At 35.0% G+C, this 60,538-nt stretch overlaps 3 protein-coding genes and 2 long non-coding RNA genes across 6 annotated transcripts; all 5 read right to left on the reverse strand.

Moving 5' to 3' along the window:
- Positions 1-654: 654 nt before the first annotated feature.
- On the reverse strand, positions 655-17,325 carry LOC113083012 (ribonuclease inhibitor-like). Its single transcript, XM_026254358.1, has 9 exons — positions 17,162-17,325; positions 15,598-15,768; positions 15,300-15,473; positions 13,252-13,425; positions 11,956-12,126; positions 10,719-10,892; positions 6,303-6,476; positions 5,963-6,121; positions 655-1,012 (listed from the first exon to the last, which is right to left on the reverse strand). The coding sequence occupies exons 1-9, from the start codon at positions 17,323-17,325 to the stop codon at positions 958-960; spliced, it is 1,416 nt and encodes a 471-aa protein (XP_026110143.1). The 3' UTR covers positions 655-957.
- On the reverse strand, positions 17,168-29,121 carry LOC113083015 (NLR family CARD domain-containing protein 3-like). Of its 2 annotated transcripts, XR_003283050.1 has the most exons (6): positions 29,032-29,121; positions 28,666-28,770; positions 24,952-27,211; positions 18,898-19,068; positions 17,577-18,611; positions 17,168-17,332 (listed from the first exon to the last, which is right to left on the reverse strand). XR_003283050.1 is itself a non-coding variant. In XM_026254361.1 (5 exons), the coding sequence occupies exons 3-5, from the start codon at positions 26,832-26,834 to the stop codon at positions 18,281-18,283; spliced, it is 2,385 nt and encodes a 794-aa protein (XP_026110146.1). In that variant the 5' UTR covers positions 26,835-27,211; positions 28,666-28,770; positions 29,032-29,121; the 3' UTR covers positions 17,168-18,280. The 2 variants fall into 2 exon arrangements, 1 of the variants encoding a protein (XP_026110146.1); XM_026254361.1 differs by having other exon boundaries at positions 17,168-18,611.
- Positions 29,122-32,243: 3,122 nt separating this feature from the next.
- On the reverse strand, positions 32,244-32,488 carry LOC113083020 (uncharacterized). Its single transcript, XR_003283053.1, has 2 exons — positions 32,398-32,488; positions 32,244-32,292 (listed from the first exon to the last, which is right to left on the reverse strand). It is a non-coding gene; the product is annotated as an uncharacterized LOC113083020 (long non-coding RNA).
- Positions 32,489-36,484: 3,996 nt separating this feature from the next.
- LOC113083018 (uncharacterized) lies at positions 36,485-38,760 on the reverse strand. Its single transcript, XR_003283051.1, has 3 exons — positions 38,627-38,760; positions 37,085-37,246; positions 36,485-36,833 (listed from the first exon to the last, which is right to left on the reverse strand). It is a non-coding gene; the product is annotated as an uncharacterized LOC113083018 (long non-coding RNA).
- Positions 38,761-40,455: 1,695 nt separating this feature from the next.
- On the reverse strand, positions 40,456-46,753 carry LOC113083013 (ribonuclease inhibitor-like). Its single transcript, XM_026254359.1, has 6 exons — positions 46,731-46,753; positions 43,669-43,748; positions 41,717-41,840; positions 41,333-41,506; positions 40,785-40,958; positions 40,456-40,691 (listed from the first exon to the last, which is right to left on the reverse strand). Exons 1-6 carry the CDS (start codon positions 46,751-46,753, stop codon positions 40,514-40,516), a joined length of 753 nt encoding a protein of 250 aa, XP_026110144.1. The 3' UTR covers positions 40,456-40,513.
- Between the last annotated feature and the right edge of the window lie 13,785 nt (positions 46,754-60,538).

Consider the following 60,538-nt stretch of genomic DNA (forward strand, 5'->3'; position numbering starts at 1 on the left):
TAAAAAATACTGCAAAATCAGAATGCGATGCAGGTGTTTTTATATGAATGTATCTTTGTACAGAACATACATTGGCCAAACATATCAGACAAAATAATCAGCATCATATATCGGCCACCCTGATTTCTAAATATCGGCATCGGACAGAGAAAAAAACGATATCGGTCAACTTTTACAAATTACATGAAGAAATATTGTTATTAGCAACATAATCTAGGTTACCCATTTTAGGTATTTTGTATTCTTGATTACTTTTTTAGATTACTTTTACAATATGTTTTTTCCTAATTTGTTATAAACTTAGCAATAAATGTACCCTATTTATATAAAAAATTTTTAAAGGAAATGATAGTCCATTATTTGATAATAAAATATAAAGCAAGACAAAAATGTATTATTTTAAAACAAAAACAATTAAAATTTAACACTAAAAATAGAAATAAGTATTTTTTTTTATCTGCACGTCAATTTGACCATTAATCTACATCAGAGAACTGTAAATATTTTATGTAAATAATAATAATAATAATAATAATAATAATAATTTAAAACAAATTTGTTTAAACAAACTTAACTTCTTTAGTTTTGAATTCCATCACAAGTTAAAATTTTTGATTTGAAAAAAAATAAGAAAAAAGAAAATAATATTACATTTAAAAAAAGGTGAGACTATACAAAGATGCCAAAAAATGCTTACAGACAAATCGGACCATGATATCCACGTTTTTCTTCAAAGCAGAAGTAAGCCTTTGGGTGAGACTTCTGGATCATTAGCTGCTATAGCTAAATAACGAGGAGAATAACAACATGCCATAAACAGTAAAACTGTACAAACCAGTGTGTTCATAATTAAGAATAATAATGAATTAATTTATCCTCATAGATTTAAACACTATAGTAGAGCTCTTGTGTAGATCTGTCAGCTGATGGTGATTGCTGGTTCCATCCTGTTGGAGTTCAGCTTAAATTAATGTTGCTTAGACTAGCTGTGAGCCAGTGTTCTTTTTCTAGTCTGTAAGGAGAAATAATAGAATAAAATATTCAGTTTTCATTGAAACAAGGTGCAAATTATCTAGTATGTTTCAATTATGTTTGTGTTAAAAGATATAGCTATAGATTGCACTAATACAATTAATATTACAAGTTACTATAAGCTTATTTGGCATACATATTCTAAAAAATTATTTGTGTTTATAATATAATACATTTAAAACATAATTTATGTTTGTATGATTTTGTCTGTGTGATTGCAGTAGAGCTTGTGACTCAAACTTAATCCGTGTAATGGAGAAATGCATGCTGATGAATGCACAGTCTATGTAATAAACCACAAGGAGCTAACACAAATGCTATTGTGATTTAAAACAAAACAGTCCAGTTTAAAAATGTTCAGGCATATTATTAAATAACTAGAAGAGTAAAGTAATGTGATGTTTTGATTGTCAAAATAAAAACACACTAGAGACAGAAATATTGATAATGTAATGCTACACAACTGCGAGCTGAAGGAGAAATCTGAAATCATTTTACCAGCATTGACCAAATCCAAACCAAACAGAAATGATTCACTAATATAATTAATAAAGCAGGTATTGTTGTATAAAGCTGTGACATTGTTTTTTGTTCTTTTTCCTAAGTTGTGCAAAATATTTCAATCAACTTTCTGCTTTATTGCAATAACGCCTGATGATAATTTGAAAATGCTCTTTCACAAATATTTTAAAAATATATTCACATATCAAAAATAAATGAGAATCTTTAATACCACAAATCAGGGTACTGTGGATATTTTATGTCAAAGGAATTTGGCTTGCAAAAAAACAACAAATAAAATAAAATATATAAATAGGTACCCCTGCATTACATAAAGCAACATTAATAAACATGAAAACAACAACTAGATTACACATCCAAAGTATTCAAGTTATTAATATTATTGTCCTGTCTTTCACATTCAATAATGTACTAATTTTTTTTTATTTATTTTTTTATTTTTTTTATTGTGCATAATATCAATCACGCTGCAGGGGAGCATTCTAGAAAGGTTACATATACCCTTACATATACAAGCTACTTTCGTCTTTAGGATTGCTTTTACTTAATTAGTTATCTATTGGGTTTTTCTTTGTCTAAAGTTATATAAAGTTATATATACAGTGTATGGTCTTATATTGTTGTTTGGGTAAAGCTTTTATGTAAAGGGCCTTGAGAAAGTAACTTTTAAAGTCACTATATAAAATAATTAATGATGTATTGATGACACCTTTTATGAATTGTGTTGTATACTGTGACTAACATATTTTCCGGACTATAAGTCCCACTTTTTTTCATAGTTTGGCTGTTCCTGCAACTTATAGTCAGTTGCAACTTATCAAAATTAATTTGACATGAACCGAGAGAAATGAACCAAGAGAAATGAACTAACAGAAAACATTACCGTCTACAGCTAAGAGAGGGTGCTCTATGCTGCTCTGTGCTCCTGTAGGGGGAAGTCGTGGCCTGACGGTTAGCGACTCTGACTCGCAATCGAAAGGTTGTGAGTTCGAGCCCCAGGCCGGCAGGTATTGTGGGTGGGGGGAGTGCATGTACAGTTCTCTCTCCACCTTCAATACCACGACTTAGGTGCCCTTGAGCAAGGCATTGAACCCCCAACTGCTCCCCGGGCGCCGCAGCATAAATGGCTGCCCACTGCTCCGGGTGTGTGTTCACAGTGTGTGTGTTTGTTCACTGCTCTGTGTGTGTGCAGTTCGGATGGGTTAAATGCAGAGCACAAATTCTGAGTATGGGTCACCATACTTGGCTGAATGTCACGTCACTTTTTCACTTTCACTGTAGTCTACACTGAGCAGCATAGAATGCCCTCTCGTGGCTGTAGACGGTAATGTTTTCTCTTGGTTCTTGGTTCTAAATAAATGCTACTTTTAGTCCAGTGCGACTTATACATGTTTTTTTCCTCATCATGAAGTATTTTTGGAATGATGCGACTAGGTAGGCGCTGTGTCATCTTTCTTTTGTGAAATAATTGGTTCATACCACTTTATTTCTGTGTAACTAATTTTCAATCCTGATCAATATGTTCAATGAATAACTTATTAATGGAAAATATTGATAATGTTGGATTTAAATCGTTAACAAAAACAAATGGCAGCTTTTATCATGTTTATTTTGTGATTATGCTAGTTCCACTGATATATATAGTATATATATATTTAAAATTTGAAGGGCCGAATCAGACATATTATCTTCTGATAACACAAATAATAAAGGACATCAAGCAGATGTAATATTGCATGATATGCATGATAACGTTAGCCCTCCTGTTCATGTTTTGATGCAGACAGAGGGATCCGCCCATTTACCCCATTTGTAATTATCAGCACGGGGGGGTAATCTGGTCAGAAATGGTCAAAAGTGGACAGAAGAGACGGATTAAAATGCCAGGTGTAAATGGGTATGTCTCTTCATTGTCCACTTGTGATCCAATCGACCAAAACGCATCTTAAAGGGGTCATAGGATTAGCCTGACTACGTCAGACTTCCTACTTCCGCTCAATTTCATTTCGCTTCTGTACTCAGTCTGATACAGCATCAGAGCTTTCTGTTTGCCACCGGTCTGGAAACAGCCGTGCCAATCAACGAACAGAGGGCGGGCTGAGAGCCGTGACGTAGATGCGTAGATTAATTTCGCATAATCTGCAAAAGTCGTTTACAGCCATGTTCACTCCGGTATTTCGCTCGCATCATCATGTGTTTACAACAGGTTTACAGTGGAAGTTCAATCATAGATTTGAGTTCGATGCATGATGTCTGTGCTTCGATGCGGCTGTACAGGCGCATAACATACGTCTTAACTAAACGTATCTGATTGGCTTACGGGTAACCAATGATTTTAAACTTCAGACAAGCGCCCCCTAGCGAGAGAGAAAACACTTCTCTATTATGCCATTCCAGACTCTGTCTACGAAGCAAAGTGAAGTAGCAGAGTCTGGTATTACCAGGCTATCATAGGATGCCCATTTTCGTTCATCACATGAGAGCATTTTACTTAAGAGAATTGATTCATTTCATCTATCGAGTCTTCAGGTTTTTACCCATAGTTTAACACATGCAGTTTGAGCCGGAAAGAGAATTGATTAGTTCATCTATCGAGTCTTGGGTTTACTGAGTCGTTCATTCATCACAACAACCCCATAAGCTTTACCTATGCAGTCTGAGCCAGAAAGACTTAAATCTATTATTACTTTTGTTACTAGTGATGCACTGATACCACTTTTTTTCAGAACGAGTCCAATACTGATGCTTTGATTTTTGGTATTCGCCGATATCTGTATTGTAATGTTGTTGTTGTTTTTTTTTTCAAATATTGGGTACAGAGACAAAATAATAAGAAGAACAATCATGTTAGTTGGCTTCATTTAGTAAACGGATATTTCCTTCAGCTGTTTCCATACTTAACTATACCTGTTAAATGTATCGATTAAGCTTTTGTTAATTTCACTGTTCATTTAAATCGCACATTTCAATATTGCAGCAGCTCAATACTTTAATGCAGGGAACCACTCCTTATTTAAACGTTATACGAGTAAGCCCAAACTCTTTTGGTGATCCAATTTGTGTAATGCAAACTGTATGCAGACCCTCGCTTACGAATAAAAACCATAATTTTAGAGCATGGTAAAAATGCACAGCGTGCACATGTTTGCATTGGTGCAGAAGACACTTCAAGCCTAGCACATTTCACACAGTCTGCTTGTTTCACTTTTGCTGTAATCATGTGTTTGACGTTTAAAATAAATGTTGTTTATAGTGAATGCCCCTATAATTCGTGTTTGTTTTATATTTATGATTAGTTATAATCCAAATGCATGCACTAATGGAGAGAACAGCAATCAAGATCATGCAAAAGAAGTGGATGATCTCTGACTCTATCTGGCTCTCACTCTCTCTGTCTTTCTCCCTTTCTCACTCTCCTTACCATCAAATAACTTTAGTAACCTGTACACTGTTTTGCTTGCTTGCTTTTGACATATCCGACCGAACTACAAGTATCGGTATCGGTGCATCCATGTTTGTCACCACATTAAGTGTTATGGATAAGAACCATAGTGACAGAAATTCACACATTTATATACTGTAAGAAAAAAAAAAAGCTAAAATTAGAGACCAAAAATGTATCACATCACTATAAGAGTAAATATTAATTATAATGATGATGATGATCATGATAATAATAATAATAACTATGCACCCATTTGTAAGGAAATTTATTTCTCTATTCAATGCTGTCACGTCGCGTGACAAAAGAATGATTCGAAAGAAAAACCTATCAATTCTCTTTCCAGCTCAGACAGCATAGGTTTCGTTTATGGGTCTGTTACGTGATGAAGAAACAACTCAAACCCAAAGACTGTGAACTAATAGTATTATATTATATAGTATATTATATATACTATATTATATAGTATTATAGTTGTTGTTGTTGTTTTTTTTTGCTCAAGTACAAAGGAAGTAGCATGTAACAATTACATTTCGCTAAAATTAACTAAATGAAAAAATATATATATTTGTTCATTTGGTGAATGAGACTCAAAAGACAGTCAGTAAAATTATCCAAACTACTCATCACTAGTCTAAATGCTTCAGAGGTGCTTCCACTCCCCACCCCCAATTAAAATGTAATATAGTCCAGTTTCAAGTACTCATTTTTTGCGATCTCATTACGTAACCATGTAATACATGTAATCAGTTATTACCCAACACTGTTAACTGGTTAGCTAGCAAATTCATACAAATTAATCAAAAATGTTAAACACCTATTAGTTTACCACTATCTGCTTACATCCATATGCATGTAATCTCTCTTAGTGTTTTTCTGGCAATCATCTACTCAATTTCAGCAAACTAGGTAAAGTCTTTGAATAACACCTATCCCCGTTCCAAAAGCAAAGTCATGCTTACTCACAGTTTACAGTTTGAGCCTTGTAGCACATCAATGAGCTGCTGCTTTGAGTCTCCAATATTATTGTAACTCAGATCAAGCTCTTTTAGAAACTGCAGTGCTTTTGTGTTTGTCAAAGACTGAATTAAAGTATGAATATCTGTAATGCCACAGTCATGCAGACTAGAAAGAGAAAATCACAGGAAAACACATCATCTTACAAAGAAATTATTAATATTAAGAATTTTAAACAAGTATAATGTGATCTCAAACTCATCATGAGTTATTGGGTATAAAGTGTTTTGGTTTAAACTGTTGGAAGTGAATTTAAGCATTTTGATTCTTGTTTGTGAATGTTACTTACCTCAATCTCTCAAGTTTACAGTCTGGATCCTTCAGTATGTCACATAAATGCTTCACTCCTGTGTTTTTTATTTTGTTCTCACTGAGGTCCAGTTCTCTCAGATGTGAAGGGTTTGATTTCAGAGCTGAAGTCAGAATGAAACACTGTTTCTCTGTAACTCTGCATCCACACAGCCTGAAGACATAAAAAAGGAACACTTATGCAAATTCATGTTAAGTTCACGTGGAAGTTAAATACACCATGAAAAACAGTACCACCAGCGAAATCATGTTAACTGAATTGAATGAACATTAGACATAAGCATTAGATCAGGGTTTCTAACAGTTTACATTCAAAGGTCAGAATCTGAATTGTCATCAAGGTCAGAAATGATTGTTATAGGGGTGACCCCAAATAGTCGACGATTCGATGCTTCGATTCGAGGAGCCTGATACGACTACCAATCTCACAGTCGAATATTCGCAGGGGGTTATGGTTATGCCATTCTGACTATATGTGAGCGCTCAAATGTCTGATTTCACATAGAACTTGCGGTTATTATGGCTGTCGGATGTCTGACTTGACTCAATGTATTTTGCCCAACCCCCAGACATATGATTCGACTATCAGTTGAATATCAGCAAGATTTGAAAATTCCGATTCGACTATGAAAATCCTTAGTCGGGGACACCCCTAGATTGTTATAACAAAACTTGTTTTAATAAACATAATTTTATATAACAATTCAAATTTGTGTATGCTAAATGAGTCTACTCCACCAAACTACTGTTATAAGCATGAGCCCCGTCAGACTGGTCGTGGCGGAGGTGTTGCAACAATATATAGTGATATTCTCAATGTTACCCAGAAAACAGGATACAGGTTTAACTCTTTTGAAATACTTCTGCTAAATGTTACTCTGTCAGACATGCAAAAGAAATCTAATGTATCTCTTGCTCTGGCTACTGTGTATAGACCACCAGGGCCGTATACAGAATTCCTAAAAGAATTTGCAGATTTCCTCTCAGACCTTCTTGTTACAGTTGATAAGGCGCTAATCATGGGAGATTTTAATATTCACGTTGATAATACAAATGATACATTAGGACTTGCGTTTACTGACCTAATAAACTCCTTTGGAGTCAAGCAAAATGTCACCGGGCCCACTCATCGTTTTAATCATACACTAGATTTAATTATATCGCATGGAATCGATCTTACTGCTATAGATATTGTACCTCAAAGTGATGATATTACAGACCATTTCCTTGTATCGTGCATGCTGCGTATAACTGATATTAACTATATGTCTCAGCGTCACCGTCTGGGCAGAACTATTGTTCCAGCCACCAAAGAAAGATTCGCAAATAACCTGCCTGATCTATCTCAACTGCTATTTGTACCCAAAAATACACATGAATTAGACGAAATTACTGACAACATGGGCACTATTTTCTCTAATACATTAGAAGCTGTTGCCCCGATCAAATTGAAAAAGGTTAGAGAAAAACGTACTGTACCATGGTATAACAGTAATACTCACTCTCTCAAGAAAGTAACTCGTAGTCTTGAACGCAAATGGAGAAAAACTAACTTGGAAGTTTTTAGAATTGCATGGAAAAACAGTATGTCCAGCTATAGACAGGCTCTAAAAACTGCTAGGGCAGAGCATATACACAAACTCATTGAAAATAACCAAAACAATCCAAGGTTTTTATTTAGCACAGTGGCTAAGTTAACAAATTACCAGACGCCACCTGATTCAAATATTCCACCAACGTTAAATAGTAATGACTTTATGAATTTTTTCACTGATAAAATAGATAACATTAGAAATACAATAGCGAATGTAGATTCTACAGTGTCTAACACTTCAGTTTCATCCATCGCACCCAAAGATAAACTGCAGTGCTTTACAACCATAGGACAGGAAGAGCTAAATAAACTTATCACTGTATCTAAACCAACAACATGTTTATTAGATCCTGTACCCACTAAATTACTGAAAGAGCTGTTACCTGTAGCCGAAGAACCGCTTCTCAATATCATTAACTCGTCGTTATCTTTAGGTCACGTCCCAAAACCATTCAAGCTGGCGGTTATCAAGCCTCTTATTAAGAAACCAAAACTAGATCCTAGTGTACTGGCAAATTATAGGCCTATTTCAAATCTTCCATTTATGTCTAAAATTTTAGAAAAAGTTGTGTCTGCTCAATTGAGCACCTTCCTGCATAAAAATGATCTGTATGAAGAATTTCAGGTTTTAGGCCCCACCATAGCACAGAAACTGCACTTGTTAAAATTACAAATGACCTGCTCCTTGCGTCAGATCAAGGCTGCATCTCATTTCTAGTCTTACTTGATCTTAGTGCTGCGTTCGACACCATAGATCATGACATACTCATAGATCGATTACAAAACTATACAGGTATTCAAGGGCAGGCTCTAAGATGGTTTAGATCCTACCTGTCCGATCGCTACCATTTTGTTTACTTAAATGGGGAGTCATCTCATTTATCATCAGTAAAATATGGAGTGCCACAAGGATCCGTCCTAGGTCCCCTTCTATTTTCAATATACATGTTGCCCCTTGGTAATATTATTAGAAAATACGGAATTAGCTTCCACTGTTATGCTGATGATACTCAGCTATATATCTCAACGAGACCAGATGAAACTTCCCAATTATCTAAGCTAACAGAGTGTGTTAAAAATGTAAAAGATTGGATGACAAATAATTTTCTCCAATTAAATTCAGATAAGACAGAGATACTAATTATTGGACCAAAAAACACTACACAGAATCTTGTAGATTACAATCTGCAACTAGACGGATGTACTGTTACTTCCTCTACAGTCAGAAATCTGGGTGTCATATTAGACAGCAATTTGTCTTTTGAAAATCATATTTCCAATGTTACAAAAACTGCATTCTTCCATCTTAGAAACATTGCCAAGCTACGAAACATGTTATCTGTTTCTGATGCAGAAAAGCTAGTTCATGCATTCATGACCTCTAGACTGGACTATTGTAATGCACTTCTAGGTGGTTGTCCTGCCTCGTCAATAAACAAGCTACAGGTAGTCCAAAATGCAGCAGCTAGAGTCCTTACGAGGTCAAGAAAATATGATCATATTACCCCAATTTTACAGTCTCTGCACTGGCTACCTATTAAGTTCCGTATCAGTTACAAATTATCATTACTTACCTATAAGGCCCTAAATGGTTTAGCTCCTGCGTACCTAACTAGCCTTCTACCACGCTACAACCCATCACGCACCCTAAGGTCACAAAACGCTGGACTTTTGGTAGTTCCTAGGATAGCAAAGTCCACTAAAGGAGGTAGAGCTTTCTCACATTTGGCTCCCCAAACTCTGGAATAGCCTTCCTGATAATGTTCGGGGTTCAGACACACTCTCTCTGTTTAAATCTAGATTAAAAACACATCTCTTTCGCCAAGCATTTGAATAATGTATCTTTTAAATTGTGAGTGTAGTTGCATCTGATCAAATGTGCATTTTTATTCATTAGCTTGGGTTAAACTAATTTTACTTTGTTGGATCAGCAGCTATGCTAATGATGTCTCTATTTTGTTTCTATGTTTCGCCACGGGATTTACATCCCGTGGTAACTAGGATTTACACAAGCTCCAGTCTGGATCCAGAACACCTGAGAAGAGATGATGCTGACCCTCAGAGGACCTCAGATGATGCTAACCCTGAATCAACAAACATAACTAACAATTATTGCTAAATGTGTGACTGCATCATATAATAACTTAATTAATAATATTGATAGTTCATCGTCTAGCTGACTACGTCTTGTATTATTATTTTTATTTTTTCTAAAATCCTGTCAAATGTGCACAAACTACTAGCTAATACTAAATATTGTAGAAACATAATTTTCTGTAAAGTTGCTTTGTAACGATTTGTTTTGTAAAAAGCGCTATACAAATAAACTTGAATTGAATTGAATTGAATTGTATGCTTAATGATCAAATTCATGAAGTCATCAGGTCATGATTGCAATTACGAAAATTAATCATGGTTTTACTACAAATATAACCAAAAAAACATGGTTACATGCAACCCCAAATGAACTATGATCTTGCTAAACTAAGCATAGTTTAATCATGGTATTTGTAGTAAAGTTGTGGTTATACAAATTGTGATCAATATGCCAAAAAAAAGTAACTACTCTTCCACTATAATAAAACCATAACTATTTTTACTCTCTGAACTCTAACAGTAAGCAACTACATTTTCAAACAACTAACGCTCAATAAAGCAGTTCTCATTTGCATATTGTAATTTTTCCATAGTTAGAGAAATGACAGAAGGTACAGTGTTATAAATAATGTGACTTGAGCCAAGTTGTTTATATTAAGCAGTAACCTTTAATCTCTAACTGAAGTACAGTATAATGTTACTTACTCCAGTTTTTCCAGCTTGCATTGTGGGTTCATCATTAGATCACTGAGGTTTTTAGCTCCTGAGTCTTTAAGCTTATTACCACTAAGGTTCAGTTCTCTCAGGTGTGATGGGTTTGATTTCAAAGCCGAAGTCAGGATGAGTAACTGTTTCTCTGTAATCTTGCAACCACACAGTCTGAAGACAGAAAGAGAAAGAACAATGACTCAGATATGTGATGGTTATCTTATTAAAGAGTATATATATATATATATATATATATATTCTTCCATATACAGTAGTTTACAGTTTCAATAATTTGATACAGCGTCATACTAGTTCAGTGTGCTTGAAACATTTCTTCTCTTTATTTTCTTTTTTGTCTTTTGTTTATTGTAGCAGCAGATGCAAATCTAAAAATGATATTGCTGCAGAACAGCAAGTACGCAATCAGTACATTGTTTCAAATACTTTAAATGTAGTTATTTGCTAGTTAGACTCTTAATTCTAATTGTGAGCAGTGACAAAGGTCAGAAAATACAATGCTATAATATAAATAATGTAACTTGGGTACAGTTGTCTTAAACTAAATATTTAACTTTATTCACACTGTTGGTATAGAAAAGGCTTGCTATGTACAGTATATACTGTAGAAACATTAGTGTCCCCTTTTGACTGAAAAAGCATGACTCAACATTTCCCTTTAAAGGGAAAGTTCACCCAAAAAATTAAATTCTGTAATAAATAACTCACCCTCATGACATTCCAAACCCGTTAGACCTTCGTTTATCATCAGAAAAGAAACTAAGATATTTTTGATGGAATCTGAGAGCTCTCTGACCCTCCATAGACAGCAATGTTATCACCACAATCAACTCACAGAAACGTAGCAAGGACAACGGCAAAATGAGTGTTAGCATGTGAGTCATTTTAATCTAGATTAATCTAGATTAATTCCAACATAACAGTGAGATTAATCTAGATTAAAAAAATAAATCTATGCCCACCACTAATATATATATATATATATATATATATATACAATTTAAAGTTTATTTTCAGTTAGTATAGTCATGTCAAATTATTTTCAGTGTACTTGAAAGATGAAACATTTAAATAAATGTGAAAATATGAAATAAACATTTTTTTAAATACAATTAAGTATATTTACTTTCACTATGGAAACAACTGAGGAAATAGTATTATTATATACATTAACATCATTATGCAATGTAACATTCTAAATACAAATAATACTCACATCAGTGTACTGAGTTGACAGTGTTTATCCTGCAGTAGAGCAGATATCTGACTCACTCGTGTGTCTCCTAGATGATGTCCACTCAGATTCAGCTCACTCAAAAGTAACAGGTTTTTACCCACAATTCCAGTCACAAATCGACAGGCTTCATCTGCTTCAGGACACAAAAACCTGCAGTAGGCAAGATAAATGAGAATTCAAACGAATGGCAGGCATGCTCATAATATAAACAATGCAGTCCGTGCTACATCAAGATAAAAACATTTCAACTTTTCAGAATGCCACAGGTGCAATATGGGTCATGTGATATGAATCAACCAATCAGCTTCATCCTTTCACGTAAAAACACTGAAAGCCCAGCCAAGTTGAAGGAAGTTCAGGAAACAGCTGATCTTTAAGTTTCTCAAGAGTGATCGGCGATGTGATCACACATTTCATAAGATCCTTTTCAGCTGTCATAAGCTGAGAGTGATTCTTAAGGCTTGCGTACATGCTTAGTAAAGGACTGGTGCCGTTTTTCTCACAACTGAAAACTGTGTCACACGCCATATTCAAGGCCAACACTTCCTGTGAAAATTGCCAGTCCAAGTCAGCCAGCAGTGACTCAGTCCACCACATTTTTATTTGTAGGTTTATTAAAAAGATACACAGGATTTCCATTATTCAGTTAACTTGCTAAAGCTGTAAAATAATGAACATTGAATCCTCTCATAGCCTATTGCGACAAGGGGCTGTTCACATATCACGTCTTCTGCTCTCACAAGTTCATTATTTCAAATGTAGATGCATGGCAAGCATGTTCATAATGGAAGCTATGTGGTCTGCTCTGCATCAAGATAAAAACATTTCAACTTGAATGCTGTAAGCATTACTGCTTCAAATCCATTTTCCTGCTCTGGGTGTGTGATCACGGTGTGTGTGTGTGTTCACTGCTGTGTGTGTGCACTTTGGATGGGTTAAATGCAGAGCACAAATTCTGTGTAAGTGTCACCATACTTGGCTGTATGTCACGTCACATCTCTTTCTCTCTCACTTTCTCTCACTTCCACTTTGATGAAACGTCCACGTCTTAATGGAGAGCGCAGCCACCCCTCCCCTAAACTCTGCCTATGATACTGTTCCCCAATGTCTATTAACCACAACTAAACTGTGTTGACATTCATCATCAAATACAACAGCTACCACATCATCTGATCTATTCAATTTGATATTGATATTTTTGATGGCTCAAATTGTGCAGCTTAATGCATTACTAAGAATATAATTAAATTGTAATTTGATTTCATCATGACTCACCTCAGTGTCTTGAGTTGACAGTTTGGTTCCTGTAGAAAATCACTGAGCTCCTTCACTCCTGATTGTCCAGGATCATTTCCTGTTAGATCCAGCTCTATCAGGTGTGAAGGGTTTGATCTCAGAGCTGAAGCCTGAGCTTTATAACCTTCTTCTGTTATACTGCAGTCTGAGAGTCTAGAAAATTAGTTACTATTTATTTTAATATTATTTATCAAACAAGTACATGGTCTACATGAATATAAATGAGACATGTAATGATTAAATTAATATTAAAATGCCCCCCCCCCTCCTCAAAAAAATAAAAAAAAAATCAAAACCATAAAACTTATATATTAATTTACTGTGACAGCATTTGAAGAGTTTATTTGCAAAATAAATAAATAAATAAATAAAAATAAATAAATGCCACGCTAAAAAATATATATAATACATATGGTGTGATCTGAACCCTCAACGTGTTTTGTCAAAAAATATGTTATTGTCCACTTTCAATGTTTGTGAACAAAAGTCAATGAGTAATTTTTAGCAAATGCTTGGATGGATGGGACATGCAGATGGAGGGCCGGGTGGAGAATTTGGAAAATCTCAATGAGAGAGCGTTTTTTTATATCTCTGTGTCGACCAATCTTTTGGGTTACGACCAATCTTTGACCTGCATGTCTTGAACCAGGCCCTTCACCAGTTAACCATTCAAGATGTTGATGCAGAAAAGCATTTTCGGGTGTGTCCGTTCCCAACATTGGTTTGCAGCAATCTACCTGAAGGACATGTGTTTTCATGTGTCAATCAGACCATATCTGGGGTTAGCAATCTTGACAATTGGCTTATACTAGCACAGTCTTGGGATCAGTTGTGCGAGGACCTGGTGCTCCGGCACCTCAGCCTGTTGGGTCTTTGGGTCAACTAGGAAAAGAGCAAACTCTCCTCGACATCCAAGGTTTCCACAGTTCCCTTCAGGAATCAGGTGCTGAGCCTGAAAGCTTTACTCCCGGAGGAGACAGTCCCAGCTCTATCTTTGCTCTGTCCTGTCCAGGCATTGAGATGCTACATTGACCAGACACAAAGCTTTAGGGCCTCAGACCAGCTCTTTGTCTGTTATGGAGAACGGCAGAAGGGCAAGGCTGTCTCTAAACAGAGGATGGCCCACTATATTGTAGATGCCATTACCCTGGCTTATCAGGCACAGGGTGTGCCCTACCCGCTCAGGTTGCAAGCTCACTCTAGGAGTGTTCCATCCTCCTGGGCACTGACCCCCCCCCCCCCCCCCCATAGCCTGCTTTGTTCTCACCTCAAATGGGTAGAGGCACTGAGAGGTTTAGTGTCGGCTTACTAAAACTGCTCTAGAGTGTCCATACTGTAGACCCTGTCGAGCTCCTCCATCCCTTTGGCAACCAGATGGGACATTTCTCCCATTAAAAAACGTTTGTCAGGCATCTACACTGTCAGGTGATGAGATTACAAAGATTAAGCAAGTGTTTTTTTTTTTACTCTGAAACATGAAACGTGAGTTATCTACTTTTGCTATAAAACAAACTTTTAATATATAAAAAACATACATTCAATGAAATTTTATTTTGTAAGTACAGGTAGCATTTGTTAAAGTTATTAATCAAAACAACCCAACTGCAGTTTGATGCATATTACTTGGGATGCACAATAAAATACATGATTTCTGAAAATAAATAAAAATGGAGCTTTCTGTTTTTTGCAAATGAACTCTTCAGTATGTAATAGGCTACTGACACACATCTAACATGCATGATCATAGATTCATATCAAGGAGCTTTGATATTAAATGATACAGACTACAGAACGCACTGAGCGCACTGGAAAAATGAATCACCTGCGTTAACACATTGATTTTGACAGTGCTGATATAAAAACATTTAGACCATTTAGTGAATGCTGTCAGAATGTGAAGAGACTTTCAACCAGCATAACAAAACAGTTTTAAGTATTCATATTTTTTCGAGACAGTTAATCTTATTAATTATACTTTAATACATGTATTTTCACATGTATAAGTATATATAAATTAAAATACATACTTCAGTTTCATCAGTCTGCTCTTTGTATTTTTCAACAGACAACATATCTTCATCATTCCTGATTTTCCTAGTGTATTTCCACTCAGATCCAGCTCTATCAGGTTTGAATGGTTTGAATCAAATGCTGAAGTCAGAGCAGCACAACCTTCTTCTGTGATATTGTCATTACTCAGTCTAAGGAAAATTTAAAATACAGGAAAAATTATTCAGTTTATTTTCAAAACTTTTCTAAATAACAGCCTTTTACTGAATATATAATTTAAAATATTACAGTATATTAAAAAGGCATTATACTCACATCAGTGTATTGAGTTTGCAGTGTTTATCTTGCAGTAGTGCAGTGATCTGATTCACTCGTGTGTCTCCTAGTTTACGTTCACTCAGATTCAGCTCTCTTAGGAGTAAAGGGTTTTTACCCACAATTTCAGTCACATACTGACAGGCTTCATCTGCAGCAGGACCCAATAATCTGGAGGTGGGAATATGAAGCGATATTGATTCAGTTCTTAACTTAATCTGGTGTTTTTGTTGTTGTTGTTGTTGTTTTATCTCATTTCTTACATTTGTCTTGAATTTAAATGTATGTAACATTTTATATTACTGAAATATTTCTAAAAACAATCCGCCTGCATGTAAATAATTTGTGCTATTTAATCACATCTTACCTCAGTTTCTTCAGCTGACAGTTTGGATCCTGTAGTAAATCACTGAGCTCCTTCACTCCTGATTGTCCAGGATCATTTCCTGTGAGATCCAGCTCTATCAGGTGTGAAGGGTTTGATCTCAGAGCTGAAGCCAGAGCTTTATAACCTTCTTCTGTGATTCTGAGAGTCTAGAACAGGAATTAAAATAAAATATTTAGCTGATTAAACTGTTGCTCAAGAAATTACCTTTACAATATTGAACTCTAAAAAAGGAAAACAGATATATATATACACACACACACACACGATTGGCAAATATGATCAAAGAAGGCTGTGAAAATAATTACATTTTATTTTTTAAATCACATAAATGTAACCTTTTATTGGAGAATTAGAATGAAAAATGGGGGAAAATATAATTATGACAAACATTCATTATGTATTTTGTAATATTATTTATTACTTTGAACTAAGTTAGCAATGCTGGAACTGATATGTTTCATGTGTATGTGTGTGTGTGCATGTATTTCTACACTTCAACTGTTTCCTTATATGAGCAGAATCAACTTTAAACACTTATTGTCTTATTAATAATGAATCCTTGTAGAAAGGTCTGCTTTTGTTTGTGTACACTCAAAATGAAAGTTCAAAATGTGAACTATATATATATATACACAGACACACACACACAGATACACACAAACACATTGATATATATAGGTAAGCTTTAATATATCCAACTTTTTAAATTACTAAACTTATATGTTTTCATTATTAAAAATAATAATAACTTATAAGTAAAAACTATATAAATAATTAAATTCAGCTCATTCCTTTTCATAGTCATATTTTCTTTCTGCTGCCTTCGCAAACTATTGCTGCAGCAGAAGTGGTTATTCCTGCCTTGTAAATGCATTTAGATTTATTTTTTAAAAACAAAATCTCTTAATTTTCTGCAGAAAAGTGAATTGCGCTGACTCTTGACAGAAGAGTCACATGTTCAATGTGATTAGCCGTTTACTGCACACATCACACTTTCAAGGGCATGTGCTCCAGAGTTATAACTGGATTTTACAGGATATAACGTAATTTTTTTAAGAGTTTTTGTCTGGCATCATGTTCTTCACCAATTATTATTTTTTCTTAACAAAAACTACTGACCGATATGGAGGTGAACAGAAAGCCCAGAGACCTTTATTTTGTTAGACATCATCTCACCTGAGTTTCTTCAGTTTACATTTTTCATTTAGTCCATCAGAGAGCAACTTCACTCCTGAATCTTGCAGATTATTATTGCTCAGGTCAAGATCCTTCAGACTGCTGGAGTCTGAACTGAGAACTGAAGCAAGAGCTGAACAGCTTTCCTCTGTTAGATCACACATACTTAGACTGAAAAAAAAGACAATACTGAAAATACACAACTGAACCATTACAGCTGCAGAAGTAGAGGTGCTGACTGAAGCAAAAACAGAAAAACCATCAGACAACATTGAATAAATTAATGTGCTCAAAATGTGTTTCATTTTCCAGCTATTTTGAAGCCAACATTTTAAACACTTAAACATACTTCTCCGCAATACTGCAGTTTGAAGGTCTAGTTTGCAAGCATTTTTCCGTGATAACACCAATCTACCTGCTACCATTTATCCTGGACTGGTACTGTGTCTGCATTTCAGTACATCGCTTTCCAATTATTCCAGGCCAGGGCATTCTCAAGGGCAGCAATGGTTTGTTTCATGTCTTATTTTATTCGGTCCATCCATCTCTTTTTTGGGTCCACCCTGTGAATACCGTCCATCAGGGCTAAGATGCAATGTTCATCCCGCAACTGATTTTTTTCCACTGTGGATGACATGGCTGTACCAACTGCACATCGCCTCATCTTTTCCCAGTGCTTTCATCATGTCCTCATTTCGACCCTGGTCCAGTCAGGTCAGCCCTCTCGACCACTGGAGCATACACATCTTCAAAGTGTGGAAGGTCCTACTGCTATTGGATGTAGGCCAACATTCCACAAACTTGCTGCCAATTTAACCAGGTGACAATGTCATGAGCACATGTGTCTGAGAAGGATGTCACCATGTGTTGAGTGAGTGGAAACGAGGTATTTAAAGCACTTCACTTTTTTTTCAGGTCTTGACTTTCTATCTATTAGTCTACTATGAAGATACCTAGAGTTTGTAGGCCACAATCTATTTACTCTGTCTTTGTAAGATTGATCCATAGTCCCTTTTTATTCAGCCGATCTTTCCACTGTTGTATTTGGTCATTGAGGTTCTGACGCTTTTCATTTGTGAGTAGAACGTCATTAGCATACAGGAGCATCCAAAGATGTGTTTACTGGATGTCTGGCATTGCCGTATCCATACATAGGATGAATAAAAAGGACAAAAGGCATGATCCTTGGTGAAATCCAACACTAATGCGAAAAGCTGGCGAGATTCCCACAGAGCAGTGGACTATACTGATACTATTCCTGATAAAGTAGACTGGTCCATCAGACATAGACATAAAGGACCTGGTGTGATCAAAGGCCATCCAGATCAGTTCATGGGGACCCAATGAAACGCCAGATGGACTTTCTTGTTTTTCTCTCTGTATTTCTCTCCACAAGTAGACAGGCAACATGGAGAACATCGACCAATCCACATTCTTTGGTGAAACTGCACTGATTTGGGGTGGTACTGATAATGATTAGAATACGTCCATCAAGAACACTTTGATAGATTTTAACATATGGCACAGGAGAAGAATGTTTTTTTTTTTTTTTTGAAAAATTGCGATTTTCAACACTGCCTGAAATTTGACTTTCCAAAAAAAAAACAATTGGTGAAGCAACAAGGTGTAATCTACAGTTAATGATAATGATAGTTCAATCTTATCAGTAAAATAAAATTAGTTCAAACATTCAGTTTTAGTTGAGCTCAATTATTGTGTGTTGTCACACAACTTACCTTAGTATCTCCAATTTACATATTATGTTCTTCAGTCCAGTGCAGAGCAGCTTCACACCTGAATCCTGCAGATTATTATTGTTCATGTTCAGCACTTTCAGACTGGTGTCTGATCCAAGAACAGCAACCAGAGCTGAACAACTTCTGTCTGTTAAGCTGCAGTCATTTAACCTACAAGAAAAAAACAAAATAACATAACAATAACAACCAAAGATGTGGAACAAATATAATACATTTTAAAAATACCTTTCTTTTTTTTACATGGACAGTGTATATATCGTAATAGCTGAACTAACATTACTCTTCAGTAATGAGCTTTTGCTGTATGTTAGTATTTTTGATTCAGTGACAAATTTGCTCGACAAAAGCATATCAGTCAGTTTAACGCATTAACTTAATTAGTTAGTTATGAAAAAATAAATAAATTTTTTTTAATGGAGTTAACGCACTGGACTTGTACGTCATCTTACATTTCATACAGTGACTGTTGACAAATGTGACACTGGACCACAAAACCAGTCTTAAGTAGCACGGGTGTATTTGTAGCAATAGCCAAAAATGCATTGGATGGGTCAAAATTATAATTAGGATATTAAGTAAAGATTATGTTCCAGTAATATGTTTAGCAAATTCCCTACCGTAAATATAAAAAATATATATTTTTTGATTAGTAATAGACTAAGCATTGATATGGACTTAATCGGGACAACTTTTTTTCTTTTCTTTTTTTATTGCACCCTCAAATTCCAGATTTTCAAAAAGGTATATATCGGTCAAATATTATCATAATTATTAACATTATTATTATCATAATAAACCATACATCAATTCAAAGCTTATTTATTCATCTTTCAGATGATATAATAAATTTACATCAATAAAAAAAGAAAATACCCTTATTACTGGTTTTGTGGTCCATGCTCACAAATATGATTCAGGACAACAACTATATATTGAAGCAAAAAATAAATAAATAAATAAAATCATATGATAAGCAATATCACACAAGCAGCGAAAGCAATATCATATGAGTGCCAATTCATAAAGTGAGCCATTTACTTAATTCCTGAATGAATAAGCCATTTGAACAAATCAAATGAATGAATGAATGAATGACCCATAAAGACATTTACTGCCACCTGCTTCTTTTTTGAGTGTTATTGTATTACCTCATTTAAATAATAATAATAATAATAATAATAATAAAGGGGAAAAACTCATACTAATTTATGTCATTGTAACAGATATGCAGGTCAGCGATTCATGGGTTAAATTCTGTTTTATAAATTCAGACTGTTGGTACTAAATGCCTGGCCTGGCGCCAGCCTGGCTGGACTTAAATTATTTTACGATACCCATGCGAGCCTCAAAGGATACCTGAAACCCCCCCCCAAATTCCTTAACACACACACACACACACACACACACACACAAAAAGAAACCTTTCTTTTTGTTCCTTACTTTTGTAAGTCCTTTATTAATATGTATTTTGAATATGTTTTGTGTGTACCATGGTTAATCCTTGTTATGCGAGGATTATAATTTTTCTAGCGTATAAATTGGAATGGTTTCTCCTCACTTTAAACTTTCTCAAAGAGAGCCCTGTTCTGCAACCCCCACACTCCTTGGCAGCTCGTAAAATTTTACGACCACACAGGACCACAGGACAGGAAACCTAATCCTTACAAAAGAATGATCAAATGTACTCAAATGTAGTCTTAATGTGTATAGTATTGTTTTTGCGGTACATTAGAGGTTTCCCATATAAATTGGGACGATCTGCAGTGTTATCATGTGTTAATCAAATCTTTAAATGTGTGTAATTCTGCATTTGAATGTAACTTCATGTTTTGATCATTTGCACATTTTAATTTTGGTATCTGTGTTATCGTCATGCTTTGACAGACCCATTTATCTAGAGCAAAGTAATGAAAAATGTATTTAATCTTGAATTACGAACGTAATTCATAAGGGATTCGAGGAAATCCCTTATGAAATCTGACAAGCCCTGAATCATTAGGGGGGGGGTTGGTTCCAGAGACAAAGGAACTTTCCCGCCGCTTCAGATCGCGGATGTTCATTGGCTGTTTACGCAAAAAGGGGCGGGAACCATCTCAATCTATAAGAGTTGACCGAACAAGGCCCGCCTATGTTGTTTGCTTCTTTCTCTTCTGCTTCTGATCTGCTTCGTTCTCGGACACGCGCGGCTTGGTTCTCCTCCCCCCTCAGCACACGGACTGAGGAGAGGAAAGCCATTTTCATGGCTCATTTGGAAACTTTCATTTTCGTTGTTTTGTTTTCTTTTCTTTGCTAAGTTTATTCAACTATTTGCCTCTCCACACAAGGAAGACGAATTCTGGAACATTGTTTGTTGAACCTTTCAAACACCGCGCGAAGATGAACGAACAAAGGACCACGTGACATCACACGTGCGTCGCCGGTACCACGCTCACCCACTGGGCCATGCAAGTATCGTTTTCTATGGAGATTTAAATGCTGCTTTAAAGTGTTGCTATGATCTGATCGTTGTTGGCTTCCAAAAAGGTTACTGACTGATTTTCATACCTGAGCTCATTCTGTGATCTCTCTCGCTTTCTCTCGCTTTCTCTCTCTCTCTCTCTCTCTCTCTCTCTCTCTCTCTCTTATTTGGATTCCGTTATGTATTGTAAGTTTATTGTCTGTATTTTCGTACGCATATTTACTCTGTGTGCTTTGTAGTTTGATGTATTACTAGTTGAATTATTAAAAACCCATATCTAACATGATTGGCTTGGACTCCACCCCACTCACATTACGAGTCCCTGAAAGGTTTGGTCTTTAGCTACAAGCTTTAAGTTTAGAAACTAAATTTATCATAATGATAGGATAATGTTTTCATGGCCAGAGAATATTTTTCCTTGAATTATAAAAAGTGATATCTCTATTGAAAACTGATAGGTCAATCTGGCTTGCTGGACAATCCACTGTTTGATTTGCAGTAATTTACAGTAAGAGATATCACAACAACTGATATGAAGAATGGAATATTGACATATTAATGAGTAAATTACAGTGCCCTGTGATTAGTATTGGTATAGGCAATTGAGCTATTTTTCATAATCAATAAAATTAAATGTAACTGTCATCTGAGATATATATTAATTATTCAAATTCCCTATATATATCATTTGAGTTAATTACTACGTAAAACTCATTGTTGTTACATCATCATTTACTCTAGCTAAAACGTATTTTGAAGATGGTTGGTAACAAATCTGTTTTGGTTACCATTGACTTACATTGCATGAACGAAAAAGAAAATATGTTTCATTTATGTTAGGCCATTGTAGCCTAAACGTTTATGGTTAATACATGGCACTCAAAATAACAATGAAACATTGTGCTTCTGTAAAATAATTAAAGCAAAAAGGATGTGTTTTCTGCAGTCTTAGTCTCTGTGAACTTGAGCAACAAACATTGCAACTCTGTGTCTAAAATATTAACTCCCAACTCATCACATATTTGAAGCTTGGTCATTTTTCAACCTGCAGGTTCTTCCATTGCTTTAAATAGGAAACCCATGTCGTCAATATGCCGATGCGAAAGATACTGGGAATTTTATCATCAGTGTAACCAAGGTATTTTTTTTTTTTTTTTTTTTTTTTACTGACCGAAAGAGAGAAGCACATCATCATTAATTCAGTGGTAAGCAATTTATTAAATGTTATCCTACTTAAAGTCAATTTACAAGTTCACCCTTACATCTAATCTGAAGGCGAGTAGTAGGCATATTTTGGCGTGCTGTCCTGGGGGAGGGGTCCGGGCGCGGAGCATAGCCCGAACACAAATAACTCCCCCATCCCTAATTTGGGATAAATAGATTAGAAGTGAGGAGTTGAGGTGGAGGATGGATGTCTGAGGAAAACTGTCGTGGGACAGGAGGTAGGAAGACTGGATATATATATGCTTGTGTGCTAGTTAAGATGATTAGCTAAACGAAATGCACCTGTGCCAAATTGGATGATTATCTGATCGTGCTCCTCCCGAACTTTGTTAATAAAACCACATATAAATGTTATTAATCACATTTTTTAAATCCAATATTTTGTTGAAGACATTGTTATTTGGTGCTTAAGAAGTGTAAAATCTGGGTTATTATGTGGTCCATGATACATGGTAGGTATATGGATAATTCTAATACATTTAATGCTTCTAATGGATAAATGTGCTCTGATTATGTTTAATGATTAAAATATAGTTTAAAATAAGACATGCTTTAGTAGCCTCCTGATTACTGAGGTAGCCTACATCCTAAATCTACAAGATCTGTCCATCTTCCATGTAGTATATTCTACCGGATGTGGGAGTGCTGGATGATCACTCACATACAGCAGTGGTATTGTAAAGAAGTAAAGAGTAAAGAGGTTCTATTTATGTTAAGAATTTTTTTCCTTGCTAACCAACAGGGAGCACTCTTTGGAGCATTCTGGGAATGTTCTGGGAACCCCAAACTAACATTGTCAGAACGTTCTGGGAACCAAAAATTGTTAGCTGGGTGACATGCTATTGGCTCTTGTGTGTCACGTGACTACTGCATCATGCTAATGTTCGGGAGTATTTTTTTGAATGAGATGTGAGTGCGTTAACAGAGCGGGATCATTTTCAGCAATTAGAACTTCATGTTTTACTCTCTTCTTCACTTAAAGACAGTACGGCTTCAGAAGACTTAGAATGCTTTTACAATGCTTGCAATAAATAACAGTGACTGCACTTACTGTCTGTTACGTGTTTTATATTGTTCAGTAATGGTTAGGTTTAGGGTAGGGGTGGTGTTAGGTGCGCCAATGAAAGTATAAATTTATATATATAAATTTAAATTTATATACTTAAGGGATACCTTAAGCATAAAGAAAGCGACCACAAAAGGGTCCTGACCAAGCATCAAGATGTGATTAGATATGAGTGAGAACATGGTGGAAAAATATATCTGTAGAGAGTGAAATGTCTATTTTCAAATGAACCAGTAAAAATAAAATGTGTGTTTTCATGGATGATTTAAATTGAATTTAATGTGTGCACAGTTCATTGTTTAAGATGGTTTACTGTTCAATAAAATTACAATATATATCTATATATAATATATCTATATATCTATAATAAATGTGATATTCCGATTCTTAAATATGTGCAGTTATTGAATTTTGTGTTTTAAACAGCTTTATAATGGCCATGTTAGTTGATCTATAATGGATGTTAGCACCTGTGGGATTTACAACACATAAATTCATCCTATCCTCCCAAAAGACATTACAGTAAATTTCCGGTGAATTTGGAGAAGAATATTATATATTTATTGTTACTTACACAATGTGCATATGATATCAATAAAACATATCTTCAAATAATATTTGTAAGGATCATTATTGCCAATTCCATAGCCTGGTGTGTATTTTACAAACAATATATATAATAGTGTTTATTACTAAATGAAGCACATGGGATCACTAAACGAGGGTTCAATAAATTTGTCTTAGTGAAAGATTTTTAAATGTTTTACTTTTTTGCATGTTGCATAATTTGCTTGTGCAAATTCTAATTCATTTTGCCAGCACAGAACCCATAAATACCAAACTGAGTACATTACATATTTTGTACCAGTTACGATATAATTTTTTAAAATCAAAATAAAATAAAAAAAACGAAAACATTGCATTCATTTTTTACATGTTCTATTACAGTATATTATTTTAATCTAAAGGATCATTACATTTGTCAGATAATAATAATAATAATAATAATAATAATAATATAAGTTTCATTTTACTAAAAACATATTTCTACATGATATATAAATGTAAAGGTGTCACTCTTCATATAAATAATAAAACTAAATGATTAGCATTACACCTTAATTCCACTGCACTACTTTATAAAAAATAATAATAACAATAATATAAAAATGCTATTAAAATATAGTTTTATACTATATACAATATAATAAAGAATAACTTGATTGTAGATAAATGTGATTTTCAGATGAGACCAAAACCTGACAAAATATATTAAATGACTTACAGAGCTCTTTTGGAGGTTTTGATGACTGCTGATAATCTAATGAGACACTCGTCTGATTTCTTGAATTTCTGAAGCTCAAACTCCTCCATCTCCTCCTCTGATGTTAACAACACAAAGGCCACAGCAGACCACTGGGCAGGAGAAAGATCAACAGATGAGAGACTTCCTTCTCTAAGGTGAGTCTGAATCTCTTTCACCAGAGTTTGGTCATTCAGTTCATTCAGACAGTAGAACAGATTGATGGATCTCTCTGGAGACAGATTAGCTTCTAATTTCTGCTTGATGTATTGGGCTATTTCCTTTTTGATCTGATCATTGCAGCCTTCCTGTGTCAACAGTCCTCCTAAGAGAAGTCTATTGGACTGGAGTGACAGACCGAGAAGGAAGCGAAGGAAAAGGTCCAGGTGTCCGCTGTCACTCTCAAGTGCCTTGTCCACTGCAGTCTTGAGCAAATCAATCATGGTTTCAGTTGTTTTCTGTTCTATAGACTCATGAACAAACACACTTTTATTGTGTATGTCTAGAAACAGATGTGCATAAAGGGCTGCAATAAACTCTTGAATGCTCAAGTGAACAAAGCAGTACATGGTACCAAGAATGATCCCTGTTTCCTCCTTAAAGATCTGGGTACACATGCCTGAATACACTGATGCCATGTAGACATCAATACCACAGGCTTCCAGATCTGTGTCATAGAAGATCAAGTTGTTTCTTTCCAGCTGATCAAATGCCAGTTTCCCCAGTGAAAGCATGGCTTCTTTATCCCAGGAAACATTTGGTGTGTATTGTCCATCATATTTTCGTCTGCTCTGCTGGATCTGAAAGCGGAGAAAGTGTGTGTACATTTGTGTCAGAGTCTTAGGAGTGTCTATAGTGTTTGATTCCTGCAGTGTTTTGGAGGCGTCATCAGCCTGATTGATTTGCTGATTATTATCTGTTTTAATTTCCAAAATGTTCTGGAGAACAGTGGATGAAATCCAGCAGAAGACTGGGATGTGGCACATGATAAATAGACTCTTTGATTTTTTTACATGATTAAGTATTTCTTTTGACAGATTGTCATCTAAGAATCTTTTTTTGAAATACTCCTCCTTTTGTGCATCATTGAATCCTCGTATCTCTGTCAGCCGATCGATACAGTCAGGAGGAATCTTACTGGCAGCTGCTGGTCTGGTGGTGATCCAGATGAGAGCAGAAGGAAGTAGATTTCCCTTGATGAGGTTTGTTAGGAGAACATCTAGAGAGGCTGGTGATGATACATCACACCGTGTTTCATTACCATCGAAGTTCAGAGGAAGTCGACATTCATCCAATCCATCAAGGATGAACATGACTTTAAAATTATTTCTTCTTGTAAGGTTCAATCCTTTTATTTCTGGGAAAAACTGATTTACAAGGTCTGTCAAACTTTGTTTTTCTTTTTCCATTAAGTTAATCTCTCTGAATGGAAGAGGAAATATGAAGCTGATATCTTGATTTTCTTTTTCTTCAGCCCAATCCAGAACAAACTTCTGCACAGAGACTGATTTTCCGATACCAGCAACTCCTTTTGTCATTACAGTTCTGATCTGCTTGTCTTGTTCAGGTGCTTCAAACAAATTTTTGCACTCAATCGGTATCTCTTGAGATTCATGACGCCTAGAAGCCACTTCAATCTGTCTTATCTCATGTTCAGTATTGACCTGTTCACTACAACCCTGAGTGATATAGAGATCTGTGTAGATGTTATTCAGAAGTATAGAGTCCCCTTGCTTTGCAATTCCTTCAAACACACATTGATACTTCTTCTTTAAACCACATTTCAGCTGATGAATGAAGACCAGATTGTCTAAACACAGAAGGAAAAGTTTTAGTCTTAATTTTATCTCATAGGTGTATCTCATAAGTTGTTGTCTCTGTGTACTGGAAGCTTATGTCACTAAAACAAATTCCTTGTATGCGTAAGCATACTTGGCAATAAAGCTCTTTCTGATTCTGATTCTTCTGATTCTTCTGACTGCTACAGTACTTAGCCTCTTATTTCCTATGTTCCTAATTTCAAGACTTGACAAGTACCGATACATTTTTCATTATGTCATGATATGGGAAACCATGTAATTCAATAGGGTGTCCTAACTTCTTCACATTATATTTGTTTCTTATAAATATGAAACAAATAATGTAAATGTGTTTTCTTACCTGGAAGATCCATAGGAGATCATTGACATTGCTGTGGTCCCTGTAAGTCTGGAAATCTGAATCTAATGTTTCAAACTGAAGCCTGTTAGCAAATTCGATAAAATTAAATTGAATACTGCACTTCCATGCAAAAACATTACAGAAATCTCTTGTAATCATTTAGCAAAAAAAAACAAAAAACAAAAAAAAAAAACTTTATTTTAAATGTTAAATATTTATTTGATCAAAAATACAGAAAAAAAACAGTAATCTTTCAAAATGTTATTATAATATAAAAAATAATGGTTCTATTTAAACATTTTAAAATATAATTTATTTCTGTGATGCAAAGTTGAATTTCCATTAGCCATTACTCCAGTCTAAAGTGTCACATGGTCCTTCAGAAATCATTCTAATATGCTGATTTATTATTAAAATGTTCAATGTTGGCAACAGTTGTGCCGCCAAATTTGTATTATATTATTATTTTATTTATTTATTTTTTTAAACTGCTGTGCTTTTTTTAAGGATTCTTTGATGAACAGCATTTATTCAAAATATGAATCTTTTCTGACAAAATAAATCTCTGATATCACTTCTTATCAATTTATTACTGTCACAGTGTCTGGTCTGTGTATCCCTGGGTGTCCACTATTGGTCTCACTTCCCCATAGAGTCACCCCACTGCAGGCACTACATTTCCCTCAAGCCTTTGTCCCATTCATCACTGTTAATTGCACACCTGTTAATGGCACTCAGCTGTCCCCACTTTCATCGTTTTCACCTGTCCATATATACCCGGTCTGTTTCTATCTGTTTCATGGTGTCCTTGTTTTATGTCACCCTGCTTTCTAGTGTTCTTTAGTTTTTTTCGTGTTTCTTGTTTTGGACTGCTTTTGGTAATATTGACCTCTTGCCTGTCTGGAACACGATTTTTGGATTCTCCCTAATAAACACTGCAATTGGATCTCTCTGTTTGTGTGTACGTTCGTGACAATTACATCCTTGCTGAATAAACATTTTAAATTCTTAAATTCTTAAATTCTTTTTAAACTTTTTATTCATGAAACAATCCTGAAAAAGTATCACATTTAAAAAAAAAAATATTAAGCAGCACAACAGTTTCTAGCACTGATAATAAATCGTCATATGAGAACAATTTCTGAATCTTGTGACACTGAAGACTGGGATAAATGACACAAAAATTTTGCTTTGCATTACAGGAATAAATTTGATGTTAATGTTAAAATAGAAAAAAAAAAAGTATTTTACATCGTAATGATATTTCACAATATCACATTTTTTCCTTTATTTTGATCAAATAAACGCAGCCTTGAAAAGCATAAGAAACTCCTTTAAAAAACAATAAACATCGTTCTGATCCAAAACTCCTGAAATGGAAAAGGTGTCAATGGATGATAAGTTCATTAAGCAGAGGGAAAAGGAGTCTGGGATGTAGTGGCATGGACATGGGATGGAGTGCCCTCTAGGGGAGTTCGTGGGAACTGCTAGCAAACGTAAATATGTGTGACCAAAATTAAGAAGCACATAAAATACCTTTTTTTGGATGATGTTTTTTTGTCTCTTAAGTTTGGTCCAAGACTTTTTGAACAGTCACTCTTCACAAACACAGAGCTGAACACATGCGAGCCTGATCTTACACTTATCACACAAACAAAAACAAACAAAAAACATTAACAACACAACAACAAAAACACTTTAATATAGGAGGTTTTTCTGTATCTGAAACACATCTACCTCTAATTCTACACAGAAATATGTGCACTCAGCTGTACAAAGTTCTGTAACCGTTCTTCAATTAAATTAAGTAGTCATTTTGTAATGTCTGTTAATAACACTGAATTTTATTTTGTTATTGCGACCCCCCACCACCACCACCACCATATATAGACTCAGTCTTACCTCTGTTTCTCTGAGAGACTCATCTCAGACAGAGAGTCCTTTCTTCGCTCTTTTGACATACTGCAGCTGAACAGCTTAGGTTTGAAGATAGAGATGACCACGTTACTGAGATGAATAACAGGGCAGTTATTCAAATAAATACTGAAAAAGTTTGTAAAAACAACATATTACATATATAATAAACTAAATAAAGTGGGTTCGAAAACAAACCAACTGAATAACAAAATGGTCTTAATTACTTCAGATCATTTTATGAGTTTTGGCTCTAAATATAAATTTGCTAGGGAAAAGAAATTTACACTGCTTAAAACTTTGAGTGGAAAAAACTGAACAATTTTCTGCATTGCAGTTTGTATAATTTTATAGTCAAATATATATATATATATATATATATTTATTATTAAGTGCTGAAACATTTCTTATTTGATCATTACTCACAGTATATTTCATATATATTTCACATAACTTCATATAATTTCATAACTTCCCAATACTCCTTAAATAACTGATCAATTAAAAGTAACCTGAAGTACATAAATTAGCACCCAAATGCTAGGCTTTATCTGTAAAGGTCTGTTTTAAAAATACTTTCTATTTTGCATCAAAAAGTGCAAATGTGACCCATTCTCAATTAACTTGTTTCAATAAACATGTTTATGTCCTTCTAAAGAGTTCAATAATTTCCATAAGCTCCTTAGTCTGGTCAAACTTTAAGCCCTATACAGGTTTTTTTTTTTTTAAATGCCTACATCAGTTTTTGAAACCATGGCGGCATGCATTTCTCAAAACTCTACACACAACGTGTAAAACATCACACATCTTGCAAAAGCAAAAACTTCTTAAAAAAAAAATAGTATTTTTGCATAGTAACTTACACACAAACATAAACTAATTAGCCACATACATGCCAAACTACACACACATGTGAAAAATGTAAAACACTACTCTTGTGTGTCTTTTGCTTGTTCAGAATGTAATGGAGTTTGTCATAGCACTCATATACAGTATACATCCATATGTACACTGTATATACAGTATTTATGTACAGCTGATGAATTTTACACAGTTATGCAACTGAATTGAATCAATACTGAACTGACTCGAGGTATATAATGACACTATTGACTTTTTAGAGCTGCATTTACAGCAGAAGTTGAATTTGATATTTGCTGTGTGAAACAACTAGTATAAAAGCACTTTAGAAATAAAGTTGACTTTATGACTTGGCTTGTACGCATATTCTGTTTACTATGGATGGATGGCTAGATTTCTCAAAACACTGAGTTTTGATTTCTAAGTGAATAAATTCAAGTGTTTTCACACCTGATCACTATGTGTAGGTCATCAGTAAATGAGTGTGGCATTTAGATAGCAGTGCTTCCCAAGTGAAACAAAAGAGCTGTTAGTTTTAAGTGATGTGTGTAATGTAGATAACTGAGTTTAGAGTTTTGCAAAAAAAGTTTGTTTTACAGCAGCAAACTAAGTTTAAAGCATGTAATGTGCGTCTAGTTTTGCAGACTTGGTCTAAAGATTAGGTATATGACCGAATAGTTTCACTATGTGGGCATCAAGTATCAATTTTAGTGTCTAAGCATTTAAAACAAAACAAAAATCTGTAACAAATCATGTTTGCATACAGTATGAAATCCCTACACTCTGTTCCAAATTATTATGCAAGTGACAATGTATCAGTAGGATTTTAAAAACATTTACATTTTAGTTTTTCAAAGAAAGAGTTTATTTCTTGTATTTATTATATACAGTAATTGCCATTAATCTCAGGCATGTTTGTTCAATAGCTTGCTAGGTCTGGAAAAATGGTCTGGTAAATGGAAAAACGACTTAATATTACCTTAATATTATACTATTTACATTATATACCTAGCAACCTAACATTGTTAAGCAAGTCACAGTTCTCATGCAATACAGGGAAGAAGAAGAAAGATCTTTCAAAAGATGACAACCATATCATTTTGCAACAACATCTTGTGACAGTTCCCATTTACCAAAGAAGACATGCAACTATTTAACAGCCTGTCTGAGATAGATACCAGTTATCTAAAAAGATATGAGAAATAAAACAAACGCTCTTTTTACAGAAATTCTACTCATATGTGACTTGCATATTAATTTGGAACATAGTGTATTTTACTCCCCCAAATACCTTAACTGTCCTTTATGCTCGCTGTATGTCAGTGCACGTCATCAACACGGGCCGAAAACAACACGCCACAGCATAAATTATGAACACTGTTCCGGGTGTGTGTACACTGCTGTGTGTGCGTGTTCACAGTGTGTGTGTGCAATTTGCATGGGCTAAATGGAGAGCACAAATGACTGAGTATGCATCACCATACTTGACTATATGTCACTTCACTTTCACTTTCAGATTGTTTCAGTAAACCTGTTTTTAATGCAACCTTTATAAGGTGGCTGCTGTTTTTGGTTCTTTTTTTCTGACTGTTACAACTTACCCTGGCATGTAACCTTCCCTGTCAGTGGGGTAGACTGTAACAAAGGCACTCCATGTATTTGACATCAACTTATAAGGGCTTTGATATTCTTGCAGAGGTTTATATTGGTACATGTTGTAGTGAACAAATGTGGGTGCTTTGTATAAAAGATTCATAACTCTTGCGCAAAAATTCAGTGAGTTACAGATGTTGAAACAAAAAGTGTTACCATACCCGGTCTCTCTATATACTTTAAACAGTGTTTGACTCTGGCTATTTCAGGAACAGGCATACATATTATAAATTAACATTTAAACCACACTTAAATGAAATCAGTTCATAATTCCCCCAAACAAATGTAATCACAGACGTATTCAAACTTGCAGTAGTTCAGATGGTCGTGTGCAGCAGGAACAGAAACTTCTTTGAAACACTTTCGATTTGTGATCGCTCACTGTGAGTGTCACATTCATGATTCCATCTCAAAATCAAAACCCAGTTTAAATGTTTAGACTGGCCATTTCAATATCCTTTGCTTGATTTGAATGTCTTTCATTGTTTAGCTCACAATTTTTTATTCCAATTCGCATCTAACCGTTAGGAAATTATGCTTATGTAATAGTAGGCTATTATTTCTTCAACAAGCCTTTGCTTATTTGTTCATTACAGCCACTTTATTATTTTTTATGTATTTAAGATAAAACCATCAAAGTGTAAATCCAGTGCCCATACCTGTTTTTTGTTTTGTTTTGTTTTTTAGTTTCAACAGCATCCACCAGTGACGTTTATGCAGTGTTCACCGTCTGTGCTGTAAGGAAAAATTCAGAGTAGAAAATTAGTGTTTGACAGAAAATTTAAACAATACAAATAAATATAGCCGATTACACTAAAATCAGCAGATTAGGTATCCTACCGGCTTTACATCATTTGTTTGTTTTATATACAATACACCGTTTCTCGTATGTGTCAGAGAGACTATACAAGGACCTGTGACTCCTACTGAGTCACTGTAAAGAAGAAACGCATGCTGTTGAGTGAACGGGTGATAAATGAAAGGGACCAAAAAAAAAAAAAAAAGACCTCTATATTTAACCCTTTAAACCCGCAAGAAAAAAATTCTAAATCACATTACTAAGCAACCCCTGAATGGAATAACACAGGTATAATTTTAAACCTTAGAATCTCTGCCTTTTTAATAAATGTAATTATATCAGCAAAAAATATAATAATAATAATAATAATAATAACTAGATAAAAAAGTTTGTTAAGACAAACTTTAAGTTGGCTTGAGAAAGCCTAGCGTGAAAGTTTTAAGCAGTTGTTGCCTGACTAGAGAGTTTGAAAAAGTTTGAAAAGTTAAAAAATTATACACACTCAAATTAACTGGTATGGCTATAACCATATAACCAAAACGAGTCAGAAAACTGATATAAGAGGTTGAAATCAGATCAAACCCATGATTAAGCTCTGATAAAACATTTCTGCTCATTTTTGTTACTTTTTTTTTTTTTTTTTTTTTAAGAATTGTAATGTTTTGTGTAACAAAATGGTTTCTCTGTGTTTGGGTTTGACTGTAGTAATAATAATTCAAAAACTGATTCTTCAAATCAACATTTCAAACCAAAATAAATCTAAACCTTTACAAAATGTTGTCTTTGAGAATGTCAACATACATATACATAACCACAACTTAAAATAAAAATAATATTAATAATTGTATTTGTGTCTAAAAACAATTTACAGGCCTTTTATATAGAGATATATCAATATTTCAATGGGCAGAAATTAATCATGATTATTGCATAAATATTAATTAGTGCCATGATGTTACCATGATGTTATAAAATATAATATAATACAAAAAAAAAAGAAAAAAAAAAAATATTACATTGATTTAAGCTGGGCGGGGGGAAAAAAAGGTAAAATTTCAGGTCTCCGGTCACTTTCGACTGTGAAGATCACAAGTGTGATTCCCAAATGAGGAGCACCAGAGGGTTACAAATAATTAGGCATCATTATAAAACTTAGAAATTCAGCTTTCGATTGCATCCAACCATTTTCATCAACTAACCAGTGCTGCCTGGTTCCTCTAAGCCGGAATGTAAACCGGCTAAGAAATAAAGAATAAGTTTTTTTTTTTTTTAAATATAAACCTTAATCAAACACAAAATATGTGTCATTTGAAAACTTGGAGTCTGACCTTTACAATGCATGTGGCCACTTTGATTAACTCCTAAATAGTGCTAGTTATTTGCAGATAAAAATAAAAATACTATTTTTTTTATGTCAGAAACATCATACAGCTCAGATAGCCATGTGTCACACGTCATTTCAAAGATCTCATGGAGTAGAACTAAAACTTAGACTAAACTCGAGTGAGGCATTACTTCAAATTCAAAACAACCATTTCAAATCTGTAAAGGGCTAAGAGAAAGGCTACCTTGGTTCAAAATGCTGTAACTTTTGATTACTTCAAGATATCAACACAACATTTTATTCACAGCACACATGTTGGGGAACATCACCAAAAAAGTATTTTTTTCTCCTACCTTATTTCTTTTATGAGAAATTGAACATCAAATAAGAATATTAAAGATTTCCCTTGACCACACCAATTTATCTTACATTGTATCACCTATTTCTCAGCATGAGCATATTCAAATGCAAATCTTTTCCCCATAAACAAATTTCTATCAGAAATGAGAGTGACTTTCCATGTTTAAAGCATGTTGGATCAGCATTGAATTTTTGATTAAATCTGATAGCACATGTGTGAAGACAGTGATATTGAGCTAATGTTGATTTGTTGTTGTTCACAAGATCATGAAAGTATATCTCTGTGGAATGCTAGTCACACTTTATTCATAGCCCATGACTTACATCCATTACTCAATGCTTGCCATGTTCTTCAGTGAAACAAGATCAGGACGGACAAATGAGAAGCAGCCTCCTAACACTGTTGACATTGTTTATTCATTGAGTTGAAAGCTTATAAGAAAAATGGCTCTAAACAGTAACAGAAAAGGGTTCTTCAGCTTGTAACAATAGCAGAACCCTTTTTTTAGGCTTCCATAAAGAACCATGCTTTGAAAGTGCTTGAGGGTGTTATAAATAACCTTTTTAATGATAGTTCACTCACATTATAAATTAGTATCATCAATGTTATTTTTATATATTGTTTCTTAATATTGCTTTTATCTGTTGGTCATAAAACTATAAAAAAAAAAAAGAGTAAAGAATGCACTTGTTTAGAAACCAGTTACAGTTAAGTGTGAATAGTGTACTTTCACGTCTATGTTCAAAAATGGGGGTGACAGTTAAAAGGTTAAATTTGTATTTTAATTTAAGTGTAGCACAATCTGCTGCCCTCTGATTTGATGCTGTCCTGTGCCTTCTGTCCTGCTCCCCAATTACTGCTTTATCAGGTAGGCTAATCATTCATTTTCCTCAATCAATTTTACATTTCAGGAATGTAACTGATCTCCATTCAGTTTAGCCAATACCTTTCTTTCAGTGCTTGAATACTGCAACATTCAGTCGAGGTTCACAGGTTTTCAGCTTCTAAACAACAGCAACATGCCTATGTGTTGATAAGATTCCTGTTCAAATGAGGATCACAGGTTTCATGCCTCTTAAAATCAGCAACATGCAGATGAGTTTCCTATTCAGACGAAGTTCTCTGCCTCTGGAAAACAGAAACATGCAGACGAAGCAGGTTTCATTCTGTTTGTGATGCCAATAATGTTAAATCATGAATGAGGTGACACCAAGAACGCTGGTCATGGAATGAAGAGACAGGGATTCCAGGGTGCAGATAAAGAGTCCTTTATTAATGCCACTTTCTAGTCAAGTGTCAAATGAGAAGTGGCCCATGAGAAGAGACGAAGTGGTCTAGAACACAGAAATCACTACTACATATATCTCCCTCTCTGTTTGCTCAAGCATTAGAATACTTCCCAGTTCCTGACTGCACCATGTACTTATTGATCAGTTTTTACAAACCGTGTTTCGTCGCAATGTTGTCCTAGCGAGAGAAAAAACAAACACATATACTATGAACAAGTAACAATAATATTTGTAATAACATAGGTTTATTGACTAAGTAAATATAATTCCTTAATTTACGTTAGTATAGAAACCTCTGCTGTCTCAGATGACAAAATAAACCCCATTCACACTACCAGCGACACACAGCAACAGAGCAACATGAGCCCATTCATTTTCAATGGAGAGCTGGCGACTTGTGGCGACACAAGCGTCAGTGACCATTGGCGAAGGAATGTGAGCATCAAGCGATGCAAGTCAAGCGACAAAAGTTCTGAATTCTTCAACTTTATGCAAATAAGCAGCGATTTTCGCGAGCGACAACCAATGGGAGTGAAGTCCGTGTTACAGGGTAACTAGGCAACCTGTAGTGGGAACGCCCAGTAGCGACCTCAATTGTCAGCCACAAGCGACAAGAAGTGAAAAAGTCACTGGTGGTGTGAATGGGTAGTCCTGTATTCCCAACGTAGATTCTCGTATATTCTAGGCAATTTGCAACTTCAACTCTAGATGCTGCTAAAATTTACACACTTCAACTTTACTTCAAATTAAAAAATTCATGCAATTGTTTATAAAATGTAAGAAAAAATTGATATATGCAAAACAAATGTAACATTTTGTATAAAATTATGGTATAAAAAAAAATTTAAAAAGTTCTTTGAATCTATGTATATGTAGCCCACAATAATAACATTTTTATTTTTGACTTTCAGTTTGTATCATTTGATGTCATTATTAGCAATTATGAGCAATTTTTTTAATTGCTTCATTATGGATGAGTTAAATCCAAACATTAAGATGTAGACAGAATACTAAACTAACAATAAAATTAAACATTACTCACGTGTGCAGGTATGAAAGTGAAAGTGATGTGACATACAGCCAAGTATGGTGACCCATACTCAGAATTGGTGCTCTGCATTTAACCCATCCATGTGCACACCCAGCAGTAAACACACACAAACACACCGTGAACACACACCTGAAGCAGTGGGCAAACATTCATGCCACGACTTCCCCCTGTATGTTTCTATTAATACTGCATTATTTCTGAGCCTTTGCCACCTGAAAACTTTCGATTTGTTCAACAGCATAAAATCTCACTAAAATGACCACCACACATACTGATTTCTTACAGTACTAAATGGAGAACCTTCTAGAAATTCCTCATCTGACGGTGACTTTTCTTGTTCTGTTGATTCCACAGGATCCTCTTGAGCTTTAGTCAAGGATGTTAACCACCCACCAAAACTACCAATGTAGTTCACACCAGCTCTCCAGCTGAGCAAATGCTCTTTCTCCAGACTGTAAAGAGGAACCAGAAGAGAACAAAGGTGTCGAGTAGAACAAGTTTGAAATAGTTACTATATTTCAGTTACTTTGAGTACAAAGTAGACTGTAACAAAGATTATGTTTCTGTGATCATTTTAGTTATTGATTTTAAACTACTTGACGCACACATTTTAAAACAATATTTGTTTGAAATATAATACATTTAAAACTATTTACATGTTTGTTTGTGTTAGTGTGACTGTGACAAAAGGCCATTTACTCACCTCAGTTCACAGTTTGAGTCTTGTAGCACATCAATGATCTGCTGTTTTGAGTCTCCTATTTTATTGTTACTCAGATCAAGCTCTTTTAAAAACCGAAGAAGTTTTGTTTTAACCAAAGTCTGAGCCAAACAAGCAACATCTGTAATGCCACAGTCATTTAGGCTAGAAAGACAGACAGAGAAAAAAAAATAATACTTTCACCCATAGGGCACAGTTATTATCAGTGCATTTGCACTGTTGCTTCGGGAATGCATGTGTCACTCCCAGACAGTCAGTGAACCGCTGTGAGTGAAGGAGACAGACTGAATAAAAATGCAGTTCATTTTCTGACAGTAGATGGTGCTCATTGAACAGCATTTTCCCCCGAAAACCCCCATAAACAAAATAGACTGCACTTTCTGTTTCTTCATGGAGAAGAAAGGAAGTCAAACTATATTTACTGTTTTCAAATAGCCATTCAGCTTTTTAGTATTCTCTATGATTTTTAATGAACAACACTAAATACAAACATTTATTTTTATTTATGTTTTTTCATTTTAATTTGGAATAAAACATACCATAAAATATATATTATAATATTGAACTTTATAACTGTTGTTTTGCACTTCAATCTATTTGAGACATTAAATTAATACCATTGTGTGTACTGTTTTAATGCCTTTTTAAACTCAATAATATGTTTATGGTTTTTTATATATATAACAATATTACTTGTGTTATTAACCTTGTAAAGCCTGTAATAAGAGTCGGATTTGTTTGTTTTTACCCTTTAGACAAAATATCAAAGAAAAACATTGTATGGCTCATATAAATTAATATGTTATATTGAGAATATGGGGCTCATACTTGAGGAGGAAAAAACACCTCAATTTTTTTCCAAACTGGGTAAAAACACTTGATCATTTGCAATTTGGTGCAGTTATTTATGGTCAAAACATAAGATGAAATTCTCACAAAACTCTTCAAAATCCAGATTCTTAATTTTGCTTGTAAGTACACCAGGCTGACGCATTTACTTTTTAAAATACACACAATTTTCTAATGGGGGAGCATGCCCCCAAAGCCCCTCAGAGGGTCCAAATCCCATACCTGTATGGTTTCACACAATCCTGTGGGAAACACTGAATTCCCCACATTAATGTTGCACTGATCTTAAACCTAACAGCGAAATTCACAGCATTATAATTGGCTGATACATTTACTGTTTGTGCACTCTGTGGCCTCTGCCATTTTTTTAAAGTGTCTACAACTTATACATTTTTTCATGACTGTTAGTGATGTTACTGTTACTGAGGTTCTTTGTGCCATAGCGCACATTTAAAGCTAATCGGTAATGAAATTATCACTTTCCATATGTTTGGTACCTGTCAGGTGATTATTTTACACCCTGCTTCCATCAAACCACAAAACACAACAGGGATTTTCCACAAATATAATGTGAAGTCAGACTCTTTGTGATATATTGAGTAGAAGCGTTCTAGTTCAATTGCATTGTTGAAATGTTTTTATGCATTTTCTTTCTTGTATGTGAGTGTCACCGACCTCAATCTCTCCAGTTCACAGTGTGAACTATTCAGTATGTCACACAGGATCTGCACTCCTTTGTTTTCTATTTTATTTCCACTCAGGTCCAGCTCTCTCAGGTGTGATGGGTTTGAACATAGAGCTGAAGTCAGGATGAGACAATGTTTCTCTGTAATTCTGCATCCACACAGACTGAAGACAAGACAAAAGACAATGAATCAGATCCATGTAAGGTTTATGTGTGAGTTAAATATATCTTGACTAAATGTCATATACTGTAGCACACTACACCAGCAAAACATGAAAACATAATTATAGAACCATACAGAACAATTTTTATTCCCTTTTTTTCCCTTTTTTCTCTTTTCATAAAACTATTCCTAGCTATAGGATTAGCACTAGATCAGTAGCACTTTATTTTACACTCCTGTTCCTCATATACATATAATACTACTACAATAACAAGGTAATAATTAGGTACTAACCCTGAACCTCCCCCAAAACCTAACCCTACCCCATGTAGTTACCTTATATTACAGTACTTTCTTAGGTAATTACAGTGAAAAAGCATGTAAGTTCATGTACTGTAAAATAAAGGGCGACCATTCTTTCATTTCATCCCATTCAACTCCCACACATGTAGTGGAATGAAAATAAAGCTCAACTTGACTTGACTTGCTTGGAATGAACACGTCATTTTTGCTTGGTTGGAACAGCAGCAATGATAACTTTTCTCTATTTGCTTCTCTGCTTCTGCCACAGGACTGGCATCCCAAGGTAACACGGAATTACAGAGGCTTCAGAGTTTACGAAGATCTGATGCCAACCCCTCAGTGGACCTCAGATGATGCCAACCCTCAAACAACGTACAAAACTACCAAACTTTGCTATAAGACTGATCACAGCATAAAATCATTGCTGTTGATAGTTTTTACTGTCCGTCTGAGTACATTTTATTAACTAATTGCATGATTTGACTGTACATTTCTGCCGTATGGACATTACCTTGACACAGTCACCATAATCATAAAATAAGCTACACCTAAATATAATGTAGAAACTTTAATTGTCTGCAAAGCTGCATTGCAACAATTTAAATCGTCAAAAGCACTATAAAAATAAACGTGAATTGAACTTCATTTCATTTACAAAATATATTAAGTAAAGAAAGCGAAGTAGAGTTAAATTTACCGCATGCCGGTGTAGTTTGTTAATGTTGCTTTTAAAAATCATGGTAGGCTGTCTCTACTTTGCTAAGTAAACCTCCAGACACATGCATTTCATTTCCTCATTTCATTTTAGATTTCATGAAAAGCACCATCGGTGTTACAGCAACTATTTAACTCTGTCTGATTAGAGACAGCAAGTTTTTGTAGTGTAATGATACTAACTGTAGATTTTTCAGCTTGGATTGCGAACTGCTCAACAGAAAACCAAGGTTTTCAACTCCAGAGTCTCCTAGTTGATTCACACTGAGATTCAGCTCTCTCAGATGTGATGGGTTTGATTTCAGAGCTGAAGTCAAGATTAGACACTGTTTCTCTGTAATACTGCATCTGCACAAACTGAAGACAAGAGAAAATACCATGTTAAGTTCATTTTAGAGTTAGATGCATCATGAATAAACACCATACTGTCAGTAATATTCCACCAAAAACCTGGAAACTTAAATATTGAACCATAAACCAAGACAGAAGCATAACTAGTACTTGAGGAAACTAGTTACAACCCAAGTCTGGAAGTAGGAGAGAGAGGCGGGCGGGATCAAGAAGGGTCCCCAAGCTACAATTAGAACTCAGGACACCCATAGCGCAACAGCGATGTGTGTCGGCGTGCTGCCCACAAGGCTATCAGAGCCGACAGCATAATACACTTTAATCACACTATAACTGTTGTACATTATACTTACTCTAGCTTTTCCAGCTTGCATTGTGGATTCATCAGTATATCACAGAGGTGTGTTGCTCCCAACTGGCCAAGTTCATTCCCACTCAAGGCTAGCTCTCTCAGATGTGATGTCTTTGATTTCAGAGCTGAAGTCAGAGCTGAACAATCTTCAGCTTTTATAGCACAGTACCTTAACCTGCATTCAGAGAAATGAGACAAATAAAAGTTTCATTATGTTTCATTAAAATATCAAAATACAATTTCTTTGTTGTACATAAATGTTCCTCACCTCAATCTTTCCAGTTTAAATTGTGAATCCTTCAGTATATCATACAATTTATTCACTCTTTTGTGTTTAAGTTCATTTCCACTCAGGTCCAGTTCTCTCAGGTGTGATGGGTTTGATCTCAGAGCTGAAGTCAGGAAGACACACTGCTTCTCTTTAATACTGCATTTACACAGTCTGAAGACAAAAACAGAAAGGAAAATGGTTCAGATCTTTGACGGCCATCTCATGAAAAAGAGCAACAGAAGACAATGTACAGTCTTCAACGTAGTTGAACTGTTTAAGTCTGAATGCAAGAAGCAGTTGTTTACTTCTCATTCATTTAAAAAATAAATAAATAAAAAACTACAGACATCAATTACTTTTTTGGTCATATATTTCTGCAGAACATGTACACAAATTCAATTTTTTCCTATTTAAAAACCCATTAAACGTGACCAGAATAAAGTTGCAGTACAGATGTAGTCCTAGGGTTTAAATACTGTAAACTGGGCCTCTTTGACTAAACAGTGACTTTCAATCAAACTGCTGTACAGTATACTGATACTCACGCTAGTATTTCCAGCTTGCATTGTGGGTTCTTCAGTAGACTGCTAATATTTTCAATTCCAGAGTCTCCAAGTTCATTCTCACTCAGGTCCAGTTCTCTCAGGTGTGATGGGTTTGATTTCAGAGCTGAAGTCAGAGCTGAACAACCTTCATCTGTTATATCACAGCCTCTTAACCTTCATTGGGAAAAAGGAAAAGCAGAAAATAAAACAGAAGAAGCTAACTATTTATTATGTAAAAAATAAATAAAAAAAGATAGATAATTTTGACTTAAACAGATCACAGAATACTCAGGCTCTTTAGAAGATATAACTGAGTATTTTTGATAACGATATTGCATCTTTGTTTAAAAGCTTTTGAGCTTTTTATATCTGAATGTTACTGACTTCAATCTCTCCAGTTTACAGCGGGAATTAATCAGTTGTTCACATATGTGCTTCATTCCTTTGTTTTCTATTTTATTTCCAGCCAGGTCCAGCTCTCTCAGGTGTGATGGGTTTGATTTCAGAGCTGAAGTCAGGATGAAACATTGTTTCTCTTTAAAGGGTTAGTTCGCCCAAAAATGAAAATTATGTCATTAATAACTCACCCTTATGCTGTTCCAAACATGTAAGACCTCCTTTTATCTTCGGAACACAGTTTAAGATATTTTAGATTTAGTCTGAGAGCTCTCAGTCCCTCCATTGAAGCTGTGTGTACGGTATACTGTCCATGTCCAGAAAGGTAAGAGAAACATCATCAAAGTAGTCCATGTGACATCAGAGGGTCCGTTGGAATTTTCTGAAGCATCGAAAATACATTTTGGTCCAAAAATAGCAAAAACTACGACTTTATTCAGCATCGTCTTCTCTTCCGTGTCTGTGTGAGAGATAGTTCAAATCAAAGCAGTCTGGATATCCGGTTCGCGAACGATTCATTCAGTTCACCAAATCGAACTGAATCGTTTTAAACGGTTCGCGTCTCTAATGCGCATTAATCCACAAATTAATTAAGCTGTTAACTTTTTTAATGTGGCTGACACAAACCAATATCATGTACTCAAACGGTACATTGACTGAACTGCTGTGAAGAGAGAACTGAAGGTGAACACCGAGCCGAGCCAGATAACGAACAAAACATTGACTCGTTCACGAGTCAAGAACCGTTTCTGTCAGACGCGTCCGATTCGTGAACCGAGGAGCTGATGACACTGCGCATGTGTGATTCAGCGTGAAGCAGACCGACACACAGAACGTCTGAACTGAACTGATTCTTTTGGTGATTGATTCTGAACTGATTCTGTGCTAGTGTTATGGGCGTGGGTAAACCGAAGGCTTGAATCCTGGCAATCATCGCCAATGACGCCATTATGTCGAGCGCAAAAGAACTGGTGAACCGTTTTCTTCAACCGGTTTATTGAATCGAACTGTCCGAAAGAACTACTGGTGATCCGAACACCGATGCAACCGGTTCTTCACTCGTGAACGAGTCAGTCTATTGTTCGTTATCTGGCTCGGCTCGGTGTTCATCACAGCAGTTCAGTCAGATACTGTTTGAGTGCATGCATTACTCCGGGATATTGGTTTGTTTGAACTCAGAGGGAGTGTAAGCCACATTAAAAAAAGTGAACAGCTTAAGTCATTTGTGGATAAATGCGTATTAGAGATGCGAATCGTTTAAAACGATTCAGTTAGATTTGGTGAACTGAATGATTCGTTCGCGAACCGGATATCCTGTTTTGATTTGAAGTCTCTCTCACAACAGACACAGAAGAGAAGACAATGCTGAATAAAGTCATCGTTTTTGCTATTTTTGGACCAAAATGTATTTTCGATGCTTCAAAAAATTCCAACGGACCCTCTGGTGTCACATGGACTACTTTGATGATGTTTCTCTTACCTTTCTGGACATGGACAGTATACCGTACACACAGCTTCAATGGAGGGACTGAGAGCTCTCAGACTAAATCTAAAATATCTTAAACTGTGTTCCGAAGATAAAAGGAGGTCTTACATGTTTGGAACAGCATAAGGGTGAGATATTAATGACATAATTTTCATTTTTGGGCGAACTAACCCTTTAATTTGTTTCATGATCATTGTCACTCATATTTGATTGACCTAAATACTGTGCATAATTTCTTCTTCATTTTATCATAACTTGTATTAAAAAAAAAATAATCCAGAAAAAAAAATCCAACTTGCATACAGTTTGAAACCCAGATTTCAAATTCTCCACTGTTCCAAAGCCTACTGAACAGCTAGAAAAATATATAGTCTTTGCTAACCAACCTTTGACAAACTACTAATGTTGGAGAAACAAACAAAATACCTTTTGGTAGATGATGTTTTTTTCTCACTGAAGTTCGATACGCTGCCTCCTTTTGAACAGTCACTCTTCACAGACACAGAGCTGGACACATGTGAGCTTGATCTTGCACTAATGACACAAATAATTAAGAGAGAAAGAAACATTTTATGACAACAAGAAGTTCATCAATCTCATACAAAGACATTTGATGTTGCAAATGGGAGTTAACCACATTCGATCTTCAACAATGACCGTGCTTTATTATTCTCATCTTATGCCTGCATGTCTCTCTCTTTCCCTCACTTTCTGATTTTTTTCTTATTAGGCTCACCCTTTCTGAGTTCCAGTTGGTTTGGGATGCTGGCAGTCTTTATTAAACTGGCATGATTGCCAACTTCTCCGCTGCCAATCAAGTTTCAAGTTTCCCATCAGCATTTAAAAGCACACTGAAATGAAAGAGAGAGGATCCTTGATCCCCTGCTTGTTTGCCTAGTGTTGTGCTTTTGTTTGGTGACAGTTTAATCCCTACCATTTATAGTTTGCAATCTCGCTTTTATATTATTTTACTACCCCCCCCCCCCCCCCCCCCCCACACACACACAAACAAACTTTTTTTTCTCTTCCCTTTTTATTGTTGGCGTTTGCTCTGTCCAAGAGAAAGTGTATAGGTGAGATGTTACATGACTTACATAGTGCAATATGTAGGTAACTCAATGTTTAGACAGCTCAGGTAAAAAAGTGAACGTCAGCCTTTGTAATTTTGTCTGTTAGTTTGAGTAGGGAAGATTAGGGTGCTTGGAGATGAAATGTATGTTTTATTTTTTGTTTGTTGGTTTGGTTAGAAGTTGAATTATGAGTTTTTGTTTTGATTTTCATTTTCATTGGCATCACTTTGTGTCCCCTTTTCTTTTTGGTTTAATTATTTAGTTTATTGGTTTGTTAACACTTTTGTTAATATACCCTTACTTTTACTTATGTAAAATAAAACACTTTACTTGGGCATTACTTTGTTTAGTGTTGTCTCTTTCTATCACCATTACTCAAAACTGTATCATCTACTATACGTTATTAAGTCTAAGCCTAGACCAAATTTAGAGGTTGTAACATTAGGTAATTGCTGAGCCAAGTCTTGTTTTTTTGTTCTTATATTTAGTTTTTTTTTTTTTCTGCCACAATATATACTGCTTTTCCGCCAAAAAAAAAAACTATTTTTATTTACTGCATTCCTCGACTGGACTCTAAACAAGTGATTTTCCTACCAATCATATCCCTACGTGTTTAACTTAGTCTCTTCTAAACTGACTTACTCTATAGACACAAACTAGATTCAGATTCAGATTTTTATTATTATTTGTTTTTTTTAAATCTGCAGCTATGGTAGAATAACTGCATGATAGTTAGCTATTAACCCTGGTACTGGCTATAAAGCAGTCTTACCTCTGTTTCTGTGAGAGACTCATCTCAGACAGAAGCCGCGTTTCCACCGCAGGAACTTTACCCAGGAACTAGGGACTTGGTCCGGTACTTGGTGTGTTTCCACCGCAGGAACCAGGAACTAAATAAAAGTTCCAGGTAAAAAAATGCCCCCCAGAAAGTCCCTGCTGGCGAGGTGGTACTTTTTTAAAGTTCAGGAACTTTCGGGGGCGGGACTTTGGCGCTAAACATGCTGATTGGTTGAGTTCACGCAGCATTGGTTGAGTTCAACCACCATTTATTCGGATCAACATTTTCAAAATATTACTGTTATTGTATCATGAAATGTAATTTTAAAAGTATTTCAGGCGAGAATGTAGTTGTTTAAAACTCAAATCTGTTGTTTATTTATAAAGACAGCGCCTATTTAAAAATGTGTTTCGTCGATCTCTGAGACGGTGAGCTCCACGCAATCAGCGGAGCCCAGTGATCATCTATCCGCCGAGAAGCAGCCTCTCCTGGGATAGACCTTCTGATATGTGCCGCTGGCTCTGATGTGTCTTTAATGGTTAAACATAACATATAATTCAGCTGCGGGGTAAATCTAACAGGTTTTCTTTGGTCTGTATTCAATTAATCTATATCTTAAAATGAAAATAAAAAAGGCAAATTTATATAATATTTCGTTTCATTGTAATGGCTGCATATACACATTTCCCTGAACTAAGTACATTTCTGCAGCTGTTATTATGCTTAAATGAAAACCAAAGGAGGCAGTGGTATTTGATATCCTATTTCGTTTTATTGTAAATATACAGTAGGGAAAATTGCAGTAGCAAGATGAGCTGACTGAAGTTATCAAGTATAATATATATATATATATATATATATATATATATATATATAGTATATATTACGCTGCTGTTTATAGATTTACCGGACTTGTGTCGTTGTGGACATCACACTCCCCAGTCGAATGCACAAAGTCTGACCTACCGATGATGCACGTCCAAAATCAGCATACTTTTTTTTTTTTTTTTTTTAATCAGCGGTACTTTGTATTGAGAAACGCGCGCGGACCTACGTCACCAGTCATTTGCCTAATCTTCCCGGTACTTTACACCGCGGTGGAAACGCAGAAAGCAACAGGTCTGGGGGGAAAAAAGTTCCTGGGAAAAAAAGTTCCTGGTAAAAATGTTCCGGGTAATTTCGGTGGAAACGCGGCAAGAGAGATCTTTCCTCGCTGCTGAGACATACTGCAGCTGAACAGCTCAACTCTGGGATTTTTGTGTCACTGAAGACGATCAGAGGCTCATCGTGACCTGGACATGACAATGTGACATTACTGAGATGAATATCATGATAGTTCAGAGGAATACATAATGAAAAATAAGAACTAATTATGAATGTTGCGTTACCAACAAGCAATATGAAAATAAAATAGCCTATTCTACAAATATACTGCCACTTACTGTTATTAAATGGTGTTAAAATCACTTCAGAACATTCCAATCACTCCTCACAACACAGGCCTCTCTCTTTATCAGTTTTTATGAAAATTATTGCATCAGTCCTTCTCACTTTGACTATTATTTCACAATCTACTTTATTAACTTAAATCTTAACATTTGGACGTTATGGAGAAGTCGTCGGGTGCAAATGCAACCTATTTTTCTGTTGACAAGTCCGTGGTTTTACCTGTTGCCAGGGTTGTTTTTCATGTCTGCGGGTTGAAAAACAACCTCAATAACGTGATATTTAGCCACTGGAAATGCGAGTTTTGCAAGGGGAACCCCACCAAAACACATACGTGTATTTTATCCCCAGAAGCTATTGTTAAAGGGGGCCACTCGAATTGGGCTAGGGATAGTTTTGAGTACTGATTGGGTGGGTTATTTTGTGAAAACCTGGCAACCCTGATAAGAGCCCAAAACTGACGAGAAGGAATGTGGGCTAGTGATGGCAAGCAAAAGACGTGAAGATAAAGGCAGTTGGGAAAAGCTAAATTACAATTACATCAGGTTACCTCTGCCCGCAACTCTCAATATGCACAGCATGTAGCCTGTAGCACTATAGTTAAAACCCAGGTACAAGCATCCACTGTTATTTATAACATTTTCTGGCATAAATAGGCTACTACATTAATTCATAAAGAGACAGCAGTGGTTTTACAACGGGTTACATTTGAGAGATATTGTATTAGAAAATAGAGTAAATAAAGTAGCCTAAGGTGATTAGTATGATTAACATGACATGCACACACACACACACACAAAAACATATGAATACTCAAATTAAAGAATTCTGTTGTTTCAGGTTTGTATATTCTAGGTTTATGATTATCATGGTAATATACATTTTGCATTCTGCATTCTTTTTATGTTGATTTCAAGTATTTTAGTTCATACAATAATACATTTATTTCAATCATGTGTTGGAAAAAAGAAAATAGAAAGCATCACATAATTTGTAATGGATTTACTGGTTATAAGGAAAATTGTGTTGGTTTTAATGGAAACTGTAATGGTGCCTTTTGGTCTCTACTAAATAGTTACTAAATCCTTATGTAATATGTCCCAAAACACACTACAGTAAACCATTATCTAATGGTTTTAATGGTTAAAAGTTGATGGTTTGTAATGTTTGTAATGGCATTTGTAGTGGAAATCATTCAACTTTCTGTGATGGTTTAATTTTTGTCAGAAGGGTCACCATGGGTTTTGTGATATTATTTGCCATAAATACAACAGGATTGCTGTAATATTGTGAGATAGTTATGACTGTTTGTAGTTGTGGTGGGCTTATTTGGGAGAAAATCCAGGGCCTTATACTCCCAATCCGTCCCTGTCTTTCAGTAATTATGATGTACTCGATATGTGAGCAAGATATTCTATTTAGTCATACAGCAGCTTATTCGTTGCCATTTTTATTGAACAAACCAAATTACAGCAATATTTAGAACCTTATGAATTTAATAGAACATATTCGCTTCTGTTCATTCTTTTTTTCTTCACAGAATACTTTCGATTTCAAAAAAAAAAAAAAAAATTATTGCTGCTTCTTGGTCATTTATTAAACTTCCGCGAAATGTACACGCACACACACAAAAACATATGAATACTCAAATTAAAGAATTCTGTTGTTTCAGGTTTGTATATTCTAGGTTTATGATTATCATGGTCATATACATTTTGCATTCTGCATTCTTTTTATGTAGATTTCAAATATTTTAGTTCATACAATAAAACATTTATTTCAATCATGTTGAAAAAAAGAAAATAGAAAGGCCATTTGTTAAACTTCCGCAAAACCTACATTTGTAACATAGTTAAATCATTTATACATATATGAAATTGCATTACCTCAAATAACTGTAAACCTGGAAGTATTCAAACGTACAGTTACAGCAGAACAGACGATCAACAGGAATAGAATCCAGAAATCTTTGAAACACTTTCGATTTGCAATCGCTGTTAAAACATGCGATCCTTCACCATTTTTTATTTATTTATTTTATAATCAAAATCAAAGTTTTCTAAACAGACTTAATACATCTTTGCCACCAACTGGACAGGAGCGTGAAACACCACCACACCTGATTTCTCCTCCTTTCTTCCAACGGCAGATAACAAACTAATATAGCGCCACCCACTTACAGATCTTTTGATCATTTGATTTTCTACTTAAAAAGAAATAAAGAAAAACGAGAAACGGTTTGATTTTCTTTTTTTTTTTTTTTTTTTTTTGGTTTTGTTTATGAAACGAAAAATGAAAAGTTAGATGGATTTTTCGTATTCTCAAAAAAATGAGATTATGCTTTAATAGTTTTGAATTTGTGTGCGGCGCTGAAACCCTTCTGTACCGCACCATACCTTATCAATACTTATTTTATTCTAGGCCTATTAGAAAAACAGTTTTTTTTCTTGCAATCTCTACTTAATACTTTCTCATTTAACACAAAAATAGCTTTAAATAACCTTTTGTGGGTATTTTCAAAGCCAAATGTAACAATTAACAGCCTTAATTGAAAATTAATAACATTTTGACTGTATTAATGAAGGTTTTTTCTTATCTTTTTTTTTAGACACTAAAAAATCAATTCACACAACATTATCTATTAATTTTACAGACATTTCTGTTAATCTGAGAAAGGGACACTCAATACTAATTAGGTAATTACCTGTTTTCATTACAAACAACTGCAGAATTATTATTATTTATTTTTTTTTTTTTACACAGTTTCATGGGGAAAAAAACACAACCCCACATAAATATATTTACATTTAGTCATTTAGCAGACGCTTGTATACAAAGCGACTTACAAATTAGGACAATGCATGCTCACATCACTTTTTTGATGCGCTTGGAGGAATTTATTTGCAAAATTTATTTCCATATCTTAAGCCTTTTTCGCACAAGTCAAAAATCACCTCAAACGAGCGTAAAAACTTGAAATTCAGTGTTCATCACTCGATTCTGATGCGATACTTCAAAATGACTGCAGTTTGAGCGCGAGGTGGTCTCTCGCTGCATAGATTTATTCGCTGCATTATATACATAATTATGTCCGCGAGTGTTCAAATTGGTAGGGTCTGTGTTAAATGTATATCTGTTAAATGTTTTCTGGGATGTTTTCTATGTCTCCATGGTATGGATCGAATTCAAAAAGCAATTTTTCACTTTTTATCTCCGTTAATTATTTGCGGTTAGACTACTTTCGTTTTCGTCTTCTTCGTAGCGGGTTTCAAACAAGCTGAAAAGGTGCGTACTGCCACCTGCTGGATCGTGGATATTCTGCTAGCCTACATATATTTCTCAATCCTGTTCTGTTTACCATAATAAATGTTAACACTGCATTTATTTATGTCCTTGCTGCTGGATATTTACATTTCTGACATCCTGGGATTCCTACATTCAGTCCTTTCGGTTTGTATTAGAATGTGCCAACTATGTGCTTTCTGCTTCCTGACCTTCTTAGCTAAACCAAAACCACTTAGTATTGAGTGTCCCTTTCTCAGATGTGTGAACATGATCTGTACCTGAGGGCAACATGTTCTATAATTATTACTTATGGAAGAATCTGTCATCTGTCATGGATCATGTCACAATCTCATTTATTATTATTATTATTATTATTATTATTATTATTATTGTTATTTCATTTAAATATAAAAAAGGGGGAAACAAACGTTAAAGGGATAGATCCCCCCCCCCCAAAAAAAAATATATATATATATATTATATATATGGAACATATATATATATATATATATATATATATATATATATATATATATATATATATATATATATATATATATATATATATGTTCCATTTATGTTAGGGCGTTGTAGCCTTAACGTTGATGTGTAATACTTTTTATGTTGAATCAAATTAATTATTTTTTTCTAAAGTTTCATCTTGCAATCTCTACTTAATACTTTCTCATTTAACACAAAAATAGCTTTAAATAACCTTTTGTGGGTATTTTCAAAGCCAAATGTAACAATTAACAGCCTTAATTGAAACTTAATAACATTTTGACTGTATTAATGAAGGTTTTTTCTTATCTTTTTTTTTAGACACTAAAAAATCAATTCACACAACATTATCTATTAATTTTACAGACATTTCTGTTAATTCTAAAACAATGCAATGAAGTGTAAAATTCATAATACTAGTAAAACACCATCAAATAAATAAATACGGGGGTCCTTCAAATTATACACTATACTGTGCCCTGTTTTTACAGATTTTTTTTTAGAGTGCAGCACTCATTCCACAGTTAATGACCAAAAGGATTTTTTATATATATATATATATATATATATATATATATAAAAGTGAATAAGGCCCACAATACCCCTCTTTTGGGACCAATACCTTTCTGTAGGAATAGCAGATAAATGTCAGAAAGATCTGTTTTCTTGTTTAGTCACTAGAGGACGCTAGGAGCGTTATTTGTTTCACACCCTGCAATCTGAGATGTTTGAATGCAGTGCAATTACTAAATGTAGTTACATATGATTTGCAATAACGAAATATAATAATAAGACACAACAAAAATGCACAAAATTACACAATAATGTATGTCTCAAGCCATGTTCAGTTTCCTTCAAAAACAATGTATTATTAGAAAAAAATAGTGCAGAATGTCATGCAAAGTGCTGAACTAACTACTAGCATGAAGTGAATACAAACTCAGAATTCTAAAATATTCTAAATACAAATTTGCATTAAACTGTGCACAGAACATTAAGGGTCATTTTGTGTCTGCTGAGACAGATTCTGATAAACTCTCGACAGGATGTGGTTTTTACTGGAACTCAAAGCGTTACAGACAAAGTTCAGCAAGTATGAACTGAGAAATGTAAATAACAACACAAAGGTCGTTTTCCTGAGGTGTGTCTACATAATAATATACACTGCTAAAGCATTTTGGCTGGATAGGTTTGGAAATAATGGAAAGGTTTTGTTAATGCTGTTGTTCCCTTGACAGGGTCTTTGACCGCAGTTAACAGAAGATGCTCAAAATAAACCACAAGGACTGAGACTATCTGCAAACATTAGCATTAGATCAGAGATCAGAGAACATTTAATGGCTTAGATTTAGATTTAGTGAGTACAGAATCTTAATATTAAAACATTAATTCTGAACAATTACAGTCCTGGTTTGTTTGGACTATTGAATTTCAAAATGATGAAAAAATTAAATGAGAATTGAAATAAAGAAATGAAAAATTACCAATCAAAAAAAATATTTAACTTTTTTTTCCCCCTGATGTTGTATGCCTAATACATATAAAGGGCTTATTTTCTTATCACATGACTTTCCTCAAAACAGCTTTACTGTGGAATAAAAACAGTCAAACGAAGATCTTTTTTTTTCTCTCTTGCAAGATAAAACATTGCTTCCACTGTATGCTCTCAAGACTCTAGCAGCTTAGTTTCTGAGTCAAAGTGAAACCTACTGCTGCCTGAGCTTAATTCAGGTCAGTGTAGAGGCAGTAAATAACCCAAACGAATGTGGCTTCTGTTGAGTGGACAAACATCTCGTATGGGATCAGAATCCCGACAAACGCATTGCAGTCACAGATCGAAAAATAATAAGAATAAAAAAAAAAGTAAAAATACATGTAAAATAATAACACACAAAACCGAAATAACAAATGCAATTTTTAAAATAACAATTAAAAACAATGCGGTAATGGATCGAAAAATAATAAGCGTGAATCAAAATTAAATTAAAGATTTTTAATAATTAAATTATATTGCACAAAACTAAAACATGAATTTATTTATTTTTTACGTGTTTATGGTACACAAGATTGCCAAAGAATCAATTAAAATGAAAGAACCAAACATAAACATTGCCCTCAGTAGATCAGAAGGAAAACATTTAATTTCAGAAGCATGCGATAGGAAATGGCAGACAGTTTGGGACTCATGTCATACAGGTCGACAGTATTACAAGGTTCAAAAAACCATAAAGAAAAGCAAAATGATTCACAACTTAAGGAGAAAAGAACAAGTTATTTTCACACATTTACAAACAGGACATTCAAATCTAAATCACACTTTACACATTATAGGGAAACATGACACAGGTCTATGTGATGTCTGTTCAGTAGAGGAAACTGTAGAGCATGTTATGCAGATATGCAAGACATATGAAGGATTTTTCTCGGGAACAACGTCAAACAACCCTATAATTTCACCAACAAAGAGAAGTTATCAGAAAACTAAGAAATAAGTCACTGGAAAATGTGCGATCACCAAACGAACATGATAAAAGTGGCCGTTTGTTTGCATGCTTTGTTAAATATTCAAATTCAAAAGCATCAATGTTTTACTATAGAATACGTGATACATTGAGCATAATGGATTAATTAATCAGGACTCAAAATTAATAAACACAGAAATAAATGTATTTCTATTTTACTTATTTTTAACACTTATGAAAATAGCCTGCTTATTCGGTCGAGTCTGTTTCTGTTTATTTGTAGCAGCAGCCAATATGTCACATTTAGAATGAATGATATCTCTATTTTTATAAAAGCTCCCGGACATAAAACATTATTATATTTTTATGATAGGCTACGTGGATCTAAACTCTCGAGACGAGACTTATGACAGATAATATAAGTTACTAAATAAATACACAATTGTGATAGAGAATAAGAAGCTGACATCTGATTTCCTCAAGTGGTCATATTAACCATGTTTACTATGGTAACGTTAATGTTTAGCCTGCACGTCTTTTACATTGCTTATAAATATTTCTGCCTTGTATGGTGATCATAATCCACATCAGATCAAGTTATTTCAAACACTCGCTGCTGAGTAAGAGTGAGTTTTTAACTCAACTTATTTTAAAAAAGTCTTTAATGCTGGTGTTAAAGCTGTTAGCTTTCTGAAATGATCCGCAGCGCTGAGCTCTGAGAAACTCCGCCTTTGTTCATAACCCCTCCTCTAGCCCCAGCTGACCCGCTTTGGCCCAAGGTTTTCGTTGGGCCAGAAAACCCTGGCCTTTGGCCCAGAGGAAGCCCCGACGAGGCACGTTTAAGCCCCGGAAGTGACAGTGGAAATGTGAGCGCATTCACTGCAGTTTAGTGATATCCAGTTCACGAACAAATCACTTGATGTAACGGATCTTCTTGAACCAGTTCACCAAATTGAACTGAATCATTTGAAATGGACCGCGTCTCCCCAGTAAGCATTAATCCGCAAATGACTTAAGCGGTTAACTTTTTTAATGTGGCTGACACTCCATCTGAACAGGGCCGTGCAGAGACCTTTGGAGGGGCAGGTGCTCAAAGTATAAAAAAAGGGGCACATGGAACAAGGCTTTAAATGGCCCTGTTCAAAATATCAATACAGCAATATATTGTGATGCATTCCTTGCTGATTCGGAATAATTAAGAACAGCAGTTATAGTAAAAACTATAGAAAACACCTGTGCCTCTACATTTTCCTCTTTCTCACCAGCCTCTGTCTCCTGGCTTGCTGTTCCCTGCTCTCTGTCTGTCACTTGTGCCTCTACATTTCCCTCTTTTTCTTCCTCTATCTCCATCTCCTCATTTGATCTATTACTTTCCACTCTGTGTCCATCTAGGAACAAGGCTCAAATTACTATTACAGCATTAATCTATTATTTTAACCATCACTACTATATTGATACAAAACATAAAAAAAACTGATATTGTGATTAATATTATTATTACTGTTGTAGTTGTTGTTGTCTAAAATTGAACACCTTTGCAATGTAAACAAATGACAGCCTACATTTGTTATTCATATCCTTCACACTGCACTTTGATGTCAGGTATATTATGCATTTTTTATTGACATTGATATTTTTACATTTATTTCCAGATAGATTTACAGGCTAAAGTGGTCTTGCTGTTGTAAACACTGTTGCTATTGTAGAAAAAAATATATATTTTCATCAGATTTAAAATATAATTATATTTTAATTCATTTCTGAATTGTTTTTATTTTTATAATGATAATTCAGAGAATGAGAAAATCTGAATAAGCCTTACCAGTGTTGTGATAATTATTTTTAAGTCACTCTACGTGTTAAAAAAAAAAGTACTGTAATATAATCAAAGTTTAGTCAAATAACATAAAAAAGACCAGACCGTTTTGTCTTTTCTCCCTCAAACAGCAGGCTAGTGTTACTTTTACACTGCAGGCTATATAAACAACATATCTGCATGTTCTCACATCACATCGTTCTTGTAAAATAATAATAAGTAAATAAACACCAAAATCACTTCGCTGAGAATGAAACACCACTTACCAGCTGCCACGCTGCTGAAAATATCCTCTAGCAATTAAAAATGGCATGTGGCTGAGGAATCCTCCTGGTTGGATGACGTCGTCGTCGTCAGGTGAAAGGTCATCATGTTGGTCATTTTATTTATGGCTAAATTATTATTAATAAATTGTACTAATATTATGATTGGGCGTGGGCTTATAACATTAGCACAGAATCAGTTCAGAATCAATCATCAAAAGAATCAGTTCGGTTCATACGCTCTGTGTGTCAATCTTCTTCACTCTGAATCATGCATGCGCAGTATCATCAGCTCCTCGGTTTTCGAATCAAAAAAATTAGTCAAAATGTCAACCTGTTTTACAAGCCCAATTCCGAGATAAAACGGTTAAGGCTGGATCATGGGACAGGTGCGACTACATGCGCACATCAGTTTTGGGGAATTTTGCTGAACAACAATAAATACTGTATTTAAATTATTGTAATGGGTGGGGGTAACAAAACACAATCGTACAGCAAATTTAATTTACTTTTGCTGTCTCCCTTCTAGTCACAACCCGGCAAAATGTTAATAAATAAATAAATAAACAAATAAATAAATGAACTTGGCAAAAGCCTACTTCCGAAAGCACCATCGGACCAGCCTCTCTAAACCTCTATTGTTTGAACAGATGCATACGTCACCACGTGTTGCACTGCGGTCAAGCCAGCCGCCAAGTAGAAAAGCACGGTCAATCTAGCCGCCACGTTATTTCCAGGGTCGCGTATAAACTGCGTATTACGGTAATACCGTCAGAGAACTGATCTGAATGCAGTGCTCTTCCAGCGAACGCTACTTTTTTTCCCCAACACACAGCCGGTTACTGTCTGATGCTGAATACCAAAATAAAAACCCTCTAATACTCATATTATAAAATAAGAACAATAATATATGCTTGCTGCATCTCTACATTCGAAAAGCTATAAAAATAAAAGTTCTAGAATGCACAGACCGGTTCCACCTCAGACAGAAAGTACAGTGTCAGCTGCATGCTGCTGCATCTACTTTCAAAAATATATAAAAATAAAAGTTATAGATTGCACAGACCACTTTCACCTCAGATTGAGAGTACACCTTACCACAAAGTCAGCTGCATCGTTTCAGGACAGTCTGATGTGTACTTAAAAAATAAGAGCCCCCCCAAATATCATAAATGAGATGCTGCATCTCTACATTCAAAAATCTATAAAAATTTAAGTTATAGATTGCACAGGCCACTTTCACCTCAGATTGAGAGTACATCATCCCACAATGTCAGCTGCATCGTTTCAGAACAGTCTGATGTGGAATTACAAAATAGAAGCCTCCCAAATCTCAAAAATAAGATGCTGCATCTCTAATTTCAAAAATCTATAAAAATAAAAGTTATAGATTGCACAGACCACTTTCACCTCAGATTGAGAGTACACCTTGCCACAATGTCAGCTGCATCGTTTCAGGACAGTCTGATGTGTAATTACAAAATAAAAGCCTCCCAAATCTAAAAAAAGAAAAAAACTGCTGCATCTCTACTTTCAAAAATGTATATAAAAAAAGTTATAGATTGCACAGGCCACTTTCACCGCAGATTGAGAGTACACCTTGCCACAATGTCAGCTGCATCGATTTAGGACAGTCTGATGTGTAATTACAAAATAAAAGCCTCCCAAATATCATAAATGAGATGCTACATCTCTAATTTCAAAAATCTATAAAAATTAAAGTTATACATTGCACAGACCACTTTCACCTCAGATTGAGAGTACACCTTACCATAAATGCAGCTGCATCGTTTCAGGACAGTCTGATGTGTAATTACAAAATAAGAGCCTCACAAATCTAAAAAAAAAAGCTGCTGCATCTCTACTTTCAAAAATGTATATTAAAAAAGTTATAGATTGCACAGGCCACTTTCACCTCAGATTGAGAGAACACCTTACCACAATATCAGCTGCAACGTTTCAGGACTGTCTGATGTGGAATTACAAAATAAGAGCCCCCAAATATCATAAACGAAATGCTACATCTCTATTTTCAAAAATCTATAAAAATTCAAGTTATAGATTGCACAGACCACTTTAACCTCAGATTGAGAGTACACCTTCCCACAATATAAGCTGCATCGTTTCAGGAGTGTCTGATGTGGAATTACAAAATAAGAGCCCCCCAACTATCATAAATGAAATGCTACACCTCTATTTTCAAAAATCTATAAAAGTTAAAGTTATAGATTGCACAGGCCACTTTCACCTCAGATTGAGAGTACACCATCCCACAATGTCAGCTGAATCGTTTCAGAACAGTCTGATGTGGAATTACAAAATAGGAGCCTCCCAAATCTCAAAAATAAGTTGCTGCATCTCTACTTTTCAAAATCTATAAAAAGAAAAGTTGTAGATTGCACAGACCACTTTCACTGCAGATTGAGAGTACACCTTGCCACAATGTCAGCTGCATCGTTTCAGGACTGTCTGATGTGTAATTACAGAATAAGAGCCCCCCAAATATCATAAATGAGATGATGCATCTCTACATTCAAAAATCTATAAAAATAAAAGTTAGATTGCACAGGCCACTTTCATCTCAGATTGAGAGTACACCATCCCACAATATCAGCTGCATCGTTTCAGGACTGTCTGATATGGAATTACAAAATAAGAGCCCCCCAAATACCATAAATGAGATGCTTCATCTCTATTTTCAAAAATCTATAAAAATTCAAGTTATACATTGCACAGACCACTTTCACCTCAGATTGAGAGTACACCTTACCATAATATCAGCTGCATCGTTTCAGGCCTTCTGATGTGTACTTACAAAATAAGATAAGAGCCCCCCCAAATATCATAAATGAGATGCTGCATCTCTACATTCAAAAATCTATAAAAATTAAAGTTATACATTGCACAGACCACTTTCACCTCAGATTGAGAGTACACCTTACCACAAAGTCAGCTGCATCGTTTCAGGACAGTATGATGTGTACTTACAAAATAAGAGCCCCCCCCAAATATCATAAATGAGATGCTGCATCTCTACATTCAAAAATAAAAGTTATAGATTGCACAGGCCACTTTCACCTCAGATTGAGAGTACACCTTGCCACAATGTCAGCTGCATCGTTTCAGGACGGTCTGATGTGGGATTACAAAATAAGAGCCTTCCAAATCTCATAAACAAGCTGCTTCATCTCTACTTTCAAAATTATATATTTAAAAAAGTTATAGATTGCACAGGCCACTTTCAACTCAGATTGAGAATACACCTTGCCACAATGTCAGCTGGATCGTTTCAGGACTGTCTGATGTGTAATTACAAAATAAGAGCCTCCAAAATCTCATAAATAAGATGCTGCATCTCTAGATTCAAAAATGTATATTAAAAAAAGTTATAGATTGCACAGGCCAATTTCACCTCAGATTTAGAGTACACCTTGCCAAAATGTCAGCTGCATCGTTTCAGGACAGTCTGATGTGTAATTACAAAATAAGAGCCTCCCAAATCTCATAAATAAGATGCTGCATCTCTAGATTCAAAAATGTATATTAAAAAAAAGTTATAGATTGCACAGGCCAATTTCACCTCAGATTTAGAGTACACCTAGCCAAAATGTCAGCTGCATCGTTTCAGGACGGTCTGATATGTAATTACAAAATAAGAGCCTCTCAAAAATCTCATAAACAAGCTGCTTCATCTCTACTTTCAAAATTATATATTTAAAAAAGTTATACATTGCACAGACCACTTTCACCTCAGATTGAGAGTACACCTTACCACAATGTCAGCTGCATCGTTTCAGGACGGTCTGATGTGGAATTACAAAATAAGAGCGCCCCAAATATCATAAATGAGATGCTACATCTATATAAAAAAATCTATAAAAATTAAAGTTATACATTGCACAGACCACTTTCACCTCAGATTGAGAGTACACCTTGCCACAATGTCAGCTGCATCGTTTCAGGACGGTTCTGATGTGAGATTACAAAATAAGAGCCTTCCAAATCTCATAAACAAGCTGCTTCATCTCTACTTTCATAATTATATATTTAAAAAAGTTATAGATTGCACAGGCCACTTTCAACTCAGATTGAGAGTACACCTTGCCACAATGTCAGCTGCATGGTTTCAGACTGTCTGATATGTAATTACAAAATAAGAGCCTCCCAAATCTCATAAATAAGATGCTGCATCTCTACATTCAAAAATGTAAATTTAAAAAAGTTATAGATTGCACAGGCCAATTTCACCTCAGATTTAGAGTACACCTTGCCAAAATGTCAGCTGCATCGTTTCAGGACAGTCTGATTTGGAATTACAAAATAAGAGCCTCCCAAATCTCATAAATGAGATGCTACATCTCTATATTCAAAAATCTATACAAATTTAAGTTATAGATTGCACAGACAACTTTCACCTCAGATTTAGAGTACACCTAGCCAAAATGTCAGCTGCATCGTTTCAGGATGGTCTGATATGTAATTACAAAATAAGAGCCTCCCAAATCTCATAAACAAGCTGCTTCAGCTCTACTTTCAAAATTATATATGAAAAAAAAAAAATAGATTGCACAGGCCACTTTCACCTCAGATTGAGGGTACACCTTACCACAATGTCAGCTGCATCGTTTCAGGACAGTCTGATGTGTAATTACAAAATAAGAGCCCTCAAATATCATAAATGAGATGCTACAACTATATAAAAAAATCTATAAAAATTAAAGTTATACATTGCACAGACCACTTTCACCTCAGATTGAGAGTACAACTTACCACAATGTCAGCTGCATCGTTTCAGGACGGTCTGATGTGGAATTACAAAATAAGAGCCCCCCAAATATCATAAATGAGATGCTACATCTATAAAAAAAGTCTATAAAAATTAAAGTTATACATTGCACAGACCACTTTCACCTCAGATTGAGAGTACACCTTGCCACAATGTCAGCTGCATCGTTTCAGGACAGTCTGATGTGGAATTACAAAATAAGAGCCTCCCAAATCTAAAAAATAAGCTGCTGCATCTCTACTTTCAAAAATGTATAATTAAAAAAGTTATAGATTGCACAGACTACTTTCACCTCATATTGAGAGTACACCTTGCCACAATGTCAGCTTCATCGTTTCAGGACAGTCTGATGTGGTATTACAAAATAAGAGCCTCCCAAATCTCATAAATGAGATGCTACATCTCTATATTAGAAAATCTATAAAAATTAAGTTATAGATTGCACAGGCCACTTTCACCTCAGATTGAGAGTACACCTTGCCACAATGTCAGCTGCATCGTTTCAGGACAGTCTGATGTGTAATTACAAAATAAAAGCCTCCAAATCTCAAAAAAAACTGCTGCATCTCTACTTTCAAAAATGTATATTAAAAAAAGTTATAGATTGCACAGGCCACTTTCACCTCAGATTGAGAGTACACCTTGCCACAATGTCAGCTGCATCGTTTCAGGACAGTCTGATGTGTAATTACAAAATAAGAGCCTCCCAAATCTCATAAATGAGATGCTGCATCTCTATATTAAAAAATCTATAAAAATTAAAGTTATAGATTGCACAGGCCACTTTCACCTCAGATTGAGAGTACACCTTGCCACAATGTCAGCTGCATCGTTTCAGGACAGTCTGATGTGGAATTACAAAAATAAGAGCCTCCCAAATCTCATAAATAAGCACGCTTCATCTCTACTTTCAAAAA

The sequence above is a fragment of the Carassius auratus genome, unplaced genomic scaffold, assembly GCF_003368295.1.
Source record: "Carassius auratus strain Wakin unplaced genomic scaffold, ASM336829v1 scaf_tig00037267, whole genome shotgun sequence".
In the NCBI taxonomy this organism is placed as follows: Eukaryota; Metazoa; Chordata; class Actinopteri; order Cypriniformes; family Cyprinidae; genus Carassius; species Carassius auratus.

Coding starts and splice junctions, on each gene's coding strand:
- LOC113083013 (XM_026254359.1), bottom strand. CDS start 46,753: ATGAAAAACAACCCTGGCAACAG. Junction 43,749..46,730: donor AAAAACAACCCTGGCAACAG/GTAAAACCACGG, acceptor TTGTGTCATTAG/TGCAAGATCAAGCTCACATG. Junction 40,959..41,332: donor TGCAAGCTGGAAATACTAGC/GTGAGTATCAGT, acceptor TTTTGTCTTCAG/ACTGTGTAAATGCAGTATTA.
- LOC113083012 (XM_026254358.1), bottom strand. CDS start 17,325: ATGTGTGATCTAACAGAGGAAAGCTGTTCAGCTCTTGCTTCAGTTCTC. Junction 13,426..15,299: donor AGCAGACTGATGAAACTGAA/GTATGTATTTTA, acceptor CTAATTTTCTAG/ACTCTCAGACTGCAGTATAA. Junction 10,893..11,955: donor TGTCAACTCAGTACACTGAT/GTGAGTATTATT, acceptor TTCTGTCTTCAG/ACTGTGTGGTTGCAAGATTA.
- LOC113083015 (XM_026254361.1), bottom strand. CDS start 26,834: ATGAGATACACCTATGAGATAAAATTAAGACTAAAACTTTTCCTTCTG. Junction 19,069..24,951: donor AAAACCTCCAAAAGAGCTCT/GTAAGTCATTTA, acceptor TTTTTCTTGTAG/GTTAAATGACTGCAGCTTAA. Junction 18,612..18,897: donor TGTAAATTGGAGATACTAAG/GTAAGTTGTGTG, acceptor ACCCCAAATCAG/TGCAGTTTCACCAAAGAATG.